At 43.7% G+C, this 72,089-nt stretch overlaps 3 protein-coding genes and 1 non-coding gene across 4 annotated transcripts; 3 read left to right on the top strand and 1 right to left on the bottom strand.

Moving 5' to 3' along the window:
• The first annotated feature begins 825 nt into the window (after positions 1-825).
• Positions 826-10,350, top strand: LOC120536559 (ADP-ribose pyrophosphatase, mitochondrial-like). Its single transcript, XM_039764943.1, has 8 exons — positions 826-1,086; positions 6,363-6,602; positions 7,538-7,627; positions 7,739-7,825; positions 8,627-8,738; positions 8,848-8,994; positions 9,457-9,541; positions 9,628-10,350. Exons 1-8 carry the CDS (start codon positions 1,010-1,012, stop codon positions 9,774-9,776), a joined length of 987 nt encoding a protein of 328 aa, XP_039620877.1. The 5' UTR covers positions 826-1,009; the 3' UTR covers positions 9,777-10,350.
• A 6,418-nt stretch (positions 10,351-16,768) lies between these two features.
• On the top strand, positions 16,769-25,471 carry tbx6 (T-box transcription factor 6). Its single transcript, XM_039764499.1, has 8 exons — positions 16,769-17,529; positions 17,629-17,884; positions 20,138-20,405; positions 20,532-20,678; positions 22,441-22,511; positions 22,606-22,682; positions 22,768-23,014; positions 24,794-25,471. The coding sequence occupies exons 1-8, from the start codon at positions 17,406-17,408 to the stop codon at positions 25,179-25,181; spliced, it is 1,578 nt and encodes a 525-aa protein (XP_039620433.1). The 5' UTR covers positions 16,769-17,405; the 3' UTR covers positions 25,182-25,471.
• A 3,743-nt stretch (positions 25,472-29,214) lies between these two features.
• ppp4cb (protein phosphatase 4, catalytic subunit b) lies at positions 29,215-58,987 on the bottom strand. The gene is made up of 9 exons (XM_039764942.1): positions 58,870-58,987; positions 54,542-54,755; positions 41,119-41,170; positions 37,949-37,999; positions 37,755-37,856; positions 37,496-37,669; positions 34,526-34,652; positions 34,251-34,440; positions 29,215-30,564 (listed from the first exon to the last, which is right to left on the bottom strand). The coding sequence occupies exons 2-9, from the start codon at positions 54,637-54,639 to the stop codon at positions 30,435-30,437; spliced, it is 924 nt and encodes a 307-aa protein (XP_039620876.1). The 5' UTR covers positions 54,640-54,755; positions 58,870-58,987; the 3' UTR covers positions 29,215-30,434.
• Positions 58,988-66,685: 7,698 nt separating this feature from the next.
• On the top strand, positions 66,686-66,758 carry trnak-uuu. Its single transcript has one exon. It is a non-coding gene; the product is annotated as a tRNA-Lys (tRNA).
• The last annotated feature ends 5,331 nt before the right edge of the window (positions 66,759-72,089 follow it).

Here is a 72,089-nt window from a genome sequence, read left to right as displayed (position 1 = left end):
ATAGATAGATAGATAGATAGATAGATAGATAGATAGATAGATATAAAAGGCGCTATATAAGATAGATAGATAGATATAAAAGGCGCTATATAAGATAGATAGAGTAGTAGGCAGGATTAGATAGATAGATAGATAGATAGATAGATAGATAGATAGATAGATAGATAGATATTGAAGGTGCTATATAATTGATAGATCATTTTTAATTATAAATAGACCTTTATTAACAATTAGCACATCATTGCAGTCAAATTAACAGCCAAAATGCAACAACATTTAAAGATAAAGTTTTTCTACTCATACTTTAGCATTAGATAAACAGATTGATAGATATTGAAGGTGCTATATGAGATAGATAGATAGATAGATAGTTTATTTCACTGTTTGCATTGCCGCAAGTATAATTTTCATTAACCAGTGTCTAAAAAGAACAGAGATGCCCAACAAGTCAAATTGCTTTCATTGCTCAACAAGCCGTAACTGCTTCATTGAGCTGGTAAAACAAAGTGAAGCCTTCAATTGCTCATAGCGATGCTACATAAAGATTACGTGTACATGACATGAAATTGATTCCGTTTACTTGGCTTCAATAACGTTTAATCACAATGACAAGCCCTTTTAACATTTACTCCGCCTGTTTTGATTGCGAAATTTCGAAAGGTATACAGTATATCATTTCTTCAGCAGTTTGGATTTCATACGAAACAAGGTGATTAATTGCTAAAAGGCCTTCCACATGAGGCCGTGCCGAGCCGCCTGTGTCATGCCCTCACTCGACATGGCCGCGGTGCGCGTGCGCCTCACTCCCCAAAGCTGGCTCAGACCGCCTCTCTCTCGCCCTCACCCAACATGGCGCCGCTGCACTCGGCTTTGGCGGGTTGTTCACGCGCCTTCCTTGAGAGCTACAGCGGGCGGACCCCATGTTGATTCGAATCAATTTCCTGCAGTTACGCGCCGCCCTCCTCCTGTGTTTGGCGGTGTCTCTTGGATACTGGGCACGCCCTGGGTTATGGGGAGGACGAAGTCGGGTTACGTTCTCGGCTTAACGCTTAGTGTGTTGGGATCGTGCTGGGCCAAAGACAACAGGTGAGTGACCCCGTGGATCGAGAGAATTTTTTTTTAAAGGTCAACCCTGGCTTCGTGTCGGGTTCGGGGCGGTTTAGAGGTGAGATTAGATCAAACGAGTCACGGACGATCCTCGCTCGTTTCGTACTGAAGACGTCTCCTTGATGAAAGCCCGTGGGAGTTCCTGGTCCATACAGCATCCGAATGATGAACTCTGCACTTCACGTTACAATTCCTCTTTTAATCATCTGAACAGTTGTTTAATGTGGTAGACGGTGTGCACGGAGGTGTGCGATACCCATACGCCCGAATTTGCGAGTTTCGCAAGGCGTGTCAAAGTGCAGTGTAGAGTTGATCGGGCTTTGGTGACTGAGATCATAAAAACACAACAACAGGACAGAGAAGCAGAGCTCCGCTCCCTTGACGTGAAGCCGCGGATCATCGGCCGCGATGTATGCCTTTATGTCAGTGGGGGACTTTAGTTGCGCGGAGACCAACACTTTTGTGTCCCTGAGGAGCTGCAGTTTCCCATTTGACGAGTTCTTTCAGAAAGACCTCGAAACAAAGCAGTTTCATTCTTGGTTACGTGTGTGATCAGCTCAGGGGGGCAACAAAAACCGAAGCTGCAGCTTTACACAGCATTTCCATTCCCCCAGTGGCAGTGTGTTGTTTAACGCCGTTCATCTCCTTAACCCACTGATCCAGGACAGGGCTGTGGGGCAGGCGATCCCAGTAATCGCAGGGTGCAAGACAGGGACAGGAACAATACCTGACCAGAGCACCAGTGCTTCACAGGGTGAAAACACTCACAACACACACTCAGGGTGGGACCAGTTTGAACAGCTCCACTTCACCTAAAGTACTCCTCTTTATAATGTGAGAGAAACCCCACCAGGAGAAAGAACATGGCAACGTGAACCCTGGTCTCCTTGTTGCAAAGCAGCCTGGCTACTGCTGTCCTTTAGCACAAACAAGTAAGAATTTCGCTGGACTCTGCACACGGGGCAGTAATTGACCCTCCAAGTGTAAAAACATTGCCTATTCCTTACTGCTTACCTTTGCTGCAGTCCCAACTCTCATACAAAAACGACAGTGTGCTTCAAGTCCTTACAATTTCAAGTATCTTAACATGCTGCCATTTTGGTTTTTCAATTAAAGCTGAAGATTTTCCTGCGCCTTTATTTTTTTGTTTGCCGTGTCAATCAGAATGGACACCAACTTAATTTTTTTTAATACCTTTATTGCTTCCCTTCTTTGTCTGTCAATTGTGCCATTGAGATGTTTGAATATTTTAAAAGCCTTTCATTATTACTTCTGCTGACTTGAACTGCCCTGCTTTGCCTCTTGTTACTCTAATGTTTGGACAGCCGTGATGCTTTTTTAAAGAGCGTGGTGGTTTGGTCTGTTCTTCTTGATTGTTACATACTCGTAACATATTCCTAAACTTGTATTATTTGGTGCCATATGGCCCTTATAAATAACTAAGTACTAGCTGTAGGGTGGTACTGTTTTTAGCACTGCTTTCTCACAAAGCTAGCATCTTGAATTTGAATCCCATGCCCTGTTGTCTGTGCAGACTTTGTATGTTCTCCTCTTTGCCAATTTAATCCAACCCCTACCCCATTACCACCCTACACCTGGGTACATCCTAGTGATGTGAATTTTGGAATCTGTTTAGAATACGCAACTAATCTGTGTTGGTGTGAGTGTTTGCGTGCTGTGATGTGCTCGCATCAGATGCTCCTAGAATAGTCTGTGGGCCCGATTAGCAGGATGTTACCTCCGCTGTAAGTCATTTTTAATTACCAGGATCTCAAACTCCAGTCCTGGACGGCCATAGTGGCTGCAGGTTTTCATCGTAACCCTTTTCTTAATTGTTTTTGCTGCTAATTCACTTCTTTTCAATTAATTGTAATTGACTTGCTTTTGAAGACTTGGACCCCTTAATTGTTTCTTTTTCCTTAATTAGCTGCTAAACAAAAATGAGATACAAAATGAGCCAAAACATGACCAGCAAATTGCGTCCATCTTACAATATCTGAAAATAAAGAAAGGTGAACGTCTCGGGACTGCTGATCTGCTCAGGTCCCCCGTGCTCTTAGAAAAGAGAAAATCGGCAATTTCAGAAATGTCTGCTGTTACACAATGAGAGCAGCAGCAAGCCATGGAATTAAAGAACGGGTTTAATTAACAACAGCAGTCGGCGCCTAATTAAGCAATGGGTTGGACTGAAAGTGGTTGGAGTTTGAGGCCCTGACTTATGGCTCACTCACTTCTCATTTCATTTCTGTTTGGGTGCCGTTTAAGGGAGGGAATGAAGCAATTCAGGGAAACCAATCTTAAAAAGCAAGTCAATTAAAACGAATTCAAAAGAAGTTAATTAGCAGCAAAAACAAGCCACCAAATAAGAAAAGGGTGCGAATGAAAACCTGCAGCCACGGAGGCCCTCCAGGACTGGAGTTTGAGATCCCTGTTTTAATTGAAATTGTGGAGCATTAGGTCTTCTAGGACATGAGCATCATGTTTGGTGAATGCGCGGTTAGGGCTGGGCCGTTATTTGCCCTTGAAAGTTGAAACCTCTGCAGATTTATTTCCTCCACTCAGCTGGAGTTTTCATTTTTCTGTGGTCCCTGAGCATCTGAAGATAACATTAGACTTATTGATCTGTAGTCGTGAAGAAGAAACGGAGTCAGAAGGCGCAGCTCTCGCTTTACCAGTCAGTCTACATCCCCACCCTAACCTGTACAAGCGGCCGAAATGAGCCTTCTCCGCAGCATGGCTGAGTCCTCCCTTAGAAAGAGGGTGAGAAGGGCAGCCATCCAGGAGAGGCTTGGAGAAGAGCCGCTGACCTTTGTATCAAGAGGAGCTAATTGAGGTGGTTCGGGCATCTGATGTGGATGCCTCACTGTGGAAGTTTTACGGGCACTACCAGCTGGGAGGACACCTTGGAGAAGACCTAGATAGATAGATAGATAGATATTTAATTAGGGCTCACTGGGAGGATTATATCTCACAGAATGAGTTGGCAAGAGTGGCTGGGGAAAAGGAACTAAATGTTGTTGTTCTAGCAAGTCCAAAGAACTTCAGCAACGATGGCAAGACAGAGAACAACCCTGGCTACTTTCATTGCACAGCTGCTATTCAGGCCCAGCTTTAGTGATGTCAGATTGCCTGACGTGCTTATTATGTCTGTGGCATGGAAGCAACACCACAATGTCTGGAGAAAGCCCATCCGTTCACAAGGAAATCATTAAAACAAAGCCAGAGTCTCAACTGCGAGGCAGCCCCTCTAACCATTATGCTGTTCTGTTGACTGGGCTTACTTTTAGTCCTGATGCCCAGAGGGGACTGGGTGGTCTCGTGGTCTGGAACCCCTACAGATTTTATTTTTTTTCTCCAGCTTTTGGAGTTTTTTTTTTTTCTGTCCACCCTGGTCATCGGACCTTACTCTTATTCTGTGTTAATTAATGTTGACTGATGTTTATTTTTTATTGTGTCTTCTATTTTTCTATTCTTGATTTTGTAAAGCACTTTGAGCTACATTTGTTTGTATGAATATGTGCTATAGAAATAAATGTTGATTGATTGATGTGTCAGTGGGAAGTAAAAATATAATCTAGCGTGCTTGTGGTGACTAACACCCCTTCTGCAAAGGGACAGTGTTGATCTGTATGGGTTTCATTGTGACGCTTTCCTTTTCACAAAACACTTCAGGAACCCCTCTATGATCGAATGCTTTGCAGGGAGAGCCAGCACTGTTGTTCTACCATTGGGAGTGCTCGGGGTATCCGGTGTGTGTGTGTGTGTGTGTTGTTGTTTCCCTCAAATTTGGATTTGACACGTATCACAAAGGTTTGCATGTTGGGTTAACTAGAGTACCACAAAACTGGCTCGGTACGAGTAAGTGCAGGTGTGTGTCTGAGTGTGCGAACCTGGCACGCCACGTGGGGTTCAGTCCTGCCTTTAATGAGTTGTTACTTGATACGTGAGCATAGAAAATTGATTTGAGAATGTAAATAAAAGAGCTTAGTCAGTTAGTATTGGGTTACAGAAAAGTAGCATTAGTGAGCTGTGTTTGAGATATTCTAGGTTGTTGCAGCAAAACGTGTTTGGTGCCCACTTGCCTTATGCCTTCTTTTGTAGGTAAGGTAGTCTAAAACATTACACACCACAAGTATACAAAATTATTCAACATTTGGGTTAAACTATCGGAGGAGACCACAAACCGCTTTCCCCGTGTTTGTTTCCTCACCTTTCTTCAGAGAACTTGTTGCTTACTGAATGCAGAAATTACTTTTTATTATGTAAATTAACCATGTAAAAATACGATTTTTAACTCCATGATCTTGGGAGCTGGTTGTCCATCCATTTGCCAGTACATATTCTTATTCATATCATTCTAGAGCAGGGGTGTCAAACTCCAGTCCTGGAGGGCCGCAGTGGCTGCAGGTTTTCATTCTAACCATCTTCTTAATTAGTGACCAGTTTTTGCTGCTAATTACTTCTTTTAATTAACTTGACTCAGGCCCTTTAGTTGTTTCTTTTTCCTTAATTAGCAGCCAAACAATAATGAGACCCAAAACAAGACGCCACATCACACAATATCTGAAAATAAAAACAGGTGAAGGTCACAGTAAGGTTGATCTCTCAACTCGCCAAAACACTTTGACGATGTTCTTATGACAAACAGAAAATCAACAGTTTTGGAGCAACGACAAGCCGTGGAATTAAATAACGAGCTTAATTAACAGCAAGAATTGGCTTCTCATTAAGAAACTGGTTGGAGTTTGAAACCCCAGTTTAGCTGGTCATCTGTTGGCTCGTTTCACGTCTCATTTCTGTTTGGCTGCCTTTTAATGAGAAAACAAATCAATTCAGAGGACTGAATCTTCCTAACAAGGCTATTAAAATGTGAATTAGCAGTGAAAACAGGTCACTGATTAGGAAAAGGGGGAGAATGAAAACCTGTAGCCGCTGCGGCCCACCAGGCCTGGAATTCGACACCCGTGTTCTAAAGGAATACATTAGTAAAGTCCTCTCTCTTAAGGTTAACGTTTGTTTCAGCTGCTAGAGATTTTTTTTCCTGTGTTAAAGGGATTTCTTCTTGTTAGATTACCATAACTAAATATGTTGAACTAACACACTTCAGGCACCTCTTGTTAATTAGCAATATTTTCATAATGCATATGGCTGACAGGAGAATTTGGGTATGACTCAGCCTTCTCTCCAGCACATGTGAACTAAATATTTTGGGGACTGGCTTTTCTTGCTTGATCACATCTTTGTTTGCTTCATAGGCTTTCAGCGTGTGTGCAGTTAAGCACGTGGCTCCACCAGTCCACATCAGCCAACACCTGCGCCATGTCACCACCGCACGTTAAGGCCCGCTGCCCAGTGTACCCAGGGTCAGATATAAGGCGCTTCCCAGTTCCTGATGAGAAGGTTAGCTGGAAGGTGGAATTTGTGGACTACAAACCCATACCACACACAGACGAAACAGTGAAAAAAAGACCTGTATGGGCAGACCCTGAAATTGGGTGAGTAATGGTTCTTTTTATAGATGGAGAGGCTTCTACCAGCTGAAGCACACAGCAGGAGACCCTTTACTATAAGATATGAGATGTGTTCTCTTAACACAAAGATGAGAAAGCTTTATGAGCAGCTTCCGGAAGATGTAGGACAGTGCCTGTGCCTAACTTTGGCTATGACTTCATGGATCCCCAGAGCTTTATTTTCCCCATTAACCCCACTGACTAGAGTTTGTTCTCCTTTGTTGTCATCTGGCCAAAGCTTAATGATGTTAGTGGAAAGATGTTGTCAGCCTCCATTACGTTAATCAATCTTTGTTAATACATTGTGAGTAATTTGTAAAGTTTGTAATCACTTTTTACCTGTGAACATGTTACAGTGCTCTGAGCCTGCACGCTGTGAAGAACACCATACAAAAATCAGCTCGATTGAATAAATAGAACGACTCTAGTGTGACCCTGGGGTGTGCATTTCATTTTCTATGAATATAGATTCTAAATTTATTGCAGCTAATTTTCACATTATATAAAAGTGAAAATTGGGTAAATGTAGTTTCAAAGAAACACCAGTTTGCCTGACGTCTACTCACTGAATAGTCTTGTTGTTTGCTGTCTACTGTGCTTTGTGAAATGGCCTTCAATAGCTTACACTGCCTGACCTAAAGCTTCCTTTTATTTTTTTTCTGCCCCAACTCTATTCCAGTTTTCCTTATTCTCTGTATTTTTGCCTCTACTTTGCATGAATTCAATTCTTGAACTGTTCTAATTATGGAAAGAAGAGAGAGCATGTTGTTTTAACAGAATTCATCAATTTGTGACCTTTTAGAGAACTCTAGGAACTGCTCCACTTGTTTAGTTTGACATGTATTTACTCTGTCGTCACTTTGTCTTCTGACAACCTGGGTATGTCAGGTGACTTGCTTATACTGTGTTTGTCCCCACAGAGAATTCAGTCCAAAGTTCAACCATTTGGATGGGAAAGTGGATAGGCAAAGTTACGAGGGGCAGTATCAGATTGAGAGAGGCTATCCCAGGTATGCCAATCAAAACCTAATGACAGCCAAGGAAAAAAGGTCCGCTTGTGTTTTTTGCAGGATTGCAATTGTATACTCAACAGCTCATTATTTCCCTTTGGCTTCCAACAGGAACCCTCATGGACGAACTGGGATAACGGGCAGAGGTTTACTGGGCCGTTGGGGTCCCAATCACGCAGGTGACCCCATTATTACCAGGCGAGTTACTCTTACACCATATCTGTGAGGTTTTTTTTTTTGTTTGTTTTTTGTTTACACTTGCTGGTCATAAAATTAGAATATCATGACATACAAAGTTGATTTATTTCAGTAATTCCACTCAAAAAGAGAAACTTGTATATTAGATTCATTCATTACACACAGGCTGATGTATTTCAAATGTTTATTTCTTTTAATTTTGATGATTATAACTGACAAGTTAACTGAAGGCCACTATCAGAGCAACAGGGGCTCTCATAACACCTGAGCGGTGCCACACACTGATCGACTCCATGCCACGTCACACTGCTGCAGTAATTCAGGCCAAAAGACCCCCAACTAAATACTGAGTGCTGTACCTGCTCATACTTTTCATGTTCATACCTTTCAGTTGGCCAACATTTCTAAAAATCCTTTTGTTGCATTGGTCTTAATTGATATTCTAATTTTCCGAGATCCTGAATTTGGGTCTTTCATTAGTTGTCCGTTATAATCATCAAAATTAGAAGAAATAAACATTTGAAGTACATCAGTCTGTGTGTAATGAATGAATCTAATGTACAAGTTTCACTTTTTGAATGGAATTACTGAAATAAATCAAAGTTGTCATGATATTTGAATTTTATGACCAGCACCTGTATTGATTCCTAAAGTAGAATAGTATGTCCTATTTTGGAGGTGCCAGATTCAAAGCCTGACAAATGTAAATTGCATCAAAGATCAAATATCAGGCTGACATTAAAACTTAAAAAAAAAAAATTGTAATAGGGTTCTGAACTTTCCCCTTTCTTTTCTTGGCAGATGGAAAAGAGACCGAGACAGTAAGAAGGTTCTACACTCTCATTCTGGCAAACCAATCTTGCAGTTTGTGTCAATCCGGCGGAAAGACTGTGGAGAGTGGGCTATCCCCGGAGTGAGTGTATTTTCACTCTTCTGCTAGGTTTTGTCCACTCCCATTTGGAATACCAGTTACCCGCGTGGCTTGCATTTGACGCATAACTCTAGCCGCCCCCATTTTACAGGGAATGGTGGACGCCGGAGAGAAGGTCTCGATCACACTGCGGCGTGAATTTGGAGAGGAGGCTTTGAATCTGCTTCAGAAATCTGGTGAGGAGAGAAAGAAGCTAAAAGAGCAACTCAGGGAGCTCTTCAGCAAGCCAGCCTTTAAGGTAACATTTTGGAAACTGGAGTAGAATGACGCGCCTGTTCTCAGATGTCGTCTTCCTGAATCAAACTGCAGTTGTTTACATGTAGAATAATCATTCCTAGAATGCATTTGATGTAGCATATTGGGAATATGGATTTTACTTCACTATACTGATACATTTGTACATGTGGTGTTGCTAATTATGAGTCTGGCACACTACACTAAGTGCAAGTGCACTCAAGAACAAAGTTATTCAAATATCTTTTTTTTTTTTTTTACGCTGTGGCTACTGTGGTCTACAGCAGTCGTTGTCCTTGAATGCACCATTTCTGAACAAGCCTTGTTGTTCCTGTTACACGATGAGATTTTGATGAGGAATCCCTTGAGAGATCCAAATCTCTTGGTAGCTAGACTGAAGAAACAGACATTCGAGATTCTTATTTTGGGAGTTGGGGCTCAGTTCAGTCCTTTTTCTTTTATTTAGGTGTATGAAGGCTATGTCGATGATCCCAGGAACACAGATAATGCTTGGATGGAGACAGTTGCAATGAATTTCCATGATGATTCTGGTGAGGCTGGCTTGGGAGCAGAGAGGGGAATGGTTGAAAGTGGAAGTCTCGGATCCCGTGGTTGAGTTTTTGTTTCTTTCTTGTAGGTTCTTGTATGGACCAGATTCCTCTGGAGGCTGGCGATGACGCAGGCAAGGTGAAATGGGTGGACATTGACGGTTCTCTTCATTTATATGCAAGCCACTTAGAGTTCGTCAAGGCCGCTGCCCTTCATCATCATGCCCACTGGCACTGACAGAACTGCTGGGACTAACTAGAATGTATACGTCTTTTGAATTTTATACCAACACCATACAAGTGGCATGTCACAACTACACATAGATAGGGGAGTGCATTATCTGCCATGGGTCCTAAACGCTCTCGGCACACTGGGGTGCCAGGTTTAAAGAGCGACGAATGCAAACTGCATGAAGGAAGGAAGATTTGGTTTACTGGTGGCAGCCGCCTTGAAATGGTTCTTATTGGTTTTTAGTCTTGCATTTTAGTGTGTTTTGTTTTTTTCTTTTTAAACCAGTCTGATACTCATTTTTATTTGTAATTTCCTTTAAATCTGAAGGTGACGTTACAAAATAAATCAGATGGGGATTGTAGACGAGTACTGTAAAGAGGGGTTTTTTTTTTGTTTTTTTTTAGCTTTTGTGATAATTGTATGCTTTTTTTAACTGAATTTTTACCTTTCTTAAATTATTTTGTATGACTTCAGTGTAACACAAGGAGGAAAGACGGATGTTGCTCTGTGTGTTTAAATGTTTTATTTGTTTACTTTTTCAACAACAAATGGCGGGCAATAAACTTCTTCTGTCCTCTCATCCGAGTCCTGATGTTTCAGTTCCCTCTGACGTCCTCGGAACTTTTGAGGGCTCTTGCTGGAGGGAGTGGAGTGTGGATTATAGGAGTTTGGGGTATTCATTCATTAATACGGAGGCTGAAAGCTTGCTTCTCTGTAGAAGGTGTGATATCTCATCTACTGGTCAACTTTTATTTCAATCCGTGCTTTTGTTGGTTTTATAATTGGAGCTGCCGTTAGTTAGCGGGGAAGGTCTTTTTGTTTGTGCTCGCCCAGTATAAGCGAGTATTTCACTGTGCCTCGGGTACTCACTGTAGGGTACACATTGGGATACCGTGGACTAAAGAAATTGCAATGAATGTGAAGTTTTTCTTTTGTACCCTCAAATGCTGGCTCTCAGTGCTGTGTCTCGCGGGTCACCTGCTTAGGTGCCATGAATGTCAGATTTTCCACCCCAGATGTATTTTATATTGATTAGCCATTAACCATTCGAACAGATGACATTTGGGATGTTTTAGGGGTTGTGAAACAACAAAGCACACATTGAAGTATCTATTGGGGTACGCTGAAGGGCACAGCAGCATTCAAAATATGTGGCAAGTTGGCAACTGTGCTAAATGTGGCATTTTGTAAATGTTTTGTAAAATTCGTGCACTTTCCTAAAACCCTATACACGTTTCTGGTCTGAAAGGAGGGCATTTAGGATGTGCACTTTTTTTATTTGTGATCAAATTACAGTAAATGATGAATAAAATCATTCAAAAATCATCAACCAGTTGGGAAGCTGGTCGGCCGGGGGTCCGCGCTGTGCTACTAAACGTAATCCTTAACTCTTCAGGTCGGGCTTCTCTCTTCAGTCCACACAAGCATCAGTGAGTTTTAATCCCACTGTATGTGGACCCCTTGTACAGGATGACAATGGGAAGATCAGGTGGTATGGGGGTGTACCTTGGCGTGGTAGTGATTGTGGTGTTGTCTCCCCTTTGTGCTTACTGAACTGGGCACTAAAAATAGTCAAACTGACCCTAAAACGTGGCAAGGTAAATAGATTTGTTTTTTAAAAATGTTTGTCTTAATTGACGTAAATGTAGGAAAACTAAAGTTTTATCCGGAACAAATTTAGACCCCTTTCACTGATTTAGACCCCGAGGCACTGTAAAGGGTAACCAGATGCTTCTAATGGCTGGCTCTCCTGGGGAGCACAAGAGTATGACAGCACAAGATGGGGGCGCTTGATTTTACTTGGCAGATACGGCATCTGTCTTCAGAAGTTCTAATGTAACTTGTTGTGATTCCAAATGTTGACATACAAGACATCTTAAAAAAAAAAAAAAAATAGTGAAACTTAACTTTATAAAGGAAAAACGAGTGAAAATGTCGATAAGCTTACAATCCCACATGCAGCTTGTGTGATTAGGAGTCTGCCGGCCGCAGCCAGATGCTTCTCTGTTTAACAGCAACGCTCATTGAATGGCCATCCTGCACACTCGTTGTCTGTCCTCTTTAGTGTTTACATTTAGTCCATTCGGGGGGGGAAATTATTATCATTATTATTATTATTATTGTTATTATTATTTTCCTGTTCCAACCTTTTTTGGTTTATTTCTATACCTCTGATTTGAAACAATTGTGGGCCAATAAAGGAGGTCTGCGTGGTTTTATAGTTCCTTACACTAAAGACCTGGCATTGGAACCCAATTCTGAATGTTTAACATTTCTCCAGTGCAGATAGTCATACATTTATTTATTTATATATATATATATATATATATATATCTACAGTGGTGTGAAAAACTATTTGCCCCTTCCTGATTTCTTATTCTTTTGCATGTTTGTCACACAAAATGTTTCTGATCATCAAACACATTTAACCATTAGTCAAATATAACACAAGTAAACACAAAATGCAGTTTTTAAATGATGGTTTTATTATTTAGGGAGAAAAAATCCAAACCTACATGGCCCTGTGTGAAAAGTAATTGCCCCTTGTTCAAAAATCACCTAACTGTGGTGTATCACACCTGAGTTCAATTTTCTGATTACTGTCACACCTGTTTCAATCAAGAAATCACTTCAATAGGAGCTGCCTGACACAGAGAAGTAGACCAAAAGCACCTCAAAAGCTAGACATCATGCCAAGATCCAAAGAAATTCAGGAACAAATGAGAACAGAAGTCATTGAGATCTATCAGTCTGGTAAAGGTTATAAAGCCATTTCTAAAGCTTTGGGACTCCAGCGAACCACAGTGAGAGCCATTATCCACAAATGGCAAAAACATGGAACAGTGGTGAACCTTCCCAGGAGTGGCCGGCCGACCAAAATTACCCCAAGAGTGCAGAGACGACTCATCCGAGAGGTCACAAAAGACCCCAGGACAACGTCTAAAGAACTGCAGGCCTCACTTGCCTCAATTAAGGTCAGTGTTCACGACTCCACCATAAGAAAGAGACTGGGCAAAACGGCCTGCATGGCAGATTTCCAAGACGCAAACCACTGTTAAGCAAAAGAACATTAGGGCTCGTCTCAATTTTGCTAAGAAACATCTCAATGATTGCCAAGACTTTTGGGAAAATACCTTGTGGACTGATGAGACAAAAGTTGAACTTTTTGGAAGGCAAATGTCCCGTTACATCTGGCGTAAAAGGAACACAGCATTTCAGAAAAGAACATCATACCAACAGTAAAATATGGTGGTGGTAGTGTGATGGTCTGGGGTTGTTTTGCTGCTTCAGGACCTGGAAGGCTTGCTGTGATAGATGGAACCATGAATTCTACTGTCTACCAAAAATCCTGAAGGAGAATGTCCGGCCATCTGTTCGTCAACTCAAGCTGAAGCGATCTTGGGTGCTGCAACAGGACAATGACCCAAAACACACCAGCAAATCCACCTCTGAATGGCTGAAGAAAAACAAAATGAAGACTTTGGAGTGGCCTAGTCAAAGTCCTGACCTGAATCCAATTGAGATGCTATGGCATGACCTTAAAAAGGCGGTTCATGCTAGAAAACCCTCAAATAAAGCTGAATTACAACAATTCTGCAAAGATGAGTGGGCCAAAATTCCTCCAGAGCGCAGTAAAAGACTCATTGCAAGTTATCGCAAACGCTTGATTGCAGTTATTGCTGCTAAGGGTGGCCCAACCAGTTATTAGGTTCAGGGGGCAATTACTTTTTCACACAGGGCCATGTAGGTTTGGATTTTTTTTTCTCCCTAAATAATAAAAAACATCATTTGTGTTTACTTGTGTTATATTTGACTAATCGTTAAATGTGTTTGATGATCAGAAACATTTTGTGTGACAAACATGCAAAAGAATAAGAAATCAGGAAGGGGGCAAATAGTTTTTCACACCACTGTATCTATATATATATATATATATATAATATACTGTAACCCTAACCCCCATATATATATGAAAATATACAATTTTTTCATGTTCTGTCCTTGAATCAAAAGCAATGTGTGCTATCAAACGTTATCCAGCTGACTTCGTTTTTGAGAATATCCCGTTGCCTGTTTTGTCATCGCACTCAGTACTCAGTGTACTCCTCACACCTAAGCACCCTGTCAATGGCAGAGAATTGTTGATGATAGTAATCCAATAATTTTTTTTAGGTTGGTTATTCATCTTCCCCATGACCTGGGAAACGCTTTCTATGGTCTGAAGGTGTACCAGGGGTTGAAGTCTTTGTTGGTGTGTCAGGATCAGGGTACGCACAGACCCCCTCATTGTTGGTCCCACTCATCCTTTGACCATTTCTGAATTTCTTAATCCAGACGTAAACAGCAATTGTGGTCTCCCCTGACCCTGGTGGTCCACTGCTCTGGGCTTTACTTTTTGGTGCAGTATTTGAAATTTGAAATTAGAAGGAGGATGGAGGAATCATTTACTGTGTAGCCTAGCTTGGGACAGGTGGGTAACACAATTTCATTCCCCCAGTTAGTCCATGTTGACCCCAGTCTGGCCTTCTTTTAGTGCCCCCCACCCCTTTTTTTCCTCCTCTTCATTGCTTTGGTAGGGGGTCACACCTCAGCCTACAACTTTCATCTTCTGTCCAAATGTGAAATGTTTAGAGAGAAAACAACAACACAAAAATGGCCGTTTCCTCCCAGCATCTGGCCGCCCCCTACCGATCTGCCTACCCCACCCCTCATTTTTACAACCCAGAGAAAGTCCAAACTTTGCTTGATGTGTCTGCGGCTCTTGTCGTGACTGAAATGATCCAAGTTCTGATGGCTCACTTCTGTGATGGACTGCTGGCCTGCCCTGGTGGGTGGTGTGTCTGCCCTGCGCCCAGTGATTACTGCGATGGGCCGCTGCTGCCCCACGACGTGCCCCTGGATTAGAGGGTTACAAAGATGGAAGGTTTGGGCTGGCTGGTCAATCAAGAAGGCGGAGGAGTGTAGTGGTCATGGCTTTTAGCTTCAAATCCTAAGGTTGTGGGTTCAAATCCCACCAGTGCCACTGTGTGCCCCGAGTCTGACCGATGGCATCCAAATGTAACTTGCATTGGACGAGAGTGTAGATGGCTGAAGGTGACGTACGTAAAGCTCTTGGTGTTCCATTTCATTTTCTTATTCTGTTTTTTCTCTGCCTGAGATATCAGTGTATGTAATACTGTTTTATTTATTTATTTATCTAAGTAGTGAAAAGTCATTAATGGTAATAACGAGCCTAACTAGCAGCAGAAATCACACGGCCCCTAAAGGTGGTCCGGCTGGGTTCAGGGGGTCGTCACTGTCACCTGTGAAGTTCTGCACCACTCTGCCCTTTGTGTTTTCTGTAATATTGTGCACAGCTTCCTATGGAGATGGCGGCACCCTAACATTGGTACCTAAGAGCCCTCTGGTATGTATCAGCCGTACCCGATCTCACCCGGGCACTTGGCTGCTGTCCTTCATTAGAATCTCCCACCCTCCCCCGCTGTCCCTCACACCTCGTCACACTTGTCACTTCAATAAGCCATCATGTGTGACCCCTGCCCTTCTTGACCAAACACATGGATTCACAAGTCTCCCTGACGGTGGGCCGCCTCCCTCTGCTCTCATTTAGTACTTTCGGGGCGGCCTGCTGGTCCAGTTCACCAGTACCCTCCAAGCCAGCTATCCTTCTGCTGTCTCTCCCAGTTATACCAGTGTGACCAGTGCACAGCTCCCTGTGAGTACAGAATCCTGTTCATTTCTGCTGCAGCCTGCTGGTCCAGTTCACCAGTATCCCCAGTTTATCCTGGACCCCCAAACCCAGCTGTCACTCCTCATTACACCAGTGTATCCAGTTCAGGAACCACTGCTCTCTGGTGGTTCAATTCACCAGTAAATCAAGTTTATCCTGTACCCCCTACCTTGCCATCCTGCTGCCACCACCTTTCCCAATTACACCAGTGCAACCAGTGCATGCTTAGTTTCTACTGCACTGAGAAGTTCTGCTACAACACCATGCAAGTTCCTCAAGGACCAGTAAGCTGCTGCAGCCCGCAGGCCCAGTCCACCAGTATCCCCAGTTGATCCTGAACCTCCCAAGCCCAGCCGTTCTGCTGCTGCCACTCCCAGTTCCACCAGTGTAACCAGTGCAGTGGCTCCAACTGGGTCCAGAATTCCCCTTCGTTTATAGTGTGCCCTGCCATCCCACTGCTGCTTCTCTACACTTGGTGTTCCCCGTTGTACCAGTGTAACCAGTGCGTATCTGCTTGCAGTTCCAGTACACCCCTCAATTTCTACCACACTGAGCAGATCTGTCACAGCCCACTACCATCCATATTGTCCAGTTGACCAGTACCCCCCAACCCAGCCATCCTTCTGCTGTCTCTCTCCCAGTTATACCAGTGTGACCAGTGCACAACTCCCTGTGAGTACAGAATCCTGTTCATTTCTGCTGCAGCCCCCAAGGACTCCTATGGCTTCTTCAAGGGCCACAGACCTGCAAATCCATATTGTCCAGTTCACCAGTAACCCCCAACCCAGCCATCCTGCTGCTGCCACTCCCAGTGTAACCAGTGCATAACTTCCTGTATGTCCAGAACCCCATTAATATTCTCTGTACCCCCACCTACGGCACTGAGCAGTCCTGCTGCAGCCCCCAGTGACCCCTTTAAGGTCCACTAAGCTGCTGGTGCAGGTTACAAGTACCCCCAGTTTATCGTGCACTCCCCATCACACCAGTGGCTCCAGTTCAGTGCCCACAGGGACCTCCCCGTTACTCCACATGGCTCCTCGTGGTCCTGCACCCTGAGCTCATCAACACATTAGCACCTGGCCGCTCTATTAAAGGTCATCTTGAGCCCAGTTTGGGGCGGGCCATCAAGTCACTAGAGAGAGGGGCAGCGGTGGGGGTGGGCAGAGGGGAAGTGTGAACAGTTTGGGGGAGACTTCAAAAGGCGGCCGTCACCTATAAAGGCACAGCAGAACAGAGGAAGAGACAGACGGAGAGTCAGAGAGAGAAAGAGAGAGAAAGAGAGAGAAAGAGAGAGTGACCACAGAGGAGACTCGGAGGGTCTGGCAGAAGGACAGGCAAGAGGAGAACGAGCAACGCCTGTGAGAAAAGTCCGAGCAGGAGTCCGGGAGAAGGCGAGTGGGAACCACAGAGGAAAAGACAGATAGGCGGGTGGACAGTCAGAGAGTCAGACAGCAAGCGGAGACCCCTGAGGACACACAGGCTGACAATAGGAGAGTGACCAAGACCTCCAAGGACACCCAGACGGGCAAGCAGGAAGTCGGAGGAGACGCAGACGGACATTCGGACCGCACTGGACCACAGAGGTGACCCAGACTGATGAGTGGACAGACAGACAAAGGCTGAGCAGGAACTCCAAGGTACAGACGGTCAGCCAGACAAAGACAAAGAAGAGGAGACACAGACGGACAGACGGACAGACAGGCAGGCAGGGAGTGAAAAAGCAACCAAGTGTAGCCACAGAGGGGACACAGGAGGACAGACGGGCACTCCAGAGGGCAAGCAGGACGTTCAAGGACACACGAGCAGACTGACCGACAGCAAGCAGGACAACAGAGGACACTCAGACGGACAGCCAGAGAGTCAACAAGACCTCCCACCGGACACCAGGAGTGGACCTCAGTGCGATGTTCCAGCCCGACTTCTACACCCAGTTTGGCAGCCCCTTTGGGGTGAGGCCAGCTCTGAGGGGGGCCACACTAACCCCCTACTCAGCGACGGTGGTCCCCGAGCACTACAGATATCACACAGGTGAGTACTGTGCCCCAAACCCCCGTCTACTTCCCCCCCCATCACTGTGATCAGCCTGGCAGTGCCCGCCATTTCATTTCTTTCTCTGTTTGCGTGCAGATCTGGAGCCTGCCCCGTCACTGCCCCGTTTCGAGCCCCTCTTCCCGGCCCAGTGCGAGCCCCCCAGTGCTGCCACAGCTGCTGCCATGTTCGGGCCGCCCCCCCCAGCGGTGTCGTTGGCTCTGAAGCCTCAGGGGTCGATGACGGCAGAGTCTGGGCGCCTGCCTGGGACGGTCAAGGTGCAGCTGGACAACCTGGAGCTTTGGAAGCAGTTCAGCAGCGTCGGGACGGAGATGATCATCACCAAGTCTGGCCGGTGAGTGACCGCATAAAGTGGGGTCGAGGTGGGGAGGGCACAGAGCGAGTCAGGACCCTTGAGTGTTTGGAGGCTGGTCAGTAAGAGCTGGAGAGGCTGAGGGGTCAAGCCAGCTGACCGACATTGTCTACGTGTGAAGAGAGCCATCATGCTGAAAGGTGCCCACTATCTGCTGGTCAGGTGGTGACCCAGTGGTGACAGATCTGTCCAGAAGGCCTCAGTGTAAGCCATTCAACTGACCAGGGAGGTCTGGACTGGCATTTGAGCAGTCAGTGCCAGTGCTGTCTTCCAGTCTGAATATAAAGAGGGTAGCCTGGTGGCACAGTGGTCAGTGCTGTGGTTGAATGTCTTTTGGGGGTCAAACTCTTTTATTCTCCATAGCCCAGTGGCCTGCGACTGCTGACGCTGACCACAACGCCACTAACCACCGCTGACCTCTGCTCTTAATGTTAAGGACGTGTGGGTTTGTTTAACGGACGACTTAAGAGTCTGTACCCTGTGAAAATGGGTGGCACGTAACTGGTGAACTGGTCATCGGGCCACTGACTGGTCAGTTAGTGACACTGTGGTATTCCAGCATGTGCAGGTCAGCCATGATGGCTAATATTACTGACTGGTTGGTAACTAACAGGCGGGCGCTGGGCATGAATGACACTGGACGGTGTAGGGTGGTCAGCGACTGATAATGAAGTGTCACACCTGAATGGACGGTGAGCATGGACCTCGGCTTACACTGGACAGTGACTGGTGTGCTGGTACTGGGCAAGTGTGACTCACTGGTCATTAGGGAGTGCTGAACTGGTCAACCATTGCTGATGAACTGGGCACTGGACTGCTGGGACTGGCCACTGGGTGCAGGGTGGACCCGATCTGTTGTTGTTGCACTGGACTTGAGTCAGGGTGGGATGGCTGGCATTGCAGTGGGCAGAAAGTAACGTCATGACTGGACAGTAAGTGCTGGACTGGTTTGAGGGACCGGTCAGTGAGAAGTGTGGAGGTGTCATAGACTGGTAAGCAGTCAAAGTGACTCACTGGTCATCTATTAGGGAGTCCTTAGAGAGTATTGAACTGGTCAGCCATGACACATTGAGCACTGGTCTGGCATGATGGGCCAGTGGGGGGTAACAAACCTGGCCAGCAGTTGCTGCAGTGTTGTCTGAGATTTAGAGTGGACATTGAGTTGGTCAGCGATTGATGTTGTGAGTGGGCAGTGAGCAGTTTGGTGTCCTGGACTTGCAATTCCAAGTGTGACTCGCTGGTCACTGAGCACTGGACATTAGTGAGTGGTCAGCCATTGATAAACTGATAACTGACCACTAGGTAGGACACTGAGATTGGGAAATAGGCCTGGAGAACTGGATTGGCATTTGCTACCATGGCTGGCCAGTCCTAAGTGGGTCAACAGGTGACGTTGTGACCAGACAGTGAGCACCGGGGTGGTCTGAGGGGCTCGTCCGAGGCTGGCTAGCAATTACCAATGTGACTCACTGGTCACTGACCACTGGACATTGATTACAGATTCATTTGCAAATACTGACCTGCTCAGCCAGTTGGATCCCAGATTTGGTGTGGAGCCCTGGACCTACATGAGCAGCAGTGGTGGACACTGAATTGGTCAGCCAGTACTGGGCTGGTTTGAGAGATTAGTCATCGACTGGTTACCAGTGCTGGACATTTATTACAGAATCATTAATGAGTGGTCAGTCATCGATGCAGGGCTATTGTACTAGTTGGTTTATTAATGGCCACTAACCACTGGACCTGCAACCAGTGACTGGTCAGTAGACAGCAGATTGGCCAGCAGCTAATGCTACTTGTAGACTGGACAGTATGGATTGGTCAGTGGTAAGGGTGGTGGTGTCACACACTGTCCAGTAAGTACAAGTGTGGCCCAGTGGTCACTTTGTGAAACCTAAGTGAGTGTTGAACCGGTCAGTCGATGATGCCAGAGGTGGGCACTGAACTGGTTATGCGAGCTGGTGAGCAGAGTATAGTGTTATGGTTATGGACCTGCTGCTGACCACTGGATCAGCATTAGTCTGGAATGACCAGCTGGACAGTGGACAGTAGTTGATGCCCTTGTACTTTAGACTGGACGGTAAGCTGAGTGACACACTGGCCGGTGATTTAGGGTGGTGAGTGTTTAGCCTCCGTTAGACTGGTCAGTAATCGATGGACCAGCCTTTAAACTGGCCAAATCACGAGGACACACAAGACCAGTTCCTAACCCCCTCTCTCTTTCGGCCCCCCCAGGCGCATGTTCCCCCAGTGTAAAATCACCATCTCTGGCCTGGACCCCAACTCTAAATACCTGCTGCTGATGGACGTGGTCCCGGTGGACAGCTCCCGCTACCGCTGGCAGGGGGACAGCTGGGAGGCGGTGGGCAAGGCCGAGCCCCGTCTGCCGGACCGCATCTACATTCACCCCGACTCGCCGGCGTCCGGGAGCCACTGGATGAGCCGCAGCGTGTCCTTCCACCGGGTCAAGCTGACCAACAACACGCTGGACTCGCAAGGCCACGTAAGTTTAACGTTGGAGGTGTGCGGAGGGGTTGGGGTGTTTATGGGGTGGTCTCGGGTTGCTAAGGTGATGTCACCAAAGCCGTGAGCCACCATGCTGATCTGCCCGTTTGGCTCCCGTCTACAGATAATCCTGCACTCCCTTCACCGTTACAAGCCGCGCTTCCACGTCGTCCAGGCCAGTGACCTCTACAGCCGCCGGTGGGGCGGTCATTCCTCCTTCAGCTTCCCGGAAACGACGTTTGTCACGGTGACGGCCTACCAGAACGAGAAGGTGAGTGTCCCTCCTGGGTCATCGGCACCAGCTTGGCGCCCCCTCTCTCTCCAATGGTGACGGGGGTCCATTCTGTCCTGTCCTTCTCTTCACACCTTATCTCGGCCCCCACTGTCCTCCTAATGCGTGTCCAGGGTTGTTCTCTTTCACGCTCCTTCATTTTGGCCCATTCTGTCTTGTCTCCCCTTTCTTGCTCCTCTCCATTTTATTTGACCAGTCCACCCTGATCAGAGTCCCCCGTCCCCATCTTGGCCCAGTCCACACTTTATCAGCGTGGTGTCACCTCCCTCATTTCTGTCACTTCAGATTGTCACTCCACTTTGGCCCAAGCCTGTCAAACCAGTCCACCATGCCTCATACCTTCAGGTCCTGTCCATCGTGTCTGCTAACCCCCGACCCCTGACCCCATTGTCCCTTTCTGTCCAGCATCATCCTTTCTTCTCCTGTCCACTCCGCCCCATTCAGAGCTTGGCCTGGCAGGATGTTTGTCCCTTGGCCCTCCCTTTCTGTCCAGTTCTTCTGTTTTCTTTCTAAAGTGGGCAGAGTGGTGGCTCGGAAGCCCGGGGGTCTGTGCAGACCATCGTAAGGTTGCCGGTTCAAATCCTGTAAACCCCTGAAGTGACTCTACTGTGTTGGGCCCCTGAGCGAGACCCTTAACCTCCTGGGGTATGATGTTAACCTGCACCCGCCTCTGCAAGTAGGATTGGCACTCCTGCCACCGTAAAAGAATCAAACCTCCTACTGTCTCATTCCATCTGAAGTACTGTGGTGGGGTGCTGAGGTGCCACCCGTCACAAGGCTGGCTGTGCACTCGGGTCCTAATCTGGGATCCTGAGGAGGTTTGTCATGTGGTGGGTGCAGCGACGCGTCGTATCAGCGCAGGGTCCTACCAGCACTATGTGGGACGTTTCCAGTCCATCACGTCTTGGGAGTTCTCTCACTTTTGTCCCACATCTTCAGATTGTCCCAAGCCCCGTTCCCTCACACCGGTCCATCATGCCACATCCTGGCACGTTCTCCCTTTCTGTCCAGCGCCATCTTTCCTTCTCTTGCCCACTTCGCCTTAACCCTGACACACCCGACACACTCATACTCCCCTCCACATCACACCATCAATCCTTTTGTCCCACTCTGATGAGTTCACACGTCCAGTCCACCTCGGCTCACAACTCCACTCTCATTTCTCACGGGTTCTTTTCGTCTGTTCCCCCTCACCAGCCCACCACGCCTCACCCACCCTCTTCTTGCCAGGTGGGACACATTCTCCCTTTCTGACCAATCTGGCATTTCCACCATCATCATCATCTTGCCCACTTCACACTGTCCTCTTCTCACTGAGACCACCCTGGCCACTCACACCTCCCCCAGTCCCGCCTCGCCCCTCACTCTGCCCACCCAGTCTCCTCTTTCAGTTTCTCGCTTGTCCTTTATGGATCACGTCTGGTCCATCAGCCCACTTTGTGTCCTACGTCTCAGTCCATTCTCTTTATTGGTTCCATTTGTTTGTCCCAATATCCTTTCTGGTTCATGGGTGGTCCACTCTCTCCATGTTCTGCTTGTCCAGTCTTCCAGTCCACTCCACTCCTCTTTCTCTTCTTGTCCAGTTTCCTTTCTCCTGTCCACTCTCTCCGCTGGATTGTCTCCTGTATCCCACCCTAATCCTCCCTAACATTATTTCATAAATCACCATTTTCACCATCACAAGGTGGTCACCAGTCCTCCTCCTCCTCTCAATTTTGAAAGGTTTGTCCTTCTTTTTCAGGTCACTCAGCTCAAGATCCAAAGTAATCCATTTGCTAAAGGATTCAGAGAACACGGCATGAATAGCAAGAAGTAGGTGGTGTGTCCATCGTGCCCGTGCCGGACGTCCACTCACCTTCTTAACTCTGCCTTCTCACCCTCAAACATTTGTCTCCTTTGTCTCCAGGGAGCGTGAAGCTCGACTCAAAAGAAAAATGAAGGCCCCCGAGTCGGACACCGAGACAGAATCCCTGTTTGATCCCGGTAAGCCTCTGCTAAGGGTCACTCTTTGGGTGTCCATCTGCCCAGAACTTCTCTCATGTTGGCATCTTTCTCTCTGTCTGTCTAGTATGCAAGCAGATGTCCGGGGGTGACCCATGTGACTCGACCGAAATCCTGGACCCTCCTGTGCTGCCCACCCTGGGCCTCAGTGACTTGCCACCCACAGACTCCTACCCTTCTGCTCCGGGATCAGCCGAGACCCTGGATCTTCTGACCACGGGGGCCGAGCAGCCCTACGTCTCTCCGCAGCCAGCCGACATCAACGCTGGGTTCCTGGATGTCCAGTCAGAGGAGACCACCAACCTACTGACAGGGTGAGTTTGGGTCCACAAGGTGGGGTGGGGTTATTGGATCATCCTGGTTTGCAGGTGGACGACCCAAACATTTGTGAGAAGTTTACCACTGAGGGTGGTGAGACACTGAAATCTCTTGTATGTTAACTGGTTTGACTGGAATGGTCAAGAACAGCAGGAGTGAACATAAAGTGGGCACCCTAGGAAGGATAACTGGCTGAATGGAGACCTCTTACTGGGAAATCCGTCTAGAAAGCATGTTGATGCCCAAGTATGCCAACAGGGTACACTGGATTGCCTGTTACTAGGAAATCAGTTTAGAAGGCACATTGATGCCCGGGTATGCCAGCTGGGTGGACTGGGCTGCCTGTTACTAGGAAATGACTTTAGATGGCACATTGATGCCCGGGTATGTCAGCTGGGTTGACTGGACTGCCTGCTATGCTAGAATGACCAGGTAGTCTGCCACTGTGAAAATCATTGGGTGTAAAACCATAGTAAGCCACTAATTTGATATTGTGAAGGTGGGCAGGCCAGTGCCAAGAGCAATAATATGCCGACTGGACTGAACGGACATCTTAGTTTTAGCGCAAAAAGGTAAGCTGGATAACTGGACTCACTGGGCACACTGAGAAGCATTTAGAACTGGACAGACTACTGCTGCCAACTTGCCAGCTGGTAAGATTAACTGGACGGACATAGTTATTCTTGAAATCTGATTTGCCAGCTGACCAAAGTGGACAGCGTGGTTTGGGCACAACAGTAATCTGGAGAGCATCAGATTAACATGTTGGTGAAGTGGACTGGTATGAACAGACAGGGCAGTGCTGGAAATGTAGAATGCCAGCTGGACAGTTTATTGGGGTTACCTTGGCCTTACTGGACACCCCGTTGCTGAGAATGTTTTGGTGCTGAACTGCCTAGTATGCCAGCTGGACAGGAGAATTGGATTGATGGGGTGCTACGAAAAGTGGGCAGACATGAACTCCAACGTGCCAACTGACCTGAATGGACAGCTTGGTTTGGAGACAAACATTAACTGGAAAGTTCACTACTGGGAGGAAAAGGAAAAGAGGACAGGGTGAACTGGGACTGGCCAAGGCAGCATTTGGTGTGGCAAACCAGAAATGCAGAATGCCAACTGGCAACCTGGTCACTGAGAATGTTAAAGATGAGCCATCTAATGTGCCAACCAGCTAGGTTACCTGAATGGACCTGGCACTGTGAAAGCAGAGAGATTTGAAGTCTGGTATGCCAGCTGGGCTGAATGGGCAACCCAGTATGGCCACAATAGTAAAACACACCATTAAGACCCTGACTAAAGTTGACTGGTTTGACTGGGCAGGCCATATTAAGCAGCCTGTTATGGTTAACTGGTCACACAGTTACAGGGTGAACAGCCCAGTATGCTGACTGGCCAAAGTGACCATTTGACATGTGGCCACTGCAAAGGCCACCAGTAACATATTGGGTATGGAGAACTGGTTTAACTGGACAGGACAGTAGAGGGAGTAGTGAACTGAAAATCGAAAACTGAAGTCCTCTGGGTAGAGTGGGCCATCTAGGGTGGTCTTCTTAAATCAGTGGCCACCCTGGTCTGGTGAACCTGAGTGACCACCTAGCCTACTGGTGTGAAAGCGGACAGAGCTGGGCAGACTGGACTTTGGCAGCTTAAGTTGGGCATCGTCTACCGAGGGAGTGTGTGTGTGTGTGTGTGCGCATCCTGGACGTCCAGCTTAAAGCGAGGTGGGCTTTCACTTCTGAGCACGTCTAACACGTGACTTCCTTTTATCATTTCAGCTCCTCTCAGGCCGAGGCGGACCCCAAACTTCTTGCTGACCCCGTGCCCTGCCAGTTAGCCATGCTGCCATCCTCTTTTGAAAGCTACGTGGCCGAGTCGCAGCAGGTGACCCCCGAAGTGCTGCCAGCGTACCCCATCTCCAGCCCACAGGAGCCCCCCACCGCAGACCCATCAGGATTCAGGCCGAGCGGTGGCCCCTCATTTGTGTTTCCAGGGTACGATGCCGCCCCCCGTCTCCACCATGAGCCGTTTGCCAGCTATGCCGACCTGCGCTACCCGGCCCATGCGCACCCGAGGCCCTTCTACCAGGACTTCTCTTTGCCCTTCAGGCACCTCTACACCCCACCCGCCGCGCCCTATCTCGACGTCAGCAGGCCCATGTTCTGAGATTAGAGACCCCGGACCCTAAGACTGATGGGACCTTCAGTGTGGGCCACTTAGGACTAAAATAAGATGCCACTCTGCCCTACCACTTGGGCTGGTGGCAAAAACACGTCATCTACAAATCTGAGACGTCACTCCAAGGAATGAGAAGGCAGACCCCCGACCAGAGGGGAGGTGAGTCCTCGTGTTTTGACAGCTGAAGCCCCACTTTGTCACCTCCGGGTGCCATTTGTCTCTTCAAGTGACTCAATTAAGTGGTCATTAAAGGGAGCCGAGGATTTTAGCACCTACATGCCAGCAAATGTCGAGAGCAGTCACTGCATCTGGTGGGGCAGCCCGGGGGAATTGGGGGCTTTGAAAATCCAGCTTGCTCAGCCTCATGTGGAGTGGCACAGCGCCGTGCCAATGTGGATTAAAGCCATTTGGGACAGAGTGTATATGGAGATGGACATCACGAGATGGGCACAGCTGACCAGTGGTCTTAATTCTATTAAGGACTTTCATACAAATAAAACCAAGATGACTGGCATGAAGAGTGGGGAACTGGGCACATTTGTGCCCTGTATAATAAATGTTTTTATATAAAATGCATCTGGGTGGGTATGTACTGTAAAAGGCGCTATATCCAATAAACGGTGTTCTCACAATTCGCTTGTCTGAGCAGCATCAGTGTTGGTGGGCACAGCTGCCAGGCTGCCTTGCTCTGGTTGGGTTGGCAGACCTCATGTTAATGTGTGGTAAAGCAGCAGGGTGGCATGTTAAATGGCACCAGGCTGTCCACAGTGGGTTATACGTTTCAAGAATACTAAATGCTGGCAAATGTTCCTTTCATCTGTGGGTGCCCAGTGCCAGACTGGCAGCCCAGCCACGATTAAGTGGTCTGTCATCACCATTTTATAGTTGGCTTGACTGTCTTTGTGTAAGGGGGGTCTAAATGGGCACCGTTGGATTGAACTTTTTACAACTTGAGCACAAGTCAAGTGAGGCGCTCGGGGTCCCTCCGTGCAGCGGAGGTGAGAACTGAACTGGCAGCCTGGGGGAGCGAAGTCCTCCACCTTCGCCAGTGTGAAACGAAGCTGAAGGACAAGTGGCATCTGAATAACTCCGGGACCGGCCTCGTGCCACAGCTGGATGCTCAGACTTGCTTGGCACTCATCCATCAATAAAGAATGAATGCCATGTTCCAAGGAGAGATGGCATATTGTGGAAAATTACTTTCCTTGGTGTGCCTGTGCAGTAGGGTGGGCCGAGCAGCACCAGAGGACAAGGCTTAGAGGGTAACCCACCCTTTCAGTCATCGACTGACCCAATTTAATCTTCTGTCTACAAGATGCCAGGGGCACATGCAAACTGCACCCAGGGCTGGAATTTGAAAGCAGGCCCCCAGTGGTGCCCACAGTGCCACCCTTGACTCCACATAACCAGCCAAATCAATACCCTCCCATTGTCTTTGTGCCAGCCTTCCCCCACTGGAGAAAGTGGGTAGCAGATGTTCCATGCCGCGTGGTCTGTCCATACTGGGCCCGTGTGCTGGTCCTCTACCTTCCTAGGCTGGTACTGGACCACCCATCCATCCTCCTATTTGGTGCCCTTTGACAGTAGCTGAAGCTCTAGCCCACCAGCTCAGCCAGTATACCTTTCACCCTGTCCAGTTCAGGCAATTGCATTCTTTCCACACACGGCTGTCCAATGAGCACGAAACCCACTGGTCCAGTCTACCCAGTTACCCAACTACCAGCATAAACTGGACCTTCTGGTACACACCATCCATTCAAGCCTCTGTGCCCATTGTGCCATCCCACCCTCTAGCTTTGCTGGCTCTTAACTCCACCTGCACAAGGCAAGTTATGACAATATGAAGAGAGGAGGACTGGACTGATGCCACCTGACACAGACAGCCGGCCCGTGCCAGCTTCAGGTTGTGCCCGTGACCTACCATCCTGGAGCTGCAGGCTCCTGCTGTCCAAGTTAGGGCAATGCCACACAGGAGACTGGCCTGATGCCACGTACACTGGAATTTCAACTGCACTCCGTCCACTTACCAGTGTCCAGCTCTCCCATTAGTCACTGGGCCAGCTGGTTTCCATTTCAGGACTTCCAGTGAGCAGAGCAGTCTGGATTTAAAATAAAAAAAAAAGTCCGCCAGCCAACTTAATAGGCACCAGTCAAACCACTGCCACTGAGATTGGACATACTGGTTCAACTGGTCTGACTGGTACACTAACTGTCCATGACTGCCTCCAGCCCGCCCTGCCACTCAGGGTATCCAGAGGGTATCCAGTTGGCATCAGAGATTTACAAGCTGCTTCGACTCTCAACATTCACTCGTCAACTTACAAACTCGAGAGACTGGAAATGCTGGGCAAACTGGGCACGCAGAGTTCACCAGTCAGTCCAAACAGCATTCAGAGTCCACACACCATCCCAGTGGTCAAGACGCCATCATGCTAACTGGGAAGGCAAGACTCCATTGATAAGGAGACACTGGGTAAACTGGACTGACTGGTGTCAACTCACGGTCCATACCAGACTGGAGCAGCTACATCACCACCCTCAAGTCCAGTTTACATTCTCCTACTCGCTCAGTGCCCACCACTGGTAACTGGAGTAGACTGGATTGTCTTGATTTTGAGATACTGGTTTAACTGGGCTCACTCTGTCTAACAAGACTCCAGCTCACAGCCAATGCCCACATACTGGTGTCCAGTTTCCATTCTCCAAGGGTCCGGGTCTGCCAAGCCAAGATCAGACTAAGAGGGGAGTCTGGGCATGGATGAGAAACTGGGTTAAACTGGTCAATGTTGTCCATGTCCGCCAGTCAAGAGTGATGTTGGCTAAACTGGACTTTCTTGTAAACACACAAGCTGTCCCCATTAGACCCCCAGTTTAGTGTAACGTCCACACTCTGCCAACCCAGCTGTCCAGTTTGCCTCCTCCATCTGCAGTCTTCTATGCCCTTGATATCCACCAGTCAAGTTACTGCCCTACAACTGGGCACCACTGGACTGACCCCAGCCTACTGGCAGCATGCCCAGCGAGCATTCAGAGACCACAAACCATCTCGACAGCCAGTAGTCAAGTCACCACCAAGTAAACTGGGGAGACAAGACCCTTTGATAAATTGATGCTGGGCAAACTGGTATACACTTGCTGTCCATAACCAACTCCATCATCAACATCGTGAAATCCAGTCTGAACTCTCCTCTACCAACCACTGGTCCAGTTTACCCCCCATTACCAAACAGACTGGATTGTCTGGTATCGAGATACTGGGCTAACTGGTACACACATTTACGCTCCACACCCTGCTGCTGTCCAGTTTGCATTCTCTTATATCAACAATAACTGGAGTAGACTGGACTGTCTGAAACCGAAGATACTGGGTAGACTGGTGCACACTCACCTGAGATACCCTTCCAGACCAGACTATCATAAAGACACCCCCTTTACAGCACATTTTCATAAGGCTAAAGGAAGACCACCTGAAACAGTCACCCCTTTGGATAGGGGGTTTTGGAGGTGGCAATTTGAAACATCACACTGAAGGATGGGGGGCAAGGACTGAAAGCTGGGGGTTACCATGACAACCTCCACCAGCTGCCCACCCGTTCCACAAAGGACCAAGGAAAACACAGACCTGAGATCTTCAGGTGATTACTGCCCAGTCAGCGAGAGCGAGCGAGCGAGCGAGCGAGCACGCGCACAAAGACCTACATCCACACCCCCTCTGCTGGCCACAGGAGGAAACACACCACACGTAAACAGCCATGGAATGTACGAGAAATAAATAAAAAAAAATTCCAAAGTTGCTTTTATTCTGTGAAAATGAACCCCCAGTGCAAACCTTTAACACGAGCGCCACCTAGTGCCAGGTGCGCACAGATGAAGGAGACACGAGAGCGTCAAATAAAATGAGCCCGAGCAGGGGAGGAGAACCCGTTTTAGAAAGACTCGCTGCCTCCCTCCAACCCCGCCATCTCTAAAAGTGCCCCCACCTCAACATCCCACCAAAAAGAAAAACCAAGACGACACTCAATAGACTTCAACATATTTATATATAAAAAGACAGACAAACATCCTACACGGCAGAGGTAGCCTCTAGTGGGAGGAAATCAGAGCCAAAACGAGGTCAAAAAAGACCAAGAACCACAAGTCTTGGTGTTTGGTGTTATAGAAAAGAAGGATGGGGTTTTTATATATAAAGTTAGAGACCAGGGTGGTCCACGGGGGGGGACTCGAGATCCTCTCATCCGACTGACTTGCTTTCCTTTGGTCAGCTTCAAGCAATGAAGGCGCCCTCTGCTGGATATCAGGAGAGAAAAAAAAAAAAAAACACAAAACGGTGTGTGTGTGTGGGGGGGGAGTCTATTAAAAACTGAAAGGTGGCCAGTTACCCCCCAGGGGTCACGAGGAGGGGCAGATGATCACAAGACAGCTAGGGCACCTTCACCAGTGCCACCAACTTGGTCCATAACTGCTCGACGGGCATTTACTTGAACAGCAGGCACGTGGAAAACCACAAGTCGCCATTTCCATAAAAAGAGCGGAGAGGAACGACGACGGCGGCCACGTGTCTCAAAGAAACAAAGCGTAAGGGAGGCGCGCCGAGACCCCGCAGAAGCTCAGTTCACATCAAGTCGGCTAGACCACCCCCTCAATGCTCTGTGCCCGGCCTGTCACGGATCAAAATCCTCACATCAGAACCAAGCGTCGGGAAGAGCTGACCAACCTGAATCAAAGGCCAAGGCTCGTCGAAAGTCAAACCAACGTGACGGCGGGCGAGGGGCACCACGAGAGTCACGGGCTCTACCACGGCCCCTTCCGGACGCGTTTGAACACGGGCCGCTGCATCAGTGCATCCCAGGCCTGGCGTTTAATTAAATAAGACAAGCGCCCGAACCTACTAACCCCCCCACCCCTATACATGGGGGCTCTATAGGGACGTCAGAGAGGGGCTTCAAAGGGGAACCACAAGGGTGTGTGCGTCCGTGACACCAATACAAAAGGAATATAAAAACTAGTAGGGCAAGGGAGGTATAGCTGGGGATGGGGGGGGTCCAGGGTGCCGCTTCCCAGCTCTGGACCAAAAAGAAAGAAAGAGAGGTCTGTGTGGTCACTTTTCTGAGGAAAGTTCAGAAGAGGGGGTAACGGTGGTCCCCGTCACGCGAGACTTGTGCAGCGTCTGGAGAGATGACTCAAGGATGGAAGGATAAGGGGTCGGTGGTGGGGGGGCTTGAAGAGGGCTGGCTCAGCACATCATAGGAAATAGTCCGCCACTGGCTTCTTGGAAGGAATGCCCCTGGTCTCCTGTGGGGCAGCTTCAAAGATGATGAACTCCTTCTGCAAGTGCTCATCCAGCTCCAAGATGGCCGCCACGTTGCCACATCTGTAGAGAAGAGCAAGAGGAGAGGAGGCAAACACTGAGTGCGTGAACATCGACACACACCCCAGGGGTTAAGGTGAACAACAACCTCCACATCTTCTGGGGTCCTGCTTTGTCATTAAACTGCACAAAAGTTAAAAACGTCACCAGCAGCCACCATGGATCTGAAAATGAGCAGGACGCCTGTGACGTTCATAAATGTTTAACAGTAATAATTCTTTATACTGATCTAGCATTTTTTGTAGGTAGCCGAGAAGCCACTTCACACACCACCAATGTGTAGCATCCACCAGGATTGATGGGACACACAGGAGCCATTAGGTGGTGAAGTGGAGAGAGAGAGAATGATTAAAGGGTCCGGAACGTCCAGGCCATGAAGGGCAGCTTAGCCAGGACATCGGGATACACCCTTACTCTTTACGATGGATGCCCGGGGTATCTTTCATGACCACAGAGAGTCAGGACCTCGGTTTAACATCTCCTGTGACGGACGGCCTGTGCCATTTTTACAGCCTCACTTCACTGGGGTTCACATTCAGGCCACTGGGTAAGCACCCCCTGCTGGCCACACAAACACCTCTTCCAGCACTTAATCCAACACGCTTAGCTTCAGGCAGGTGACCTGTTCTGAGGTGCACGCAAGTATGGCTGCTGGCACGTGGCACTACCAGACTGCATACAGCCTGGCAGAGCAACTGAACCCTCCAGAGGATCGGCATACCGGCACGTGTGCTTCTTGTCTTACACCCAGTGCTGCCGGGATAAGAATATAGCAGACATACTGGAACAGGTTACTAATTATTTTAAAAAGTAATCAGACTATGTTAACACCCTTTAATGGGTCACCCTACAGCCCTCAAGATCACGTTGCCACATTTCGCACTGGACGTTCAGCTCAACCTCAATAATTTTGTCGTTTTCTGAAATATTGAGAAAGACTATTACTTCACTCCAGACAATCAATAAAACAATCGCCTCAAACATGCAGCTCTGGAAATGCATCTTTCTACCCATGGCTGCCGAAAGGACGTGCAAAGCAAATAACTGCGAGTGCAACGGCCGTGGGCCGACTACAAAATCCGCAACAGTAACCCAGTTAAGGGTTTATGTGGCTCATGGAGGAATCTACCCGTTAATCCACGTACTCCGAGGCGGATGAGGTAATACCTCTAACTGGAATGGAGGTTTACAGAGGGTATAGAAAAAACCAACCCCACCTTTTTGAAGTATTCCCATTTTTTTGCTTTACACCCTTCAATGAAAACACATAAACCAATATTTTTTCCAGCTTTACTTACTCAATGCCACCTCTAACATCCAAGTGACAGATACCACAGCTACAGTTCAGAAACATGATCAAAAACAAGACCTACTGAGATTAATAAAGGATCAACCCCCGCCATGTCAATGTCACCTTTTGCTCTAATGACAGCCTTCAGTCTGTTGATTCTTCTCTATCAGCTTTGCACACCCAGATTGAGCGCCCACTCTTCTTTACAGTTTAACTGTTCAAGTTCGGTCACATTGGATGGTGAGCGTTGGTGGTCTGCTACCTTCAGATCTTTCCATTTTCAGTGTGATTTAGGTCTGGGCTCGGATTGGCCACACCAGGACATTCATTTTTCTCTACTCCAGCCACCGTGTGCTTTGGGTCGTTGTCGTGTTGAAAGGTGAACATTCTGCCCGTCTTCAACTTTCTGGCAGAGGGTAGATGATGTTCCTCAAGAATCTGACAGGATTCTGCCCATCCATTTTTTCTTCTACCCTAACGAGAGCCCCAGGCCCCCCCACACAAGGATGCTGCCCCCTCCATGCTTTACTGTCGGTATGATGAGCTGCATTGGTGTACCGTTTGGCATTGAGGCCAAATAGTTTGTCTGACCATAAGCCCTTTTTTCCCACTTGGCATCACAATCTTCAAGGTGCATTCTGGTAAAGCTCAAACGAGCCTTAATGTGGCATTTCTTGAGAAGTGCGACCCTCCCGAGCAAGCCACAATGGGGGAGCGCTTGTGAAATTGTTGTCAACTGCTCACCATTAATGACCACTCTGTGCCATCAAATCCTGTAACTCCTTCAAAGTGGCCATTGGCCTCTCGGTAGCCTCTCTTCCTAGTGTCCTCCCTGCTCTTCCATCCAGTTTGGAGGATCCTAGTAGTACCAAACACTTGCCACTTCTTTATGATGGACTTTACTGTGGGACTAATGAAGCCGCCGAGATGTTAGTCTCCATGTCCTGCCTTATGTCCGTCCACAACTCTATGCCTGAGATCTTCTGAAAGTGGCTAACCACCCACAGTCAGTTGTACTACCAAGCAGAGGAATGAATGGACCAGGAACAGCTTCACTAATCACACTCATTACAACTGAGAACAGCCAGTAACCGCAATGGACACGGTGGGCACTGACACCTGACTGAGTTTAGGGGGGTGATCCTTTATTGATATCAGGATTTCTTGCTTTTTATTTTTTAAAATTCTTCTGAACTGTAGCGGTGAGATTTTTCACTTGGATGTTAGAGATTGCATTGAGTAAGTAAAGCTGGAAAAAATATTGGTTTGTGTGTTTTCATTTAAGGATGTAAAGCAAAAAAAAATGGGAATATTTCGAAGGGGGGCATTCTTTTCTATACCCGCTGTACGTGGCATTTTAGAAATCAAGTTTCTGTCAGAAATCGAGGCACAAGAAAACACGCCCGATGTGTGGATGAACTGTGCCGAGACATTGAAGACTATTTAAGGTGACCGTACCTGGTTGGATAACCAGATCTCCCACAGTTCCACACAGTAGACCAGTCCCATTACAAGGGGTCTCGACTTATTTTTCCAAGCTCGCTATCTTTATACCCTCACCTGCCAGTCCCTTAGGTATTTAAATGTACAGATTTTGGCACTCTTTGGTTGATCACAGTGCTAGAGAGTGGCGGCGTGTTGCACGTTGGGTGCAAGTGCATGGAAGAACTTTACTGGATTCTCCATATCTGGCAATACGACTCGTGCTCCTACTTGATTGAATCATTTTTGCAATATATGGGAGTACCGATAAAAATAATTTTTCTCCTTGTAAGTTTCAATTTATACACACGTACCACGCCAAGAATCAGACACTGGCACTCACACCACCTTAATAAACAGGGGAGAGTGACAGACATCTGATTAGCCGCCATGTTATTCATCCACTAGTATGCCTGCACCTCATAAAAGATCACTTCAAAAACGAGGGAGCGAGCGAGCACCTCCACATCTTCATATTCTGCCTTTATAAATCACAGCAATCAAGACTGCTGCTGAAGAACTGTGATATAAAAAAAAATAATGGCAGATGTGACCCTCTTCCTTTCTTGTCATCTTAGTTGGCATGATGTGCACAGCGAGATATCTACGATCTCAGGATGCCCAAAAACCTCTTGTGGAGGAGAAGGGCCCCAATTTTCATTCGAGGTATGGATGTGAAAAGCGGAGCTTCATAGCCCTTCCGGCTTTTAGGGTTTAAAGTAGAAGGATATTACAATGGGGTACCCCAGCTTATGGCTACCACCACCATGACACAGGCTTTACTGTACTCATGATAAATGATCATAGAATTACCAGCACAAGAAGAGCCACAAGTTGAGAATAAGCCCAACCAAGCACTACCCCAAAGCCCCTCAAGTCTAATGCTGTGGTCAGGATAACCTGGTGGTCACCTTACCTGTAGCAGTAGTTGGGTGCTGACCAGACGGTGAGCACCGTCTCATTGAAGTGCCATTTGTAGCCTTCCATAACAAGCTGGTGAGCTCGACAGATCATGTCTATGTCATTGGCAGCATTGAACTGCGCAACGACGTCGCTTCCAAACAGGTAACCGGCACCACGGGGGCTCACACCCCACCCAGTCGTATCTGAAAGAGACAAAAAAAAACGCAAAGTGAGCAGGAGAAGGCAGACAGCAGAGACATATGGCCACTCTCAAAACAAGCATCTCACCTTCAGGGTCAGACCAAAGCAAGTCGCACATTGGTCCATCGTGGGGAACCTCCTGCTTCCGGTCTATTGTTCGGATCTGATCAAGGGTCTGGATTGAGGGGGACAAGCCACCGTGTACACAAAAAATCTGTGAAAACAAAAAGGAAAAAAAAAAGGTTAAGACTAGAGGGTAGGAACCCAAACTTTACCATTGGATCAGCAAAGTTCTGAGGTGTCTTCAGCTATTTACATGGTTGTACTTAAGCCCCCGTTCAGCTATATGACTTTTCCAGCGATTTTCTGTCACTGACTTCGACATAATCTTCGCAAGTACAGGGCAGTCGCCACAGGTTCCCTAAACCACCAGTCGCATTCCTCTACGACTCGCCCCGACAAATTAAAAACAGGTCGGATTTGGTGTCAAGTCTTCGTTCTTGCGCCAAATGAAACCAACATGCACTTCAGCCGAAAGTATAATGACATACAATGTGGTCTGGAGGAAACAAGGACCACATAAAACAGGAGAGAGGCCGGGCTCATGTTTAACGCATCACAACAGATGCCATCCAGCTGCAATTCCTAGTCGTCAGATTCAGCAACTGCACTTGTCAAGTTTGTCATCCCCTCAAATTAGAAGCCATGTAATGTGCAACCAGCTTAAAGTGTCCCAAGCACGCTACAAATGTGACAGCAGGGAAGTCCGATTATAGGAGTTGGTGCATCCGATGAGCTTTTGCATAAACTGCCGATCACATCTTTCATGTTCTCTTATATCGTTTGCTTTTCCTTTTTATTATACACTCACTTTTTCCTTATTGTGCTTTATCAGTCTACTACATGAGAGAGCACAAATCTCAGGCAGTAAATGCTAAAGCAGAGTTTGTCAAACTGTGGGTTGGTTGCGAGTTACTTTTGCACTTAATGGTCCCGGATGTTTGACTAAGTGGATCACCAAGGGTTGATGGATTGATTGTTTTTTCTTTTTCTCCCAGGGCTGAATATTTTTCTAAAAAAAAAAAAAAAATGTTTTTTGAAAAAGCATACAGATCAACATAAAATGTTTTCAGCTGCATGCAGTGCGTGGTCAGTGTGTGTCATACATATCGCAGCGGCAGCGCTGGGAGGCAGCGAGTGGTGAGCTGCTGTCGGGTAGTTTTCTGAAAAGCACACAAAGCAATGGTTTCTCACATAAAATCAACATAAAACGCCCGTTGCTGTGTGCAGTGCCCCGGTGCCACATGTTAGAGGTCTCTGGTTGCCATGGCAGGAGCGGGAGTGGTGGTGACGGATCGGCTGGGGACTGTTCAGCTGATGCTAGGACCTCACTTGTGTTTTAGATCTTGATCTCCAGATCACCTGCACCAAAATCAGAGTCCGACAAGTCACGTCAAATTCAAAATAATATATACAAAACGTCTTTTCACATTCACGTCACTCTCTTGCCAGATGTCGATGGCATTCTAGATATTGTATACTCTCTGCTACTCATGCACACGCAGGGATTTGACGCCAAGTCAAAGACTCTAACGACCCTCCAAGCAAAGAGGGTCTACCTATAACGGAACAGTGACGCTTGTCGATGTTAACAGCGGATCATCTCCCTCTATCCCTGATGTTGACAAAAGTAGACATTTGCCCTGAAAGAGTTAAGCAATTGACATTGCTCCATCCATTGTCCTTGATTATCATCCCGGGCAATCATTCCTGATACTCAAAGAAGGGAATTCGCCCCAGGTATCCAATGAAAATGCACAATTACTCAAGGGGGGCAAGCATGCTCAACACCATATCCATACAACATGATTTGACGATGATCCAAGATTTGTCAAGAGGAACACGGACAATCGTCAAACAAGGAATGGGTCTCAAAGACACTAAAAAAAAGGGGGTAAGATTGGGTTGCGACAAAAAAAAAAAAAAGTTTAGTTTCTTTTTAGCACAAGGTTTCCTATTTCGATATTTTTACCCATGAAATTATTAGCAGGTAATTAAATAATATTTTAAAAGGACACAGTAAAATCTTAAAATATGGATTTTTTCTTTTAATTCAGATAAAATGACAAATATTGTGTCATTCTGTAAATAAGCTGATCTGGGTTGAACAAAAACCCACACCCATTGTGGCCGACATGGAAATGAGACCATATATATTACATAGTTTACTGTCAACACGTGTTTGGCCCTTATTTGGGCTCATCAGGCATAAACATTCCCCTGCTGCCCTCTCAGGGATCGAGGCGAAGCCTCTTCACACTGCGCCACGGCGTGTGGTTCGTTTATTCGATAGCCTGGAGATTGGAGAGATTAAATTCATAGTCATCTGGTAGGTACCCATCCGATCCGATCAGGATAGATCGATAGATCGAGATCGAGATATAGATATAGAGATCGAGATATATATACACACACACATACATACAGGGGGTCCTCAGGTTACAACGTCTCAACATACAACATTTCGTGTTTACAACGCTCACTCCCATAAAAATAGAGACGCGAGAAGGAATAAAGGATTTTTTTTTTGTTTACGCTCATTTTTTCTGTCACTACAGTAGTGTACAGTACAGTATATTTATGCCCTTTTCCGTGGCTTAGTTGTGTTTTTATGTTCTAGATTATGATTTTGCAAATGTGTTAGGATAGGTAAGTGACTTAGGCTAGGGTGTGTTTCAACTTACACCAAAATTCAGGTTACATCACTGTTGTAGGAACGGAACTGTGTCGTAACCCGAGGACCCTCTGTACGTACGTATGTGTAGATATATAGATATGTATGTATAGTATGTGTAGATATATAGATATCTACACATAGATCTATCGATCTCTCCTTCGATATCGAGAAAGAGATAGATATATATATATATATATATATATATAGATATAGATATAGATAGATATATATATATATATATATACACACATATTTATTTCCAAGGATCTCCAAAATGACTAAGTAGCGTATCTTTGTGAAAAATGAGACCACGGCCATACCTTTCCGTCGATAATAGCTGACAAACTGAGATAGTCAAATATTTCCGTGCAGTATCTCCATACGGTGACTGAGCCGTATTTCCTCAGACACTCGTCATAGAAGCCATAAACTTGTGTGATTTGCCGGGACTCGTGGTTACCACGGATAAGTGTGATTCTGTCTGGATATCGCACCTGCAACACAGTAAGCCACGTGTCAAAGCAAGCCTTTCAAAGTTTTGTCATCCACAGATCTGGCAAGAGGCACTCATGGACCTACCTTGAGTGCAAGCAACAACAGGAATGTTTCCACGCTATAAAACCCTCGGTCCACAAAGTCTCCCATGAAGAGGTAATTAGTCTCTGGAACATCGCCCCCTACCTATATATATAAAAAAACACACACAAGTGTTAAGATTTAAGAGTCTCCTAAACACCGTGTTATACTCGCTCAAAAGACACAGAGATGCTTACTCTGAACAACTCCTTTAGATCATAAAACTGTCCATGAATGTCTCCACATACCTAAAAGAGAGGATAAAAAGAGAGATTAGCCACACTGGCAACTTGAGTATATTGCCTTTACAGAGCCAGTACAGCCCAGTAGCTATGCTGGTAAGACTTTAATCTAAAAAGGTGGCCAGTTCAGTACCTGCTTTCACCTCACAGTGTGAACCTGGGAGAGTCACTCAGAAATGCACAGAAATGTGTTAAAATAAACTGAAAGAAGTAGTTAATTATACGGTCAAACCTGAGATGGTGCTCACTGAAGCAATGTACTACACAAAAGGAGGACACAGAGGATAAAGATTATACTGAAAAATCAATGCATATGTTTCTAGAAAGACTGACTACTGCAATGAGTTACTCACTGGCTGTTCCAATGATTTTGCTACTTCCAGAATTCACACTCAGAACCACAATGCCAACCAAACAGTAGTGGAGGCCCCAGTAGCTGCAGGTTTTGTCCTCTTTTAACTGGACTTCTACTTGAATTAAGCAAGAATTTTTTTCCCCAGGCCTCTCTACTTTGGTGCAAAAATTCTAAAAACTTGGTTTAGTAAACTTGTATTAGAACATAGAAAGCCTTTATGTATGCGACATAACTTTTTATTTTTAAGGTTTTCATTCCTCTTTCCAAGGTATTCTGATTATTTAAGTTGTTCTTTTGAAAATGGCCACACCCGTGAGTCTGACACTGTAGAAGTTACAGGCTTCAATTATTTGCTACATGTCGACTCTGCTTGTCATTTATTGTCATTATCAGGGGGCGACTAAGATAGCAAACTCCAAACCAAAAAGTGAGTTAATGTAAATAAAAAAAAGAAAGCATAAAGCATTTGAAATGAATGCAGAAATATGCATTTATAAGGAATTTAGAAATATCTGTGTGTCATGCTACTATATAGCAAAAAAATACATTAAAAAAAATCAAACAAGGAGGTCAATTTAAAGGGAAAAAGATCCAGAAAGCAAAACGGATTTGAGAAAAAACACAGCAGCCACATAGTAACGAGCCTGAAAACCACTAAACTCCCGTAAAAAAATCCTGGAGATGAAGAGAGAATCACACACTTGATGACACCTAGTGGAGAATGACAGGAAGTGCATTCAAAATAAAACCAACTTGATACAGTAAAAGCTCAAATTAGTGGCCTGCCATTACATAATTCTATGGCTCTTATGACTCTCCTTCCCCATTATTTTTCCAGCTGGTACTTGTAATTTTGTGTAATAACCGGTTCATGTGTCACTTAGTAGGTATGCACTTTATTTTTCTCCCGGGCAACACTGGGTATTTCAGCGAGTGACATATAAAGTGTTTTTTTTTTTTTTTTTTTTTTTAATGTTTTCTCAAGAACATTAATTCAAAAATAAAACACAACTTTAAAAATAAAAAATAAACAAACAATAAAGACTCACAAATGTGCTTGTCTTGTGCTCTTGTATGTATGTTATAATCCAGTTGATGCCCAGAACCAGCCAACTCTAATTTGAAAATCAACAGGGGCGCGGTGCTGCTCAAACAAAGAATGCTGGCAGTCGCCCGCTATATACTAACTGTTAAATGCACGGGATCCTAGAAAGTATTGAAATCGTCAGAACTACTCTGGGCATGTCACTGCTATGAGGATTAGTGTTGCCGACGTGCTCGCATCGTTTGTGCATTAGCAGCTAAGCAATTGTCTTTCTTAGGGAGGTTTCCTTTGCCGGTGTGCTGGCCTCGCTTGCGTATCCTCGGAGCTGGAGCCCTCACCCCGACTCTACATCTCACTTCTGGGCCAGACAGACACACACACACTTGCACGTGTAGAACTCGAATTTCAAAAGCAACAGGTGCGTGGTGCTGCTCAAACAAAGAATGCAGACAGTCCCCTCCAGTTCGCCCTCTGGTGGTCGTTCTGAGTGTCAACTGAATGATTACATGCATATCATGAGCGCAAGGTCACCCCCACCCTATCCAGAAGGGGATGGGTGAAGGTTGATTTCACCTTAAAGTGTTTTTAGTCGACCATTAGGAAACATGGGTACCAAGTTTCATGAAAATTGCTCATACACACATTGAGATAGATAGATATAATATAGATATATCAATATGGTAAAATATAATGGAGATGTATGTGCCACATAACATCTGTGTATTTGAGCAATGCCTGTAGCCCCAGAAGGTTATAACAGAGTTCAGAAATCCAAATCGGTGAACCGAATGTAGCGGATGTAACCAGCCAGACATAGTGGATGCAAAAGCTTCCAGTATGCTGCACGTGTATCTTTTACATAAAAAGCAATTAATCTGCCAAATGTAAAACTATATAGTACATGTACTGTATAACCTACCAGCGGTCCCCCATTGCAGTAGTGAAACAGGCCAACCAGAATGCAAGCAAAAAAAAAATAAATTTATATATATATAAATTTACTAATTTAATATACTTTGAAAACATATCAGATCTCAATGGGTTAATGTATATATTATTAATAACATATATACACATATCAAAGACGACGTGCGGAAGTGCTGTTATTCATCGGACGCGGTCCGCGTAGCGTTCCAGAAAGTCACCCCGCAAATGTTGCAGAACATGAGCAGGAGAACATGGCAGCGCATTCGGCTATGCAGAGATCATGGAGGGACCCATACAGATGTTTTGAATTCCTAAGAGGTAACCTTTAGCTTTCAAAATCCTCCAAAAGATAGGGGTATACGGACTTTGTGCGCACCACATACACACACTAAAATTGAGCACATCAGTCACACACGTTAATGAGGAATATGGTATGAAGAAAGATATATTAAAGAGATATATCTGTCAGTCATCTATCTGTGATGTGGATGCTCCAAAAACTCAGGGAAAAAATGGAGATGGGCAACAGAATCTTAACTAGCAAATGCTGTGGTCAAAATCCTAGATGACTTCATAAAAATGGACTTCAAACTCCAAAAAGGCCTTCACAAAACTGCACTAACTGGAAAGTCCCCGACTTTAACACGTTCAAGATTTTTCCATTTCCTTCACTAGAAGTGGTACCAGAGGCAGGAACAGCATGGCTGCTGCTATCTTTGCTCATATCCACTCCCTCAAAGTAAAATGTGTTACAGTTCCACACAAAATGGCAAATGTCCTCCCAAAAAAAGCACTTACCGTTACAGGGGAGTCCACTCTCTGAACGTTGCTTTCTTCAACTAAAATCTCTCTGAAAAACAGAAAAATTAAAGTAAGAAAAGGCTGCGAGTCGGGAGAGGATGGAAATTGTTTTGTGCCAGTCTGAAGAGGATAAGAGGGAGTTTAACTTCAGAAAGAAATGAGCAACCTGTAAACTTCAGGTCATCAGCCATCAACAAGCACTGTTAGATGCTTATTATTGTCCACTCCACACCATTTCTTCCATTGTACAGAATGTAGGGACAGAATGTACATGAAAATGTGACGAATCCTGAGCTAGCACATTACTTGGAGGAATGCCGTCCACTAAATACACAATGTTGATAAACAAAATGGATAAACAAGAGGCCACAGCCATACCTAAGCCCTATTCAGATGGAATACAATTTCAGCGCTAAGGTTACTTTTACCATACAACACTGGTCATTTTTACCATGGAATCACGCAGAATGATTTAGGCATGCCTTCAATGGTTACTCAATACCATCGCCTCAGAAGTACATCTGGTAACATCACTGAACCAACTCGCACTATCGGCCAACACTTTGTGAACACCTGACCATCACACCTATATGAGCCTGTTAGAATTTCCATTCCAAAACCAATGGTCACTACTGTGGTGTTGACACCAACCATTAACAGCTTCTACGCTCTTCTTGGACGGCTTTCCACAAGGATCTGAAGTTTGTCTGTAGGAATTTGTGCCCATTCAACCAAACATTCAACCAAATGAGCAATTTGTGAGGACATGTACCAAGGTTAGACGAGAAGACGTGTCTCACAATCGCCATTCCAATTCAGCCCAAAGGTGGTCAGCAGGATTGAGGTCTGGGCTCTGTGTAGGTCACTCAGGACTTTATGGACCCGGCCTTGTGCACAGCAGCAGAGTCAAGCTAGAATAGAAAAGTGCCTTTGCCAAACTATTCTCACAAAGCTGGAAGAGCACAATTGACAAAACCGTTTTGCCTGCTGTAAGATTAACAGTAATTTGTTTCATTTTGTCTGTTCTTAGATGCAACCGAGAAGGCAAATTTCATGTTTTCTTGTGTAACCATGACTAAATAAAGAAACCTTAAACCTTCACTGGAACCAAGAGGCTGAGCACAAACCCTGCAATATTATTCCTCGACCAAACTTTACAGTAGGCACTATGCTGTCCTGGATTGTTGTGTTCTCCTGGTGTCCACCAAACCCAGATTTGCCCATCAAGATGGCCAGATTCATCATTCCAGAGAACGGGTTTCCACTACTCCAGAGTCCAATGGTGGCAAGCTTTATACCACTGCAGCATAGGCTTGGGATTGTACGTAGTGATCTTAGGCTTGTATGAAGCTGCTCGGCAATGGAAACCCATTGCATGAAACGCCTTGCGCCGAGCACTTGTGCTAATGTTGCTTCCAGAGGCAGCTTGCACTCCACTGTGGGTGATGTGGAGGAAAGACCACCTTTACATGATATGTCCTTCAGCACTAAGCAGTCCCAATCTGCGAGTTTGTGTGGTCTAACAGTTTGCGACTGAGCTGTTGTTGCTCCTCAACACTTCCACTTCCCACTAACAGTACTCAAAATACCACAAAAACGTAATGTACTGACTAGTGGCTCCGAGGCTAAGGATCTGCACTGGCAATCGGAAGGTTGCCGGTTCAAATCCTGTAAATGCCAATAGGGACTCTGCTCTGTTGGGCCCTTAACCTGCAATTGCCGAGCACTTTGAGTAGTGACAAAAGCTCTATATAAAAATGCAAAGAATTATTATTAGTGACATAGATGGCATCCTATGACAGTGCCACATTTAAAGTCACTGAGCTCTTCAGTACAACCCAATGGAGACTACATGCTGACTTCATGCACCTGTAAAGAATTAAACACCTGAACTCTGATTTGGAAGGCTGTCCATATACATTTAGCCACAATTTACTTTAACAGTTTAAATTCCCTATAAAAATAGACTCTAAAAGGTGTATTAAAATTCAAGCCAAAAGTATTTGTGTATGGCACTCATACAGGAACTCCCTTTATTGATGTTCTGAAATTTCAGTCAAATCTCTTATGTATATTTCTCTTCTGGTTTGTCCTGCTTCCTCTTCAAACCCGGTCACGTCGCGTCACACCAATGGGGTCATGAGAGAGGAGCGGGGAACGCGGTCCGAAGGAGGAATAGGAATCGAGAAAAGCAGCGTGGGGAAGGGTTTGGAAGAGGAGGAATAGGAATCGAGAAATGCCGAGGAAGCAGGACGAACCAGAAGAGAATATATATATATATATATATATATATATATATATATATATATATATATATATATATATATATATATATATATATATATATATATAAGAGATTATGGAGCGCAATCCAAAATTCTGAAACAATCTTCATTCCCAGAATCTCTCTCTTTCCTTCCGACACCAATGTCCCTGTTAAATTTAAACGCACACAATTCCCACTCAGACTCGTCTTCTCCATGACTGTCAACAAGTCCCAAGGACAAAATGTTTGCAAAGATTTGCGTTAATCTACAACAACCAGTCTTCAGCCACGGTCAGTTGTATGTGGCATTTTCTAGGGTTAGATCTTTCATCTCATTATCCGTCATCTCCAACAAAACACCTGTTCACAACTGCGTCTTTCAAGAAGTATTTCTATCTTCTTGATTTCTGAATTCCTTTCTCACCGTTTACAGCGCTATATGCTACGGTGGGCGTCAGCTAGTTATTGATGAATTTTACTTCATTTTGCTTGTTGGACTACTGGTATTTACACAAAAATGCTTAAAGGCCTTTACATCAATGAGTAGGCAAGGAAATGCAATAAGCGTGGAAAAAAAAGTTTTAGGTAAACGAATAGTGATAAATGAAGAAAATTCAAACAAGGTTTGATAAACAAGAAGAATATTCTGGAACAGCGGCTAATCTTCATTATACTGGTACAACTCTCCCCCACCCTTAAATATCCACCCTGCTACAGTGGTGTGAAAAACTATTTGCCCCCTTCCTGACTTCTTATTCTTTTGGATGTTTGTCACACAAAATGTTTCTGATCATCAAACACATTTAACCATTAGTCAAATATAACACAAGTAAATACAAAATGCAGTTTTTAAATGATAGTTTTATTATTTAGGAGAAAAAATCCAAACCTACATGGCCCTGTGTGAAAAAGTAATTGCCCCCTTGTTCAAAAATCACCTAACTGTGGTGTATCACACCTGAGTTCAATTTTCTGATTACTGCCACACCTGTTTCAATCAAGAAATCACTTAAATAGGAGCTGCCTGACACAGAGAAGTAGACCAAAAGCACCTCAAAAGCTAGACATCATGCCAAGATCCAAAGAAATTCAGGAACAAATGAGAACAGAAGTCATTGAGATCTATCAGTCTGGTAAAGGTTATAAAGCCATTTCTAAAGCTTTGGGACTCCAGCGAACCACAGTGAGAGCCATTATCCACAAATGGCAAAAACATGGAACAGTGGTGAACCTTCCCAGGAGTGGCAGGCCGGCCAAAAATTAACCCCAAGAGCGCAGAGACGACTCATCCGAGAGGTCACAAAAGACCCCAGGACAACGTCTAAAGAACTGCAGGCCTCACTTGCCTCAATTAAGGTCAGTGTTCACGACTCCACCATAAGAAAGAGACTGGGCAAAAACGGCCTGCATGGCAGATTTCCAAGACGCAAACCACTGTTAAGCAAAAGAACATTAGGGCTCGTCTCAATTTTGCTAAGAAACATCTCAATGATTGCCAAGACTTTTGGGAAAATACCTTGTGGACTGATGAGACAAAAGTTGAACTTTTGGAAGGCAAATGTCCTGTTACATCTGGCGTAAAAGGAACACAGCATTTCAGAAAAAGAACATCATACCAACAGTAAAATATGGTGGTGGTAGTGTGATGGTCTGGGGTTGTTTTGCTGCTTCAGGACCTGGAAGGCTTGCTGTGATAGATGGAACCATGAATTCTACTGTCTACCAAAAAATCCTGAAGGAGAATGTCCGGCCATCTGTTCGTCAACTGAAGCTGAAGCGATCTTGGGTGCTGCAACAGGACAATGACCCAAAACACACCAGCAAATCCACCTCTGAATGGCTGAAGAAAACTAAATGAAGACTTTGGAGTGGCCTAGTCAAAGTCCTGACCTGAATCCAATTGAGATGCTATGGCATGACCTTAAAAAGGCGCTTCATGCTAGAAAACCCTCAAATAAAGCTGAACTACAACAATTCTGCAAAGATGAGTGGGCCAAAATTCCTCCAGAGCGCGTAAAAGACTCATTGCAAGTTATCGCAAATGCTTGATTGCAGTTATTGCAGCTAAGGGTGGCCCAACCAGTTATTAGGTTCAGGGGGCAATTACTTTTCCACACAGGGCCATGTAGGTTTGGATTTTTTCTCCCTAAATAATAAAAACCATCATTTAAAAACTGCATTGTGTGTTTACGTGTGTTATATTTGACTAATGGTTAAATGTGTTTGATGATCAGAAACATTTTGTGTGACAAACATGCAAAAGAATAAGAAATCAGGAAGGGGGCAAATAGTTTTTCACACCATCACAGCCCACATCACCGACATATATCCACTATGTGGGATTACATGAACATTTTACCGATAATGTAGCACTCTGTCACCCCTGTTTGCGAATAAAAGCATTTACTTGCTAACAGGGCTGTGGAGTCAGAGACAATTTTGGGTACCTGGAGTCGGAGTCGGCAAAAAGTTAACCGACTCCGACTCCTACTAAATTTAAATGGGAATTAAAAAAGTAAGTTGAAATGTCCCAATTCACAAACAGTCATAATGAACTACTTCTCTGCTGTAAGAATAAAGCCCAATGCATGCAGTGCATAATGTTACCACAAAACGAACATGTCAAGTAACCATGAAGCATGCTTTTCATTGACTGTATGCGTCACTATATGGGATGTAATGCACAGGTAAGGTGCGGCACCGCTTTCCATTGTGTCGTGTTCCACTGTTACAGGAACTGTGAACCTAGCCTAAAGCCCCCATACATTTACAGATGCACTGCCGATTTTTCAGCCGTTCAACGAGTCATCACGCGTCAAACGCCTAAAAAATCATCTGGTGTGTTCTCAGCTCCGTCGGCTCCCCCTCGCTATGTGCTAGTGAAGGGGGCCGAAGGAGCCGAGAACACAGATCTCCCTACCTGTCTCCAGCAGAGGCTCTTTCTGTTGATCAGCTGGCCGGTGAGTGACACAACGCACTAAACTTCCGGCTGGCTGACAGAGGAGACAGCCACTGCAGCAGACAGAGGCATCACATTACTTTGGATGGGGGCGGTGGTCGAGATTTTCGGCAAGCTGGATCTGCCCGTCCATGTGGACACCCGCAATCTGCGGCCACCAATCAATTGCCGCGATTGTACACGCACATCGGTCGGTGGCAAAATCGGCCACGGATCGCTGCGTATTTGGGGGCCTTAACTCTCGCTGATAATTAGGTAAATGTTTTTTGCAGGACTTGAGACACTTGTATAAGTGAAGGGAATAAACTTAAAATTTAAACCTGACTGTGGGATTCAAACACGATTCATGATTTCCTTTAACTACAACTGTATTCCAAGTTTAATATAGGTTTTCCAGATATTGTTTTTAGTTCATATAGTTAAGCTTTTTTTTGTTTGTTTTAAAAGTTAAAACTACCAAAGAATGTGGTTTGTATTTTTGAACCAATACTGTTCCTGATTTTTATGCCTGCTATTACTATCCAGACACTTGTTTAAAAAAAATAAATAAACAAACAAAACCTTGTTTTCATTGTTTGTCTTTAATCTGGCATTATAGTAGAGTGTTGGCTTCCTAGCCAGTAGTTCTGTGGTGAAATGACATGTATGTTGCCTTCCTTTCCTTCAATGGATGTAGAAAATATATTAGTATAGTATATACATACAGAGGAGTCGGAAGATTTAGAAACTGAGGAGTCGGAGCATTTATCTACCGAGTCCACAGCCCTGCTTGCTAACATGACTTAAATCAAGAGGATTATTTCAAAACGCTCTCCCCGACGAGCACTACTATTGTCATCACTCCTCACTTGACATGGTGCACCCAGAGGACACCACATGCAACCTTCACTCAATATTGCTGCACCTTACCTTCTCTGTATGACTGACGTTACTCCCTAGAGTCCTCCCCCCATGTACATGAGCAGTGTGTGTGTGTGTTGGCTGGCACTGTTAGGACTCCCCTGAGTTTACTGAACTTGGATGGCAGCAACAGCCACTTTGTGCTTCAAACATCTGTCACCTCAACGCCACCTGGGCCTACTGCAGGCCGGTTTTCATTTCTGTGCCCATACAGCATGCACTCACGCGCACCTGTCAGCATTCAAACTTTACAGAAACTTACCCATTCGATTTCCTTTGCTCGCCAGCTCCATTTTAATTGTTACTCTTTCAATAAATGCAGCAAATTTTGCAGCAAGGTGATGAAGTTGCCATGAGCACAAGCACGGGTATCCTAGCAACCAGGACTTGCAGATAACATAAACCAGGCCTTGCGTCTTGCATTACAACTTTACCATTAAGAGGGAGGAATACTGGAGTATTCAGAGCCACATGTACAGGATGTGCGCCGTACAGCAAGCTGGGCACCACAAATGGAGAGATTTTCTTCTGCACAAATGCCCATAAGAATGTTGAAATGTAACACTTCAGTCACTTTGGGATACATTAAGACCCACCAGTTTTGCACAGGTGCAGCAGAACACACAGTTTGCTTCCCCCCAGTTGCACCAGAAACTTCAATAACCTCTTAATATTACCCATTTACATTCCTAAAATACAAAACACTGCCAATACACCCAAGACCTTTCTTTACTGACCAGGCGTCTTAAAGACATACAGGTCTGTACTGCTTAACGTCCATGTTACATTCTGTGAACACCAAATTACACTATATGGGATACAGTAGTGGAGCTGGTTTGACTAAACACAGAGAGAACCAGGGGTGCGGAAATCCAACGCCCGACTCGTCCGACACGGGTAAATTCACTGTCGGACAAGCGTGTTTTTCTGGTTTCAGTTGTCCGCGGACAAGTGCAATTTTCTGGAGAAAAAAAAGAATTGTGCGCTGTGCAGGGTACATTTTTACTACTACATTTTAAACATTTGGGTACATACTTCGTGTGGAAACAGTCTACTTAGGCATGTTCTTCACGTCTCAGATTGGTCTTCAATATTGTTTACAAATGACGGCTGATTTTTCAAAGGGGAAGCACTCTTATGGGCTTACATAAGTATTTTACCCTACTATTTACACGCTTGGAGATGTGGTCATTTTTTTTTCATGCCGACATTACAATGTAATCTGATGATTTTTCATTATAATCGCTAACTTTTATATATTATTAATAAAAGTCATTGTTTTTACATAAAAATGCGGTCATTTTACTTAAAATGCAAATGTTTTCACCACATAAAGCTTGTTAGGCAGTTAATGTTTCCTGAAATTTCACATGGGTTGTGATATACTGAGGAGTTAAGAAATTTATTTTGTGACATCATCAATTTTGATGATCTGTTTATAGGTCGTTTTTGATTAGAAAATTTTTCATATAAAACAAGTTGGTTTTGCGCTGTCAGTTTATTAAAAATAAAGAAGAAAGCATTCTAACGGTTTCCAAATGTTATGAAATATCTTTAAAAATCTTCACTTAGACGCGATTATTTTTTTCCCCCCTGACAACATCGGTAATATTCTTTGGTAAATCAGTCCAGGAACCATGCAGTTCAGCTCAAGCAGAAATGAACAGCATTCAGCCCATGCTGTCTGAGATGGTAAAGATTCTTAGGGGAGAAGATGCTGCAAGACAAAAGCTGAAGAACATGGCAGAAAATTAATCGGGACAGTCAGGCCTGTAAGTCCGTCATTTTCTAACCCACTTAGTCCTGAGCAGGGTTGCAGGGGTCTGCTGGAGCCTATCCCAGCTAGTATAGGGCTCAAAGCAGGAATAAACCCCGGACAGGGTGCCAGTCCATTGCAGGGCAAGCACATGCACGCGCACACGGGCCAATTTAGGGTCGCCAACTTGCCTAAACTACATGTCTTTGGACTGTGGGAGGAAACCCAACGCAGACACGGGGAGAACATGCAAACTCCGCACAGTGAGGACTACGACATGAACCCTGGTCTCCTTACTGAGAGGCTGCAGCAGTGCCAACCCCTGATGGTCTATTCTTTGAAACTTACCAGTGTATTATTTTTATTTTTTAACCCCTTTCCTTATCGCCGACATGTTAGATCTGCTTTGTGGGCTTTAACTACTGTTGAAGTCCACTGTATAAAATTCAATATGACAGACAAAAGAAATGTTAAAGGGTAAGCCTGGTATTATTTAAGTCATTTCTTCATAAACACAGTATATATGCATTTGCCACGTGAAATTGTGTTCCTATGAATTAAAAAAAATAATTTTGCCCGCACTGGCACTTTAGAATGGAGGCTATTGGGGCATGGGGCACTACCAGAAATAAACTTACTGATAAAGCTGCCAATGTTTAAAATGTTATTTGTCAGACTCAGATAATGTATACATTTAAAAAAGATATTATTGCCCTATTGCTTTTAACAGAAATTTTATATAAGAGGAAAAAAAGCACTTCTATATTTCTGTCTGTGTTGCTTTTCTGGTTGTGCGGCCGGTAGGCCCGTGGTTGCCAAGCCTACATTAGGTCAGGGTTAAGTCTCCCTTTAGTCTGGATAGGAACTGAGCCTTTTTTGTTTTTTTTTTTTAAACCTTCACTTTGTCGACAATGCAAATCCCTTAGATAACAAATATTCTCTTTCATTAAGCTTGGATTTTTATGCCAGTTCAACTTAATCAGTCAGTGAAGTGAGCTGTAAAAACAGCAACCGAGAGACATAAAGCCACCACACTGCAAAAACCGTGCACTGTTAATGGGTGCCATTCAAAATAAAGCCTGAACGACCAAAGACGTGGACCACCGTTAATCTGTACAGATGCCCAGTCGTACGAGAATTCAGCACAACCCATTATCAGTCAGACAGAAATAAAGTCTGGTTAAAGTGCAAAGCTCTGAAAAACCATGTAAAGCAAACAGCACGCATACAGCATGAGCACTGCAGCGCTGCAAAGTCAGCGTTCCTTCCAACTGGCGTTGATAGGATTTACAAAGCGGACACCTTTACTCCAAGCACTCTGCAATAACAAACCATTACATTTGAAATGTTAATGATTTTTTAAAGTATACAAGAAATTGTGAATAAAATTCAAAACAGGGAACAATCAAAGCGTGATGAAAAACTACGGCTTCAACCAAAAAAGAGAGAACATCCAAATAGTAGATGCGAGATTGCCAAGGCCCGCCGGACCGAATGGCCTGTACCCATCAAAACTGTCCAAAGGTTGTTTAACTGCTGATTAGTTTAGACCTGCTGGAAAAAAAAAAATATTAAAGGCGACTGAGGGAACCCCATCTTAAATTTAATAAGGCCCAAAGATTTTTAGTTGACTTCAAGTCATTATAACTGCAAATACCGTTACAATATTTTAAAATCATGTTTCTAAATGATAACAAAAAGCCTTAGTAAGTAAAGCTTACTGGACCCTCCTGTCAAAACCTCTCCATCTTTTAAAACAGGACAGGATCTAAATATACGGTATTTAGCCCAGTCGGTGAGGAATATCCAAGATCTGAGAGATTACATTTGACAAGCCATCTTTAGTAAGCACGTGGGCCCTAAAGCTTAGATTTCTGATGTAAAATGAAGTTTCAATTTACAAACACAGATAAACATTAGCATTTGAAAGTACTTTAAAAACCATTGGGCCACTTTCAATTTCTGTTAAACAAAGTGATATCCTAGCATGAACTTTATCTTAATATCACAACACCTTTGCTTGCTAATGTAAGAGACAAGCCGATATGGTGGTGGCGGCGGCAGCAGCAGCTCGTCATCTGGAATGAACAAACACCGGCTTACTGTTTATAGCAACAGACTAATGGCATCCTTTTTGCATGCAATCTTACTTCTGTCAAGGGCCAGATTTACAAGGCCATACTAGTAAATCTACACTGTAAGGGAAGACGACACTTGTGGACGGACGATCCCCCACGGCTTTTCAACACTGTGCCCGTGCACTTGTCCTATCGCTGCTTCACTTTATCAGAATCCTGAACTTTGGATTTTATCTGAACCGTAAACAATAGGCACTCATTCACAACACAAACATCAATTCCATCAGGGTTGTTACTGCTTTACAACTCTTAAAATAAATGGACAGCTTAAACGTCTACTAGCAGCAGCACTCTGCATCTTAATAGCTGTGAACGTTGTTTTTTCACGTTTTTACAGATCTGCATGGGTCTTACTAATTATACCATGCTTTACCATATCAGCACAAGTTACATGTGGAAGTGGAGAAAGTCTTTAGAGATCAGCACAACTTCTCAACGTAAGCTGCGATTATAAGATTCTGACCCATCACGACACTTTCCCTTTATATAAGCACATGTGTCTGTAGTACTGGGGTGTTGTACCACGTTAGCCAAAATGAATGTAGTGAGAAGTCAAGCAAAATGACCCCTTTTTATTGGCTAACTAAAAACATTACCATATGCAAACTTTTGAGACAACATGTAATGTAACAAGGGGCCTGAGTTGCCTGAAAAGCTTACATATGGTAATCTTTTTAGTTAGCCAATAAAAAGGGGTCATTTTGCTTGACTTCTCACTATATGCACATATGATACTTATGAGGAACTCTAAATGAAATGACCTTCTAGAATTTTACACTCTGAACAACTTTCAACTGCACTGAATGTTTTCCTTGTTTGTGTTACTGTTAATATAGTTCTGTCAACACAAATACACAGAAATACACACACAGAAATCCCCATTCAACATTTAAATTAAATGTAAAGTTTTGAAGCTGAAAATTTAACCTCATCCACACCAATATACAGATACAGCCTCATGTGCCTGACTCTCTCTCCATTTTATTTATATATACCACTAGCCATGTGCGCCCAACTACATTGCGCGTGTTAAAAGTTGTCCGTGAAGGGCTCCCTGTTTAAACGTGGCTGCCAGTCGTGAACTGGGCCCTTCGTCGCACAGCACTATGATTTTTTCTAAGGGAAACAAAATTACAAAAGAAAACCCTTGGACATTGATTCGATAGGAACGGCCTACTCGGCATCACTGTCCGAATAGTAATTATGTGGTGGTGTAGGAGCATTTCTGCTTCTGTCTGTTCACAGTCCGTCTTGTTTTCACGACGCTGTCGTTTCCTCTCACGATGTCTTTTCAACTTTTCTCCAATCTCGCAGGTTGCTTTGTGGCAATCCAAAGAGTAAGGCAATATACGCGGAGCAATGGTTATAAGAGGGAGATACATAGGTATCCAGGCTCTTTAAAGCATAAATAGAGATCACTTCACTGACATGTGAGCAAGCCACGGTACAACTGTAAGACGCGCAGCACTCGCTGGCTACAACGTAACAATAATAATTTCCGGAACGTGCTGTTACGTTGTCATTCATTTTACCCACTGTCTGTCTTTCATTCACATGTTGCGTAGGCACACACCTTTTATCTTCGGCACTCTCATTCTCTAACCAGGCCTCAGGAGCTAACCAGCGTAACACTGCCCACCACCCATTTCGTTATTCTGGCACATTGTTGACATCCGTGAGTAACAACAACGTCCTAAACTGAAAAGGTGGTCTACGCATGCGTGGAATTCGCGGACAAACAAAGATCAAGATCTGAATGAAGATCTCTTTAGTTATAATTTAAAGCACAACAATTTGTTTAGTTTGAAGGTCTGCGTTTTGAGGTGTGACTGGCGTACTGCAGTCTTCGGTAGTATAAGCCTGGAGGAGATTCTTAATGCAATGCCTATGTTTTAGCTGTCTCTCTACTGCCATCTAGTGCTGCTTCTTTTAAATCATTCGCGGACAAACAAAGATCAAGATCCAAATGATGATTATATATAAAGAAATAAATATATAATAGTTTCGGGTCCGACTAAAGAGGATATGGGGAAGACAACTGATGTGACACACAGAACACCACAATTTCTCCAAGAGCACCTGGCTGTAGCCACTGTAAGGTGTTGAGCTCCACAGTAAGCAGCAACACGTGACCGCCACAGTAGACGGAAAAACGCCGCTCCCCTACTATCTTAAGCTTAGACATCCTATTTCACTGTCGCTGCCTTCCCCAGTGTTTTTAAGGTGAGGGCTAGTGATTGGGTAGGTCCTATATTCATTCGCCTGCTGTAGAGGTCACGTGTTTCCGCTTTCTGTGGAGCTCAACACCTTACAGTGGCTGAAGCCAGACCCTTCTCCAATTACCTGTCTCCTTAGAATGGAGGAGTTTTCACCAGAGGGAGGTTACATCACTTCCTGTTTCTCATCAACTCCTCCCCTTCTGCTTTCCGCCAGGGTCAACTTTGACCAGAACTCCACCTTGAGCACAGTTCTAGAAGACCTCGCGAGCCCTTGACACTTTTTTTTTGCTGCTGCTTCAATTTTGTTTTTCATCCATCAATACACTTTGGTGCCATTCCCTAGGTCCGCATGCTGAAGTCAAAAATGTTAATACCAGTTCAAACATCAGCATCTATCGACCAACATGAAAACCGTGTTATCTATATCACAAGAAAAATGACATGGTTTGTAGAACTACTAATACTACATTTAAAAAGACAAAAAAAAAAACAAAAAAAAAAAACCTTCAGCTCCAAAATAAACCATCTGACACAAAGTGTGCCTCACTTCCCAAACCAGTCAGACGCATCACTAGGTGACGAGCACAGAGAGAATGCAGTGTACAGACGTGCATGCCACAGGTGTCTAACCTTACAGCCACTTACAGAAAAACACCATACAATCTTTTACTTGGGGTCACACAAAATTGTCACCACCATCATTACCACACATTAAAAGGAACCCTGAGCTCTCGGACTTTCACAGGTACACTGAAATTAAAAGAACAGAAATCCATGCAATACAAAACAAAAAAAAAAGATCAAATCAGCGGGTACTCCACATTTCTGCCCTGTTGCATTTCCTATGTGTGTTGTACGCTTCTTGATCGAGCTCCTTTCTCCCGACACTCCTCTAATCAAGTTGGAAACTTGTCACACCAGTCACTTTCACTCTTCAAACTTCTCTTTCTCAACAGTCTCCTAATTTGCTGATGCACGTCCCTCAACCTTGAATGCTGCCGCCTTGCCACTGCAGAGTTCAATGTTTGTGAACAGTAAATTACTAAGAGACAGTCAACACACAAGCTAGCAGTCCTCATGCACACACTGCCCTCTAAATAGCTGCAGGGGGTCTCAAAACTGGAAGGATGGGTTAAGAGAGAGTTATTGTTTATGATGGCAGTGCATTCATTTGCTCCTCACCTGGCTTTAGCGCAGAGGGCCTTAACTTCGTTTTCTTTGATTAGTTCACATCGGCGGAGCTGCTCAATTTGTCTGTCCAGGTCGCTGACATCCGCCATGGCTGCTGGGACGGATGTGTCCAAGTGAAGATGGAGCCGAAAAGTACAAAAGGAAGGGGGGAGGGGGAGAGAAAAGGCAGTGAGGAAAACAGGAGCAAGTAGAAATTGGGAGACCTCTGTTATGGAAAAAAAACAAGGAGAGAAGGGTAAATATTTCCAGGAAACAACAATTCTGAATGCCAAAAGTAAACAGGAAATGCAAGACACAGGTGGATCATAAATAAGCAATCAGATATAATCTGTGAGAACCTCAGCTTTGATCAAGACCACAGGTCAAGGCGATTGTTCCTGGAACAATGGTTATCGTCGGACATCCCAAAATGGGACTATAGGAAAATTGCACCGGGGCCGTACAATGGCTGACCCTGTCATGCAAAAAGACAGTTTCCCATCTGGAATTAAAGTGTATCAAAATATATCTTTATATACAAATAAAACGCTACCGTTTGTCTGTCTAGGATTTTAAGTCACCTGTAGCTCTCAAACCATTTGAACTATTGACCTTAAAGTTGGTACACATACTACATGACGTCTACTATCCGCTTTCAGGGTGATGATTGACCACCAAGGTTATTCTTCTTTTTATTTTATTTTACAATCAATACTCAGCAGTAGCCATGCGGTGCACGCGTACGGGCGCCGTTCTCATCCCTACCACCTTGGCCGTCACTTCCCCAACCCTCTTCATATCTTAAATCATTCTTCAGGCAGATTGAAGGCTGAAGTGCCAGCTTAAGCGAAAAATGAAAGAAAGCGTACCAAGTAGCTGCAACACAAACACGTTAATCAGTTTTAACACGAAAAGATGCCGACAAAAAGAGAAGCAGCGGGCCGCTAGGGTGTAGAAAAGAAGAGCTGCTCAGTAAGAAGCAAGCGCATCAACCTCTGAGCAAATGAATGGTAAACGTACAGAGAAAGAAAGAGGAGGGTATTTTATATAATATTAATATATATATATATTTATTACTGGTGATAGATAGATAGATAGATAGATAGATAGATAGATAGATAGATAGATAGATAGATAGATAAACATATGTATGTGTGTGTATACATACATACATACACACAGTGGTACCTTGGTGTAAGTCCTTAATCTGTTCCAAATCAAACAGGACATATACCAAACCGATTTTTCCCATAAGAAATAAAGGGAAAATGATTAATCCGTTCCCATGAAAGAAAAAAAAAAATCCTATTGTAAATTGGCATATTATACATTGATGGGGTTGTATAAAATAATTTAAAACACTGCTTAATACTAAAATACATACATACAAAAGCAATTAGATGAAATAAATGAAAATTTAACCTCACTTCACCTTTTAATAACGTCTTTGTTTTACACAATCATAGATACCGTCGTTCTCAGGCATACGGTACGCAGCAGCCAAGTCCCGGATATGCATGCCACCTTCATATATTTCAACAATCAATTCAAATTTACGCGAAAAAACACAAAATCACGTGAAAATTCACAGAGAGTTATAGCGCGTACTGACGCTCGTGGGCAGTCGTGGCTTTGTCGCGAGAGAGGTAATCAAGGGTAGCGCACGCGCGGTGTTCTAGCACGCGAGTCGAATTCCAAGCAAAATTGTTCGCGTACAAGCAAGACGTGTACCAAGGTACCTGTGTGTGTATTATTTTTATATTTTTATAGATATATTTTATAGTGTGTGTACCCAAAGACACATGCTTTGGAAACACTTTAGGTCAGTTACTGCACAAACGTACCCATTCTTCATTTAGTATTATGAAACTAGACCTTAACGTACAATTCTTTGGTTCCTCATAACACTTGTAAAGCATCAGTAAAGTGATAATTCATCTCTGCAATGTGACAGAATAACAACATTTCTCTCTGAAGTGGTCAGAGGTGGCTTAACTGAGACACATTTCTCTTGCTATTACATATTTAATATAAAACCTGTGAATCCTTCATATTAACAAGTAATTTTACCACCATATCAATATGCCACACTGCACAGAGAATAACTTACCAGCTGATGTATTATAAGTGTTATGAAGATCAAAAGAAGTCTTTCTTCATTTCTGGTTATATTGTTTAAGAGCAAAAGATGCATTTTTGCAGAATTTAAACTGAAGTGTTACCCATACTGTAACAATATATATATATATATATATATATATATATATTTTTTTTTTAAAGACATACACTTGTCTTAGGAGTGTAAATGACTACAGATCATTCCCACCAAGCTTGGAGGATGTGGCACACACTTTTGTCATGAATTTTGCCTTGAATGCAGGATTTCTTTATGTCATGTGAAGAAAACTTCTAAGCTGGTTGGATCAGCTACTACATACAATACCAGCTCCATGCTCAGGTCTTCAAAGTGAATACCCCAAGTAAAGCCAATGCTGTTTTATAGCAGCCACTACATGACGCTTTGCTCTGCAGGTATAAAAGGCAGTTTAAAGTACACCCTGGCACCATGGCAGCCTACAGGTGTCAACTCCCTGTACACCACAGCGAAGTATGTGATCTGTCGAGACAAAGGGGGCTCAACTCAAGCTCGGCTTATCGCACTGTAATGAGTGCGGTGTACCTACGAGCCTTGTAAAGCACCTTCTGATGGTGCCATAAACAAATGACAAAGAAAGAACAGATAATGCAGGTCTTATAGGCAATGAAGAAATTATCAGTAGCAATTACTGCATTCATATACAATTTGACTTTGAACAAATACCTAAAGGAGGACCTTTCAAATAGCAAAATTAAATGGGATGCAGTGTGTGTAATGAAAATTGCCACATTCAAGATTTATCAAAAATATCAAATTCACATATTTCTCCCTGTGTAGGTTCACTGAAGGTAGAAGTTTATCCTAAAAATCTGCTCTAACAACATTTTAATTATAAAGCACACAGTATAAACAATATCATTAAGGTGCTTTACATTAAAATATAGAAAAGAGGCAAATAAAATTGAGCAAAATAAGTAACATGTCATACTTCAAAAGGTAGCACATACATATACACACATATGTCATAGCCATGGACCAACGGAGCAGAAGGCTCGGTCTGCCACTGTACAAGGGTCTATCCACAGGACAAGCAGGTTATTAGCGGGTGCAGCCCAGAGAGGGGTGGCACAAGTCACTGGAGTAAGTGGGTCCTGAAGGCATGTGGGTGCTGTGACTGCAAGACACTTGCACATGGAGAGCAGAAACTTGTATCGGACCCCCAGCTTCATTGGAAACTGATGTGGGGTGACGTGTGAATATTTTCGTGCATTAATGAGTACACATGCAGCCCGATTTAGGACGTACTGTAACTTCTACTGTATTCCAGGTGGTCTTTTTGGGAAACCAAAAAACAGATGGTTTAAACGGGATAATAGAACATCTTAACCAGCCACTTACATTGACAACCATAATCACAGTTTGGACTGATTAGTAAAGCGATTGAAAAATGTCTTCGAAACATAAGCAGCCTTATTATCGAAAGAAAGAGTAGACTCAAAGTGAACACCTAGGCTTGTACCTAAAGAGGCCAGTGGACTCATTTCCAGCTCTAATTTTATACGATAGTTCCTCAATGAACACGTCTAAAAGTCCTTTCATATTTTTGAACTTGTGTCACCGCGAGTCGCGGACGAGGTCTCACCTTTCGTAGAACTAATCCTGGATGGGACGCCCGTCCTCGTGTGCCAATGACCTCCTACTCGAATGAGAGAATGTCGCGAGAAGCGCAGAAAAGCTGCTGGCCCCCCGATTTCGGCAACAGACGTGTCAACGTCCTTCGAATTACCGATTCTTCGCCTGTATCTTTAAGGATTCGCTGCACCTGGCAGGAGCAGATTTTTGACTGTCTCGTCCCGCCAAACGGCGCCTCGAAAAGTGGGCTGAAAGGCTCTTTCTTTATGTGTAAAGCCCGGGCTTTGAGCTCAGACTAACGCGACTCAAGAACGCAGCCCTCCTCTCCCTCCGACGAGCTCGGCTTGAGCAGAAAAAAAAGTGTCAAACAAATGGGGGTTGGGGGGGTTAGGACCCTCAGACAAAACGCTTACTGCGCAACGACAGGAAGAGTCGAGCGCTCCGCCGACCGACCAACCAACCAACCAACCGGCCGGCCCCTGGAACAAAACCCAGCTCAAGCGCAGCCCCACTATCCCCACACCGTCGAACCACGGGCTGGAATCACAATATGCCTTCCCGCACCTCTACATTCTCGAGGCCCTTTTTTTGAATTTATTTAAATATTTACCTCTGAAATGAGGAAACTTTCTCGGAGTCCGCACTCACCGCCACTTCGACGACAACGACTCTGAGAAGCCCCAGCTTCCGCTGTGGAAGCGCGCCGCACGACACCGATATTAGGCCGCGCGTACGGCAGGCGTGGGGGCGCGCACGTCACCGTCTGGGCGGAGCCATTAGCCACGAGTCATCGTGACGCACGTCATGCACGACTTGAAAATCACTTGCGACTCTTCTGCGTAAGCTATTCTTCATTTTTGGTTTTTAATAATTTTGTGTTCATGACAACATTGTGTTATTAATATACTTTTACTTTTTCTCAGCAAAACAACTTCAAAGTGCTGAATATTCGATAGATATAGAGCGACAACAATCTAGCTGTCCCTGCCCTCAGGTCCTGAAGTGTGTAAGACCCACAGATGGTTCCCTAAAAAGCCCCAGAGGTCCAAAACTCAGAAAATTAACCCAGCTGAGTTTTTGGTTAAACCCGGGTGCTCTAGTAAGGATTTTGAAACCACTGAAAGGTCCGTTTTTCTCGTAAGGTGGAACAGGTGATTTATCTCTTATTTCTATTGTATTTAGACCAGGTGATCAGGGTTGGCCTATATTGGTTGATGGAGTTAGGATATTAAGTATATATAATACTGATGGCCATAATCATATTTTTTTTGCGTCATTTTATTAATCATAAGGAATTTTACAAAGCTTTAAATAAACCCACAAACAAAAAAGAGAACAAATGCAAACTGAAATTTCACAAATTAACCGAGAGCCTACATTAATTACATCCAGAGGTGATAATTTAAACATTTGTGTAATCAGATTATATTTTTCTGCATAATTCAAAACTATTCTTTGCTTTGGAAAATTTCAAAATTTTTATAGACGTTAAGTAATATTAAAAATTCACCGCAAAGACCGTGAAAGAGCACGTATTCTTGAACCCTTCTGATTTATCAAAGGATACGTTTGTATATTTCCAGTCCAAGTTATTTTTTTTTCACAAACATGGTATATATGAATTTGCCAGGTGAAATTGTGTTTTAAAGTTAAGCTTTTTCTATAAATTAAAATAAAAAATACTTAACCAGTCTTTGCATTTCATAAAGCAACCTTACGGGGCACAAGGTGCCACCAGAACATTGAAGTCTAAAAATATTAACTGTTGAAGCCGCAGAAGAAAACTTGTCTTCTGTGTTTGTGAACACAAAGGGGATCTGGAAATACAGAGTGGTCCAGATCTAATTATGCAGATCCAGATCATCTGGATGACTTTGATTTATGGGAGGACGATTCCAGTTCAGCACGAAGACCATTCTCTTATGTCGTCAGATCACACACTTCTTGATGGTCCGGGATTTTTCGGGTGATTTTCTATGTAATAAACTTAATAAGTTATAACGTAATGAATATTGCATAATTAGATCTGGACCGCCCTATATTTGCATCATTTAATCATATTTTCCTGGTGCAGTTTTTCTCGAAGCAAGAATAAATTTGTTTTACTCGCTTCTGCGAGTTCTTACATAAATACGAAAGTAAATCAAATTAGAATTGCCATGTTGGATAGCAAAGCCAAAAATTGACATTCGGTTCTAAAGGAATGAAAAGTTAGGGGGGAAAAAAAAGCTACAACTTGGTGCCAAAAACATTTTCAGACCTCGCATGGTGGATCAGATCAAGTGCCGCTGCCATCGTTTCATATGAAGCTTGGCAGTTTGTCACAGCTGTATTTACAGATGGAGAACGTTTTATGGATTTGTCCTGGCGGTCTCTGGGTTTGTTTGAGGTTAAACTGAAGGGGGTATTTTTGCTGAAAAATGATCTGTGATGCAGAATTTGATGGTGTGATGAACGACCTGGAACGAGAGCTTGGGATGTCATTCAGAGAAGTCATTTCTAAGTTTTTAGGTAACAATAAAGATCCAAGTTATAGTTAGCAGTTCAATGAACTGAGATGTAGGATAAGCCTCACAGTTCACTTTTTGAGCAATAGATTAACATTCGATCAAATAAGGGTCCTCTGTGGGTGGGTATGCAAAGAAACATTGCAGGTTATCAAGTACCAAATAATGACTCAGAAATATCACATGAGGGAGGGGATTACCAAAAAACCCTGGCTAGAAAAAGAAATAAAAGACAATGAAAACCCTTTATAGAATAAACAGATCTATTTACACAAAAACGGTTTGTGGTAAAATGAATCCCCAAAGAACACAAAAGGTGAAGAAAGTCCATCCATCCATTATCCAACCCGCTATATCCTAACTACAGGGTCATGGGGGTCTGCTGGAGCCAATCTCAGCTAACACAGGGTGCAAGGCAGGAAACAAACCCGGAGCAGGGTGCCAGCCCACCACTGGGTACACACACACGCCAAGCACACTCAAGGGACAATTTAGAATCACCAGTGCACCTAACCTGCATGTCTTTGGACTGTGAGAGGAAACCCACGCAGACGCGGGGAGAACATGCAAACTCCATGCAGGGAGGGCCCGGGAAGTGAACCCGGGAGTGAAGAAAGTCTCAACACAAAATCCAAGAGGCAAAGTGGACAGGTTCACAAAGTACTCGCCACTCCACGAGTGAATTCACAATGAACCACAAGGGACTGAGGATTGAACCCATCATTTCTAGGGCTGTGGGTAACCCCTTGAAGGCGATGGTCAGGTGGGGACCATCCACAGAACACATGGCACATAAAAAAAAAAGATGCTTAGACATAAAGACACTAAATAATAAGACATAATAGAACTAAAGATGCCATTTGAACCCCAGTCTGAGGAGGAACACTGGCTGAAATACAACACTCTTAAGTAGAAACAGAAAGAGGTTAAGCACATTTGAATACTAAATTGAACTGGAGGATACGGTATGTCATGAACTAGGAGTCCCAAAGCACTGAAATCCCAATAAGTTTCAAAAAAAAAAAAAAAAAGCCCACTAGAGGGGAACATCACAGACAAACCCTGGCTAGTAATAGGGGCAAGCACTGAATCTTTATTAAATAAAACATTTGTTTTCACAAAATGCTGTTCAATAACAATCTAGCTCCGTGGAGCACAAGAAACAAAGGAATTGCCCAAAAACATTAAGGCAGTCCAATGCAAACAAATTACAGTAAGAAAGTCAAAAAGAGAGCAATAAGGTTCAAAAATTTAGAAATCCCATAAACCAAAGAAACACAATTAAACTCAACAACTTCTGAGCACAATCGAAATGAAGTGAACTGAACTGTGGAAGACCCTCCAGATTTATAGGGCGATGGGCAGTTCCTGACGATGATTGGCAGGTGGCCCCGCCCACATGTTAGCGTAATGGGTGACACTGACTTGGATGAATGAGTGCTCGCTGCTCCAAGCAATGCACTGTAATCCCGTCTAGGATGGGTTCCCACTTCCCACCTTGTGGTTCATCCTGCCAGTATCATAAAGCAGGAAATGAAAGGTAACAGAGTGCAAGATTGTAATGAAACTGGCACCGTTTTCACATTGAGGCAAGGAGAATACTGGAAGGGAATAACAATAATAATAATAATAATAATAATAATAATAAGCGGTTTTGGACCTTTGTTGATTTAGAGAAAGATTTCAACCAAATATCAAGAGAGGGTATGGGGTCTAAGAAGAAAAGGAATTTCAGAAAAATTAAGGTGGGTTGTCAGATCTATGAAGGAGCTCAAACGTCAGTTAGAAGTGGAAATGGAAGCACAGCAATCTTTGAAACCAATATTGTTCCACATATGGAGGTCTGTCTCGATCCATTCATTTTTAATAATTAACATGCATGCAGCTAGTTAAGTTCCAGGGGTCACGCTATATGCCGACAGTCTAATTGTACTGGAAAACTCGGCCACTAAACTGCAGGAAAGGTTCTTCCAGAAATGATGGCATGCTCAAAAAACGGTGATTAGTACGAGAACATGGGGTCCGCTCCAAGGAACGTGCTGCCCCAACCCACACGTATGAAATTGGGTTTAAAGTCTTGTCAGGCCAGAGGGAAATGGTTCCCGAAATGTGAAAGTTGATTAGGAGGGTCTACAAAGTCAGAGAAAGAGAAAGAGAGACAAGAGATGATAAAGGAGAGGGGGCTGTGGTGGTACCTAAAGATAAAGATGGTACACCAGCAGTGAAGGCAGAAAATGCAAAGTGGAGAGTTTTGGAAAACAATTGGTTGGGCAAACCACAAGCCGCTTTTAATTTCCAAACTTTTAGTGAAGCAGAAGTGAGTTTGGGGGGTGTTTGTAGTTTCCATTTAGGGGGGGGTGTCCCCTTATAGTGGTGAGCACCTCAAGTGATTGACAGTTAACGATTAACAATAATCAGTTAGAAGTGTTTTTATCATGGCTTCTGGGCCGTAGCATTGCCCCATGGCACATTATCCAAACAAGTGGGCAGGTGCAAAGCAACAGTGGTAGTGGGCCTCTGGGATCTGCTAGAGTTTTCTGTGCATTGGGTGTTCTCCTTCTATGCCTGTTTTGTAACGAAGGCACCCATTCTGACACAAGCCACATCTTTACAATTAACAGCAAATCAGGGCTAACACCAGAAAGGTGCTTTCTGATTACTGCAAACTGTACTATAAAGATGACACGAAGTTTACTTTTGGTGGACGGGATCTTGTAAGCATCTCGAGAACTACGGCGTCTTCAGCAGCAAGTTCTGCAGTAGTAAAAAGTGACAGACAACGCCAACTCTTCACCCAGTATGAAACGTCAGAGGTATGACAGATATAAAAAAATACCTCCAGATCAGGGGTGCCCAATGCGTCGATCACGATCGACCGGTAGATCGCCAAGGTAGTGCAGGTAGATCGCGTTGCATTCAAAAATTTTTTTTTTAAACGTTATTGTATCATATATCCTCCCTATATGGCATTTGCCACTTGATCGACATACAGGGCGGCCAGTCTGAGATCTCATTTCTTCTAACACACTGGTCATCCCGCACGCATCAAACGCACGAGCTACTGCAAAACTCCGGCTGTGATCGAGTTAGCCTTACAATTTATATCAACTAAAGATGGGAATTTAAAAATTTGTTTGTGGAGGGTATGGGCTGGATGTGGAATTAGAAGATTTTTTTTCTTATAATGTCACAATTGAAGTGCGTTTGTCTGATCTGTCAATCTATCATTGCTATTCCAAAGAAGGAAAATGTGGAAAGGCACTTTCGATCTGTTCGTAAAAACTACGAAACTGACTTCCTTCCAAAAAGCGATCTGAGAAAGAGAAAGGAGAGGAAACTAAAATCGCAGTTAATCGGACAGCCGTCATTTTTCAAAAGCTCCTTGACTGCATTATTCGGCTGTACTTATTTATGCGAGTCAACCCTAACCCACACGAAGATTATTAAATCCAAATACTGTAGTGACCATAAATGTATTGAATTGTTATTATTGTTGTGCCATAAAGGTTATTCAGTTATGCAAGGTACGACAACATACATTTTATGTGTAAAGTATACTCTATATATATATATAATGTGTGTAGTGTGTGTATATATATATATATATATATATATATATATATATATATATATATATATATATATATATATATATATATATATATATATATATATGTATATGTGTGTGTGTGTATGTTGCCATTCCATCCCGTAACCTTAGATCCTCTTCCTCCACCCATCTGACCGTTCCTCCCGCCCGTCTAACCACCATGGGGAGCAGAGCTTTCAGCCGTTTTGGTCCCAAGCACTGGAACTCATTACCTGCGGATCTCCGCAATATCAAATCATATTCATCTTTCAAATGTAAACTTAAAACACATTTGTTTAAAATGGCTTTTTCTTCTTCCTCCTAATTATAGTGGTTTTGTTTGGTTTTAATTTTTAGATTTTCTGATGTTTTAAGTTGTTTATAATTGTGTTTTGTATTTATTTATTTATTGTTTGTTCGGTGTCCTTGAGTTCTCTGAAAGGCGCCTTGTATAAATAAATGTTATTATATTATTAAATAATATATTATATATATATATAATTTTTAATGTAGGTAGATCATTTCGACCTGGTCATTTTAAAAGTAGCTCGCAAGCCGAAAAAGTGTGGGCACCCCTGCTCCAGATGTTAAACCAAAGAAGATAAAGAAATGAATGGAACTCAACAGACAGAAAGGCTTGCGCCTTAATCCCAGAGAGGAAAAAAAAAGCAACTTCCGCTCTGGGGACGCGCTGCGCAACGCCGATGTATGAGGTCGCGCCCGGAACACGTGGGTGCGACCCGCTGGTTGTCAATCATCGTGGCGTAGCGCTTGCGTCCTAATGGAGACGCGATGATCACAGAAAATGTGAATTGGGCGCGGGAAGAGACCAGAGCAGTGCAGTCTGTAGCTGAGGGGCGGATTGAGAACAAGTGGGCATCAGAAGGGAACAAACTGGCGAACTAACTTAAAGTAGCTCGTGAGCACGTCGAACCAACTTAGTACGCCGGTGAATGTTCTAAAGGAATAACCGCACGCGTCACACATGCAAATAAATTAGAACTGTTATTAAATCTATCTATCATATAGTGCCTTTCACTTCTATCTTTCTATCTATTATATATTGCTTTTCTATCTATCTATCTATCTATCTATCTATCTATCTATCTATCTATCTATCTATCTATCTATCTATCTATCTATCATATTGTGCCTTTTACTTCTATATATTATATAGTGTCATTCACTCTCTTTATCCATCATATAGTGCCTTTCACTCTTAATCTATCACTATTATAAATCTATTATATAGTATCTTTTACTCTCTATATTTCCATCCATCTATTATCCAACCCGTTATATCCTAACTACAGGGTCACGGGGGTCTGCTGGAGCCAATCCCAGCCAGCACAGGGTGCAAGGCAGGAAACAAACCCCGGGCAGGGCGCCAGCCCACGGCAGTCTCCATATTTCACTATTTATTATTTATCTAGATACACGATGTATACATTATATGGACAGATAAAATTGTCTTTATCTGCAGGGGATATAAAAAAGTCTACACATCACTGCCAAAACTGCAGATTTTGTGTAATAAAAATGACACCAGGTTTTATAGGATTTTTTGTTTCCTTTTTCACTAAACCGTTTCTCATTAGTTTTCCCCTTCTTTGTCAGTCAGTCATTACCCAGCCCGCTATACCCTAACACAGGGTCACGGGGGTCTGCTGAAGCCAATCCCCTTCTTTATATAGATTGCAATTTTTTTAAAATTAACGTGGAATAGTTTCTGACAAGATTTATCTTGGTTTCATTTTTATTGTACAAAATCTGCCATTTTCGTGTGAAGTGGTGGTGGGGGGGTAAGGTGGTAGATCAATCTATCATACTTAACTCAGTGCCATATAAAATGAGAAGCGATATATGTTGACTTTAATATTAATCAATTCAAATTGTCCTGCAAATTAGGGAAAAAATTGAGGGTCGCCTTATATAATAAGCTGTCTCTTATTTTTCGTTATTGTCAATGCAGTTATTAAAGGACACCGAGTGCCGTGTGCGTCCCGGCCAGTCGTATTCTGAGCTTCCTTTAGCACCTTCTGCAGTGTTTCGAGCTGAGTTGGATGTGAAGTCAGTGACGATGGAATCCACAAAGTGAAATTCAGTCCTGGTTGTCTCCAGACGTTTTTAATCACACGTCTGCCTCAGCGAGTCTACGATGAAAGCCTGGAGACCCGCGTCATTCCGGGATTCGAAAATGCGACAGCACCGCTCAGTTAAGTAGACTAACAGAGAAGAAGAAGCAGAGACGGTGAAAAATACGGAAATAATTCTCAAGAATACTGTGCTGAAAACCTTTTTATAGACAATGCATACTAATATGTTTCAGAGCCCGGATAGCTCAGTCGGTAGAGCATCAGACTTTTAATCTGAGGGTCCAGGGTTCAAGTCCCTGTTCGGGCGGTTCAAATTTTTGAAAATTTTGTTTTTATGAAATATTTATTTAACTTGTTAACGTTAATCATATCGACACAAAACATTGCTCTAAAGGGAATGAATAAACGATACTTTACATCTGAAGTAAAAGGCCGCACGTAGCTCTCATAGACGGTCCTGCAGCGCTTTACAGAAGCCGGCGGCCTCGTACGACACACGAGCGACAAGAACAAGCAGCGGTGATTCGAAGTAATTGTAGCAAGAAACCAAATGAATGATCTTCGTGGCTGTCAAAGTTTTCTTCTGTCAACTTTACGCTTATTATAATTCTTTAGGTATTTATTTGCTTATTTTTTATTCATAATACATTTAAGTCTATGCTTGTGCATCTTCTTCTTTCGGCTGCTCCCGTTAGGGGTTGCCACAGCGGATCATATTTTTCTATATCCTTCTGCATGTAATGAGTATAATCTATGCATCCTGCTATTATTTTACAAATCTACAGTTTTGCCTTAAACGATGATATAATATGTAGAACTTTTTACTTGGGGTTCACTTATTAATATAAAGAGCCTATAGTGAATAATGACTTTTTAAAACTTATATACTTATATTTAATTTCTTAAAAGCAGCAAACTAGTCTGGTCCGAATGGGATTCGAACTAAAAATCCGCGGCGTTTTGTAGTAAATGGCGTTAAAATACTCGCGGCTGAACCTCGACTTGTTGCAGTCCTGGTAGCGAGAACCAATCAGGTCGCTTTTCACTACCACGATTCTATCAAGAATTGAAAACTCGGGCCAATCGCAGCCCGTATCGCCTACCAAGAATTGACCAGTCACAACCCGTTTCGGCTACCAAGAATCGGCCAATGACGGCTCGGTCGGCTATCCAAGAATTGACCAATCATGGCTCAAGTCGGCTACCAGAAATTAGTGAAGGGCGGGCCAGCCTCTTGTCAATTAATGCGTTCTGTAAAAGCTCATTCGAGTCGAGTCGGCACACACACGCTTTGCGCTTTGCGTTTATTTTTCAACTTTCTAAAAATGTTATTCACGAGTCTCGGTTTGTGAAGAGAAATACCCTTAAGTAAAAAATATATATTTATTTATTTTTGTTGAAGGTTTCATAAACGTATTGATTATTGTTGATTTACCACCCTTTGATATACAGTACTAATACGAATGTGACGTTTTGCTTGTATTCTGTCAGTTTAAATGGATTCTAAACGCATGTACACATTTTTTAATTGATTTTTTTGGTATTCTTGGTGCAGTTTATTACAGTTATTAAATATGTGTGCAAATGCGTAAACAAAGATAAAATAATGTACAAATAGAATAAACATTGGTGAATAGCTTAATCATAGTTTCATTGTACAGGATGAGCTTTAAAAAGTAATAATAATAATAATAATAATAATATGAAGTGCTATATAATTTTAAAAATACAAATCATTGAAAGTGAAAACTGTTTTTCTTGACTTCATCTTTGTCAATTTAAAAACTTTTTTAAGTCATTGTTTGGGTGAGTTAATTTTTAACTGGAAAGACAGATGAACCACGTGTGTCTATGTGCTAGAGAAGACCCCAGGATAGACTTTCTAGTATATAAAGACCAATAATTCTTCAATAATTAGTACAGTAAAATATTATATATATATATATATATATATAAATGATTGGTATGTTATATGTTTTTTTATACTTGTCATTAATTTCACAAATTGTTCAAATTAATACTAACATAGAATAACAATTATAATTATATTCTATAATCACATTAACATTCTGCGGTGAGCTGGCGCCCTGCCCGGGGTTTGTTTCCTGCCTTGTGCCCTGTGCTGGCTGGGATTGGCTCCAGCAGACCCCCGTAACCCTCTGTTAGGATATAGCGGGTGGGATAATGACTGACTGACTGACCGACATTAATGTTATAAAATATACTTATGAAATAGATCTACACCTTTAACACTCTGGTGATTCTGATCATGCTGTAGAAGACTACTCCCTGTTCAAGCATTAGCTGAAGAGTAATAAATGGTGCCGACGGACGAGCTTTTCTCCTACCTGATTACTGATTTGACTTGTTAGAGGGTTAAGTTCCGTTCCTTAATTAAGATGTTGATTGCTACCTCATAGTATATAGGGCATGTGAAGTTCTTATTTGTATCAAAGTCTTAAAGTGATTCACAAGACAATGTTTGTAAATAAATTAATAAATTAAATAAATAAATATATATATTGGCACTTGTGTGTGAGTGATTGTGAATGATTTACCCTGCAAATCGACTGGCACCCTGTCCAGAGATTGTTCCTGCCTTGTGCCCACTGCTTGTTAAAAGTTACAAGGTAATAAATAAATGGCACTAGTTGTCAGCCGCGTAGCAGTGACACAGGACACATTTTTAAAATCAATAAACAAACGGGTATCGCTAACTTTGCGGAGGCATGGCACATTCCAAACTGTGGACAAAGGTAAAGCGACTCGAACGGAGGTGACGAGGGCCCGCCCACTCCTGACGTCACGCTTCCCCTACCCCTCGGCCCGCAGCCTCTGTCCCATGAATAGCGCGAATAAATCGCTCCTGCCAACGAACTCTGATACTTAGCGCTTGAACTGGAATGTTCAAGCAAATTAGAGGGAAAAACTCGATCTAAATCCGTTAAGTAGTTCTCGTGTGAAAAGCGGACAGACATACAGACAGAAAAATGTTGGATTTTATATGTACTGTAGCCTATAGACATAAAACAAACCTAGTGCCAATGGCCTTGTAGTGTTTACTAGAACACATGTACTTGTTTTATGCTAAGTATATAAACATTTCCAAATACTGTAATGATTTTCACCTACTTCAATTTAATTCAATTTCAACATCAGCTAGAAAAAATTACTTTCCAAATTTTATAAATACATACACAGACAAGACTGTGCTCTATAAGGTATTCATTGTTATTGTGCTTTCATTTTTATTGTACCCCTCTTGATTATCTGTGCAGCCATCTGAGAGCTCGGTGAAGGTGCTATATACAGTAAGTGAAATGCATTATTATTTGTTATAATTCTGCGTCAATAGAATGGGCAGGCGGTTTGTTAAAGTGTAATGTTTAACTATGCTTGTTGTTCAGGTGCTCCTCTGACAAATCAATCATTCATGAAAGGGTTTTGTTTAATCAAAAAGAAAACTAAACAACTGCACCGGCGATTCAGGACTCAAAGCAGCATCCATTGACAAGAAAAGTTTTTATTATTATTAGTAATGTGAATTTCCCCTTGGGATTAATAAAGTATCTATCTATCTATCAATCATATAGTGCTTTTCTATCTATCTAGTAGTAGTAGTTAATTTAGAGATATTTTCTTCAGTTAAGCAATGTGCCACGAGCGGGATTCGAACCTCGTCAGAGCCGTCATTTGAGATAGATCGTCTCTCAAGATTCGGGCGGAATCCTGTTGTCCAGCAGAGGGCGCCATGGCCTATGAACAGTAACCAAATTTGTGCCAACCAAACTAGTTGAGACAAGAGAAGAACACGCAAAGCGGTGCCTGCTTGAGCTGCCTGGGCAAGCCCACGTCTGCGCCTTTATTTACATGAACTTCTCCTCCATGCCGTACACACACACACACACACACTATTTTTAAAGCAAGGGGTGCTGTGAAATGGCTGACCCTGCACTCTGACCCCAAAGCTTCAAAGGATTAATGAGGTATATTAAAAAAAAAAAAACAGCTTATATCCGTATATATCTATTCACTTCTATCAGTATATCTGCTATACATTGCCTTTCTTTGATACATTATATAGTTACTTAGAGAGAGATGAAAGGCACTATATAATGCATATTTATGTATGGGAGGTAATACTGTATAAAATAGATAGCTAGATGTGAAAAATGCTATATAAAAAATACCACTATATAGGATGAATGGATATCAAGGAAATAAGGACAGATAGATGGAAATGAAAAGCATATCATGAAGAGAGAGAAAAGAAAAGGCACTATATAGTGTCATTTAGGAGGAAATATTAATACATGTGAAAGGCACAATATAATAGACAGTTATGAAAGACTACAGTATTTAACATTCAGATAGATATGAAAGTACACTATATATATTTAAATATATATATATATATACACAGTTTATATATATATACAGTTTATATATATATACAGTATATATATATATATATATATATATATATATATATATATATATATATATATATATATATATATATATATATATAAAGAGAGAGAGGTGGTTGAAAGCCTGTGCTGAAAGCGCGTTGCTGCACCCACCACACGATGAGCCAACTGGACTGGGACCCGAGTGCAGCGGGTGACACCTCAGCACCATACTGGGACACTGTGAGGTTTCTTTACAGTGGCTGGAATGCCAATCCTGCCACCTGCCTCCCAAGTTTTCCCTGTAAATTGGAGGACCTGCTTGTAGGCCTGGATGAAGGTTAAAGGCATACCCAGGACAAAGCAACTGCAGGTTGCAGGCCTTACTCAAGGGCCAAACGGAGTAAAGTCACGTCTGGCATTTACAGGATTCAGACTGGCAGCCTTCTGACTGCTGGCGCAGATCCCTAAGCCTCAGTGCCAACACTCCACCTTACACTATATAACTGTCAGACAGATAGACAGATAGATGTGAAAGTCACTGTATTATTATCAGAAATATCTGCAAGGGACTATAAAATAAATAGATAAATAGATGTGACAGGCACTATAGAATAGCTAGATCTGAAAAATACTATGTAATAATTATAGAAATAAAGGTTTTATAGTGGCTAGGCACTATATCACAGAAACATGGAGAGAGAGGAAAGGCACTATGTAATGGTCAGACTGATAGAAAGATTCATAAAGGTAAAAGACACTATATAAAAGATAGTTAGGACAGACTCTGTAACTTTTAGACAGATAGATGTTAAAGACACTATATTATTAATATATAGTTATGAAAGCCACTATATAACTGTTAGATATATATACTGTATACTAGAAAGATGGATAGATATATGTGAAAGGCACTGAAAGACAGATTAATAAATAGAGGTTCTGCTATATAATACAGATTTGGCAAAGCCACTGTATAATAGATAGACAGACAGACAGACAGACAGAGGTGCTGCTATATAATAAGATAGTAAGGTGACTATATAATTATAAGATAGATAGATAGATAAATAGATGTGAAAAGGCACTATATGCTAGAATGATAGGTGGAGAGATGGGAAAGGTAAAAATAGATAGCTGTAAAAGGCACTATATAACAGATAGATTAAACACTATATAGCTAGGCAGATAGATGTGAAGGGCACTATATGATAGATAGATAGATAGAT

Source organism: Polypterus senegalus, chromosome 10 (genome assembly GCF_016835505.1).
Source record: "Polypterus senegalus isolate Bchr_013 chromosome 10, ASM1683550v1, whole genome shotgun sequence".
Taxonomy (NCBI): Eukaryota; Metazoa; Chordata; class Cladistia; order Polypteriformes; family Polypteridae; genus Polypterus; species Polypterus senegalus.
The sequence above is the reverse complement of the archived record's forward strand: the minus strand, read 5'-3'. Positions and strand labels throughout refer to the sequence as shown.

Bases quoted from the DNA above. Each gene is read 5' to 3' on its own strand.
- tbx6 (XM_039764499.1), top strand. From the start codon at position 17,406: ATGTTCCAGCCCGACTTCTACACCCAGTTTGGCAGCCCCTTTGGGGTG. The intron at 22,512-22,605 runs GTAGGTGGTGTG...CTTTGTCTCCAG, and splicing joins CACGGCATGAATAGCAAGAA to GGAGCGTGAAGCTCGACTCA. The intron at 23,015-24,793 runs GTGAGTTTGGGT...TTATCATTTCAG, and splicing joins ACCACCAACCTACTGACAGG to CTCCTCTCAGGCCGAGGCGG.
- LOC120536559 (XM_039764943.1), top strand. From the start codon at position 1,010: ATGGGGAGGACGAAGTCGGGTTACGTTCTCGGCTTAACGCTTAGTGTG. The intron at 1,087-6,362 runs GTGAGTGACCCC...TTTGCTTCATAG, and splicing joins TGCTGGGCCAAAGACAACAG to GCTTTCAGCGTGTGTGCAGT. The intron at 8,995-9,456 runs GTAACATTTTGG...TCTTTTATTTAG, and splicing joins TCAGCAAGCCAGCCTTTAAG to GTGTATGAAGGCTATGTCGA.
- ppp4cb (XM_039764942.1), bottom strand. From the start codon at position 54,639: ATGGCGGATGTCAGCGACCTGGACAGACAAATTGAGCAGCTCCGCCGA. The intron at 37,670-37,754 runs GTAGGTCCATGA...ACTGTGTTGCAG, and splicing joins TGTTGTTGCTTGCACTCAAG to GTGCGATATCCAGACAGAAT. The intron at 34,441-34,525 runs GTGAGATGCTTG...TGTCTCTTTCAG, and splicing joins GCTTTGGTCTGACCCTGAAG to ATACGACTGGGTGGGGTGTG.